Source organism: Triticum urartu, chromosome 2A (assembly GCF_056163025.1).
Source record: "Triticum urartu cultivar PI428250 chromosome 2A, HENAU_Tu73, whole genome shotgun sequence".
In the NCBI taxonomy this organism is placed as follows: Eukaryota; Viridiplantae; Streptophyta; class Magnoliopsida; order Poales; family Poaceae; genus Triticum; species Triticum urartu.
In genome coordinates this window covers 744516625-744588713 of record NC_141874.1, presented here as the reverse complement: position 1 = coordinate 744588713, position 72089 = coordinate 744516625, and the positions used below count along the sequence as shown (strand labels likewise).

General features: G+C 45.8%; 2 protein-coding genes and 3 pseudogenes across 2 annotated transcripts; 4 read left to right on the top strand and 1 right to left on the bottom strand.

Annotated features, from left to right (window-relative positions):
* The first annotated feature begins 33194 nt into the window (after positions 1-33194).
* On the top strand, positions 33195-40319 carry LOC147987582 (uncharacterized). The gene is made up of 3 exons (XM_087545390.1): positions 33195-33655; positions 37647-39282; positions 39733-40319. The coding sequence occupies exons 1-3, from the start codon at positions 33429-33431 to the stop codon at positions 40261-40263; spliced, it is 2394 nt and encodes a 797-aa protein (XP_087401516.1). The 5' UTR covers positions 33195-33428; the 3' UTR covers positions 40264-40319.
* Positions 40320-42062: 1743 nt separating this feature from the next.
* Positions 42063-46257, top strand: LOC147987581 (uncharacterized). Its single transcript, XM_087542438.1, has 6 exons — positions 42063-43101; positions 44476-44712; positions 45151-45373; positions 45458-45559; positions 45761-46097; positions 46249-46257. The coding sequence occupies exons 1-6, from the start codon at positions 42063-42065 to the stop codon at positions 46255-46257; spliced, it is 1947 nt and encodes a 648-aa protein (XP_087398564.1).
* Positions 42546-42684, top strand: LOC125549707 (small nucleolar RNA Z247; annotated as a pseudogene).
* Positions 46258-50734: 4477 nt separating the features above from the next.
* LOC147987580 (uncharacterized) lies at positions 50735-56596 on the bottom strand (annotated as a pseudogene).
* Positions 56597-60035: 3439 nt separating this feature from the next.
* Positions 60036-60686, top strand: LOC147987579 (uncharacterized; annotated as a pseudogene).
* Positions 60687-72089: the final 11403 nt, after the last annotated feature.

Genomic DNA, 72089 nt, shown 5'->3' with positions numbered 1-72089 from the left:
GCAGAGCCAGACACTATCCTTGTGTTCAAAATCTTCTATGAAGTATTCGGAGGAGGAACCCGCCTTGCAATGCCGAAGACAATCTGCGTGCCGGACTCGTCGTCATTGAAGCCTGGTTCAGGGGCTACTGAGGGAGTCCTGGATTAGGGGGTGTCCGGATAGCCGGACTATAACCTTTGGCCGGACTCTTGGACTATGAAGATACAAGATTGAAGACTTCGTCCCATGTCCGGATGGGACTTTCCTTGGCATGGAAGGCAAGCTTGGCAATATGGATATGTAGATCTCCTTCTATTGTAACTGACTCTGTGTAACCCTAGCCCTCTCCGGTGTCTATATAAACCGGAGGGTTTAGTCCATAGGACAACAACAATCATACCATAGGCTAGCTTCTAGGGTTTGGCCTCTATGATCTCGTGGTAGATCTACTCTTGTACTACCCATATCATCAATATTAATCAAGCAGGAGTAGGGTTTTACCTCCATCGAGAGGGCCCGAACCTGGGTAAAAACATTGTGTCCCTTGTCTCCTGTTACCATCCGCCTAGACGCACAGTTCGGGACCCCCTACCCGAGATCCGCCGGTTTTGACACTGACACCCGACCCGCAAAAATTCCCACGAGTATGCGGGCTCGACCCATTTTTCCGGCCAGAACAGAGCCGCATACTCGCCCGACCCGCAAATTTTTTGCCACAGCCCGCAAACCGTACGCCCCGAGCACTATAACTATGGTTCCACGACCCTTTTGCGGGTCCAAACCCTATCCCCCTGCCGCGAACCACCCGATTCCCCTTTCCCCTCTTCACATTCCTCGCCACCCGCGACCACCCGCCCCGCCTCCAACCGCCATGTGGGGCCGAATGTGGAGCTCCGGATGCGGCTCCGGCAGCAGATCCGGCCGTGAGAGGGACCCGGAGCACGAGCGACGCGTCCGGTCGGATAGCGCGAGGAAGCACGGCGCCCGGAGGTGGACCAATGATACGTCTCCAACGTATCTATAATTTTTGATTGCTCCATGCTATATTATCTACTGTTTTGGACTATATTGGGCTTTATTTTCACTTTTATATTATTTTGGGACTAACCTATTAACAAGAGGCCCAGCCCAGAATTGCTGTTTTTTGCCTATTTCAGTGTTTCGGAGAAATAGAATATCAAACGGAGTCCAAACGGAATGAAACCTTCAGGAACGTGATTTTCTCACCGAACGTGATCCAGGAGACTTGGACCCTACTCCAAGGAACAAAAGAGGCGGTCACGAGGGTGGGGGGTGCGCCCCCTGCCTCGTGGGCCCCCTGTTGCTCTACCGACGTACTCCTTCCTCCTATATATACCTACGTACCCCCCCCCAAACGATCAGATACGGAGCCAAAAACCTAATTCCACCACCGCAACTTTCTGTATCCACGAGATCCCATCTTGGGGCCTGTTCTGGAGCTCTGCCGGAGAGGTTCGTCATCACGGAGGGCTTCTACATCATCATAGCCTCTCCGATGAAGTGTGAGTAGTTTACCTCAGACCTTCGGGTCCATAGTTATTAGCTAGATGGCTTCTTCTCTCTTTTTGGATCTCAATACAATATTCTCCCCTTTCTCGTGGAGATCTATTCGATGTAATCTTCTTTTTGCAGTGTGTTTGTTGAGACCGATGAATTGTGGGTTTATGATCAAGTCTATCTATGAATAATATTTGAATCTTCTCTGAATTCTTTTATGTATGATTGGTTATCTTTGCAAGTCTCTTCGAATTATCAGTTTGGTTTGGCCTACTAGATTGGTTTTTCTTGCCATGTGAGAAGTGCTTAGCTTTGGGTTCAATCTTGCGGTGTCCTTTCCCAGTGATAGAAGGGGCAGCAAGGCACGTATTGTATTGTTGCCATCGAGGATAACAAGATGGGGTTTTTATCATATTGCATGAAACTATCCCTCTACATCATGTCATCTTGCTTAAGGCGTTACTCTGTTTTTAACTTAATACTCTAGATGCTTGTTGGATAGCGGTCGATGAGTGGAGTAGTAGTAGTAGATGCAGGCAGGAGTGGGTCTACTTGTCTCGGACGAGATGCCTATATACATGATCATACCTAGATATTCTCATAACTATGCTCAATTCTATCAATTGCTCAACAGTAATTTGTTCACCCACCGTAGAATACTTATGCTCTTGAGAGAAGCCACTAGTGAAACCTATGGCCCTCGGGTCTATTCTCATCATATCAATCTCCATCACTTTATTATTGCTTTGCTTTTTTACTTTGCCTTTTACTTTTCACTTTGCATCTCTATACCAAAAATACCAAAAATATTATCTATCATCTCTATCAGATCTCACTCCCGTAAGTGACCGTGAAGGGATTGACTACCCCTAATCGCGTTGGTTGCGTTGAGCTATTGTTTTGTGTAGGTACCAGGGACTTGTGTGTAGCCTCCTACTGGATTGATACCTTGGTTCTCAAAAACTGAGGGAAATACTTACGCTACTTTGCTGCATCATCCTCTCCTCTTCCGGGAAGTCCAACGCAGTGCTCAAGAAGTAGCAACCAACCATGGGATGTCGCTGTCGGCGAGCTTCAACCGCCGCGAGACGGAGGAGTACGACCGCTGGCGCACGTCCTTCTCCTCCGTGAGGTCTTCCTACGACGGATCCTCCTCGTCCTCCGGCGGGGGCTTTCTCCCCGTGAAGAGGGAGTGGTCGGACGATGAGGACGAGCCGGAGGAGCCAGTGCCGTTCTCCTTCGTCCAGGTGAAGGAGGAGCCCGAGGAGCCTGCTGCGCTCAGCCGTCGCGGAGTCGTCGGGCCCGAGGACTACGTCGCGGACTTCGACGTCGTTGCTGCCGCCATCGCCGAGCGGAGTGTGCGCGAGGAGGAGGAGCGCCGGCGCCACACCGAGGAGCTCGAAGCCCTCGAGTGGCGGCAGGCGGTCGCCGACAACGTCGCTTCCAACGAGAAGGCTGTCGAGTGGCGCCGCATCCGCCCGGAGCAGGCGGCGAAGTACGTCGACCTGTGTAGCTCCGGCGAGGAGGATTGAGCGTCCGGCTCCTCCACGACGTCGTCCATTTGCCGCGACCTCGCCGCCATCAGATCCGACCGCTCTAGTACTAGTTTAACGTAGTGTGTAGTATAACTATGCTTGTAGTTTGTTGATCATGTGATGAACTATGTAGTATGTGATGAACTATGTTTGTGCAATTTCTCCCCCAAATTTGTTTTTTCAAATTATGCAGGTTTATATACGGGTTCTGTTCGGTCGCACATGTTTTCGACCTGCAAACGCGATCTTCGTGAAACCGCAAACGCGTTTTGCGGGTTGAATTTTTGCGGGGTCTGCTAGAGTTGCTCTTATAGACTGAGTGTATGTTAGGATCAACCAGGGTAGTCGATCTGTCATTTAACAAGAGTGCATTTTACAATGAGCTTTATTGCCGACGTTGATCATAATCAGTATGTACATAGAAATTTAAGCATTTTCTATTGTTCAATATGTGCTTATTTGTAGCATACCATATTGCAGACTTAGTACTAGCTGTAACTTTCTAGAGAAGCTTTTCTCAAGATGTAAAATACAAAAAAGCACATCGTGCTAATTTATTGGTATTTTCTTAGAGCAACCAATTTATTGGTATTTTGTGATTTTCTTGCCTGGATAGGCACAGTGCTGGATAACAACCCACGCTGCTAGGCGAATAGTAGTAACGCTGGATAACAGCTCACACAGCTAGTATTTAGCAGTAGCGCCAGCTTAACCCCACGCTACTGATAACTGACTTAGCTGTAGCGTGGGTGCAGACAGGCGCTACTGTTAAAAGTTAGCTATAGTGCCTTAGCAGTATCGCGGGCCAAATTACCCGCGCTACTACTAGGGTTTTCCCTAGTAGTGAAACCCCCTTAGCTTGCCCGCACGCGATTCCTGCCAAGAACGGCCAGCACCGCTCAAAAGCGTTAGTGTCGCATTCATGCCCGACCAGAGCTGACATGACCTCTCACTATCGCCGGCCGAAAGAGCGCCGCCCGCATCGCTTCCCGGTGCAGGCGACTCTTCCGCATTCAAACGACACAACAGCCGTCTATCCGCCCGTCTGCCGCCCGCATCACACGGTTGTCGAGGCGGCCACTCCGACAACACCCGTCCGTCCCTCTAACGTCGACCATTGCTATATAAACTGATGCCCCGGCCATAACCGCAGTCATCCACCTCCGATCCCTTTCTCCTCTCTGCACCATTCCCATCATGGCTTACTCGTGCTCTAAAGCTCTATGGGACAGGCCGACGCCGAAGTAAATTAAGGAGATGGCTGCCATTGCTGCCGGCTGGAAGCTAATGACCCAAAAGTGTAGGGGATCTATCATAGTCCTTTCGATAAGTAAGAGTGTCGAACCCAACGAGGAGCAGAAGGAAATGATAAGCAGTTTTCAGTAAGGTATTCTCTGCAAGCACTGAAATTATCGGTAACAGATAGTTTTGTGATAAGGTAATTTGTAACGGGTAACAAGTAATGAAAGTAAACAAGGTGCAGCAAGATGGCCCAATCCTTTTTGTAGCAAAGGACAAGCCTGGAAAAACTCTTATGTAAAGGAAAACGCTCCCGAGGACACATGGGAATTATCGCCAAGCTAGTTTTCATCACGCTCATATGATTCGCGTTCGTTACTTTGATAATTTGGTATGTGGGTGGACCGGTGCTTGGGTGATGTCCTTACTTGGACAAGCATCCCACTTATGATTAACTCCTATTGCAAGCATCCGCAACTACAAAAGAAGTATTAAGGTAAACCTAACCACAGCATGAGACATATGGATCCAAATCAGCCCCTTACGAAGCAATGCATAAACTAGGGTTTAAGCTTCTGTCACTCTAGCAACCCATCATCTACTTATTACTTCCCAATGCCTTCCTCTAGGCCCAAATAATGGTGAAGTTTCATGTAGTCGACTTTCACATAACACCACTAGAGGAAAGACAACATACATCTCATCAAAATATCGAACGAATACCAAATTCAAATGACTACTTATAGCAAGACTTCTCCCATGTCCTCAGGAAAAAAAGTAACTACTCACAAATCATATTCATGTTCATAATAAAAGGGGTATTAATATGCATAATGGATCTGAACATATGATCTTCCACCAAATAAACCAACTAGCATCAACTACAAGGAGTAATCGACACTACTAGCAACCCACAGGTACCAATCTGAGGCTTTGGGACAAAGTTTGGATACAAGAGATGAACTAGGGTTTTAGAGGAGATGGTGCTGGTGAAGATGTTGATGGAGATTGATCCCCTCCCGATGAGAGGATCGTTGATGATGACGATGGCGATGATTTCCCCCTCCCGAAGGGAAGTTTCCCCGGCAGAGCAGCTCCGCCGGAGCCCTAGATTGGTTCCGCCAAGGTTCCGCCTCGTGGCGGCGGAATTCTTCCCGAAAGCTTGCTTATGATTATTTCCAGGGTAAAAGACTTCATATAGTAGAAGATGGGCACCGGAGGCCTGCCAGGGGCCCACGAGGCAGGGGGCGCGCCCCCACCCTCGTGGATGGTGGGTGGGCCCCCTTTGGTAGTTTCTTCGCTTAGTATTTTTTATTAATTCCAAAAATGACTTCCGTGAAGTTTCAGGACTTTTGGAGCTGTGCAGAATAGGTCTCTAATATTTGCTCCTTTTCCAGCCCAGAATTACAGCTGCCGGCATTCTCCCTCTTCATGTAAACCTTGTAAAATAAGAGAGAATAGGCATAAGTATTGTGACATAACTTGTAATTACAGCCCATAATGCAATAAATATTGATATAAAAGCATGATGCAAAATGGACGTATCAACTCCCCCAAGCTTAGACCTCGCTTGTCCTCAAGCGGAAGCTGATAACGATAAATATGTCCACATGTTTAGAGATAGAGGTGTCGATAAAATAAAATACGGACATGAGGGCATCATGATCATTCTTGTAACAACATATATGGATATTGTCATATGATTTGTTAAGCTCAAGTAATAATCTATTCACAATGTCAAGTATGAATCAGAAATTTCATTGAGAACTAACAAACTATGATCTCGGTCATTGAAGCAATTGCAATTTATCATAACGTCGGAAAGAGTCAATATAAGAGCTTTTCAGCAAGTCCACATATTCAACTATCATTTAGTCTTTAACAATTGCTAACACTCACGCAATACTTGTGGTTATGGAGTTTTAATCGGACACAGATAAAGATAGGGGCTTATAGTGTTGCCTCCCAACCTTTTACCTCAAGGGTAATGTCAACAATAATAATTCATGCTAACTTACATCCAATTGGATATATATATCAGGATCTTTCCAACACAATGTGCTTGCCAAAGGATAAAATGTAAAAAGGAAAGGTGAAGATCACCTTGACTCTTGCATAAGGTATAAGACAAGAATAAAAGAGAGGCCCTTTGCAGAGGGAAGCAGAGGTTGTCATGTGCTTTTATGGTTGGATGCATGAAATCTTAATGCAAAAGAACGTCACTTTATGTTGCCACTTGTGATATGGACCTTTATTATGCAGTCCGTCTCTTTTATTGCTTCCATATCACAAGATCATATAAAGTTTATTTTATTCACACTAATAGATCATACATATTTAGAGAGCAATTTTTATTGCATGCAACATGACAACTTACTTGCAGGATCTTACTCAATCCATAGGTAGATATGGTGGACACTCATGGCAAACCGGGTTTAAGGGTACTTGGAAGCACAAGTAGTATCTCTACTTGGTGCAAAGAATTGGCTAGCATGAGGGGGAAAGGCAAGCTCAACATGTTGGATGATCCATGACAATATACTTTATTTCAGATATAAGAAAACACAACCCATTATGTTGTCTTCCTTGTCCAACATCAACTCTTTAGCATGTCATATTTTAATGAGTGCTCACAATCATAAAAGATGTCCAAGATAGTATATTTATATGTGAAAACCTCTCTTCCTTTATTACTTCCTACTAATTGCAATGATGACCAAAACTACGTTTGTCAACTCTCAACAACTTTTAATCATCATACTCTTTATATGTGAAGTCATTACTCTCCATAAGATCAATATGATCTCTTTATTTCTTTTTATTCTTTCTTTTTCTTTTATTCCCTCAAGATCAAAGCAAAGTAATCAAGCCCATGACTCAACACTAATTTTTATTATATATAGCTCACAGACTCGATTACATAGAAGGATCATAAAGAAAAACTCAAAACTAGATCATACTAAAACTTTATTCTACTAGATTAAGATATTACCAAAAGGATCGAACTAAGAAAAACGGTAAAGACAGGAGTGTGATGGTGATACGATACCGGGGCACCTCCCCCAAGCTTGGTAGTTGCCAAGGGGAGTGCCCATATCCATGTGTTTATGTCTCCTTCCTTGGAGGTGGTGATGATGGAGTTGTTGATGATGTAAATTGTGATTTTAGCTTCTTCATATTGTAATTGAGAAGAGCAATTTCCTCCTTTAAATCATCGACCTCTGACTGCAGCTTCAAGATCTTGTCACATAAATCTCCTTTGCTTTTCTGCCGAAAACGAGAAGGAATAGATCGGTTGTTAGACATTTTAGCCCTCTTAGGGAGACTAGACTTCTTGAACTTCACGTGCATATCCCCAGGTTAGGGTAGGGGGACATCCTCCTCCTCCAAGCTTGAATCATTGGTCCTCATCACATGAGCATCCTCCTCCTCATCCGTAGTTCGACCACAAGGAGATAGATCCCCATAGGTCTTTGGGTTAACAATAAGGTGTGAGACATAGCTCTCTCCGTCGGAATCCTGAGATGACATCTTGCTCCAAATCTGCTACAGAAACAGCTCGAAACAAAAACAGAGGATATTTGCGTGATAGTTGGTCAAAACCTTCGGGAGATTATATAATGAATTTTTACCAACCAAAAGAAGTATCGTGCAAGAAAATGGAGTCCGGAGAGCACACGAGGTGCCCACGAGGCAGGGGGCACGCCCTCCACCCTCGTGGACGTCTCGTGTCCTTCCCGGACTTCTTATTTTCCTATTTTCTTAAATATTCCAAAACGGAGAAAAATTACTATTAGAACTGTTTTGGAGTCGGTTTACCTACCGTACCACATACCTATTCCTTTTCGGAGTCTGAAACGTTCTGGAAAGTGTCCCTTATGTATTCCTCCGGAGTTACGGTTTCTATAACGTTGGTTTCAACATTTATAGGATTACCTGAGATATAATGTTTGATTCTCTAACCGTTCACCACGTTCGGATTTGTGCCCTCGAAGTTGTTGATTTTTATGGCACCGGAACGATAGACCTACTCGATAACGTAAGGACCTTCCCACTTAGAGAGAAGTTTTCCTGCAAAAAAACTTAAACGAGAGTTGAATAGCAACACATAATCACCTACATTAAACTCACATTTTTGTATCCTTTTGTCATGCCATCTTTTAACTTTTTCTTTAAACAGTTTGGCATTCTCATAGGCCTGGGTTCTCCATTCATCAAGTGAGCTAATGTCAAATAGCCTCTTCTCACCGGCAAGTTTGAAATCATAATTGTGCTCTTTAATGGCCCAATATGCCTTATGTTCTAGTTCGAGAGGTAAGTGACATGCTTTTCCATAAACCATTTTATACGGAGACATACCCCATAGGATTCGTATATGCAGTTCTATAGGCCCATAATGCATCATCAAGTTTCTTGGACCAATTCTTTCTAGATCTATTAACAGTCTTTTGAAAAATTAATTTGAGCTCTCTATTACTCAATTCTACTTGACCACTAGACTGCGGGTGATACGGGGATGCAATTCTATGATTAACATCATGCTTAACAAGCATTTTACGAAAAGCACCATGAATAAAATGTGAACCACCATCAGTCATTAAATATCTAGGGACTCCAAACCTCGGAAAATAACTTTTTAAGCATCTTAATAGAGGTGTTATGATCAGCACTACTAGTTGTAATAGCTTCTACCCACTTAGTAACGTAATCAACAGTAACTAAAATATGTGTATACCCATTAGAGGAAGGAAACGGTCCTATATAGTCAAAGCCCCAAACATCAAATGGTTCAATAACAAGTGAATAGTTCATAGGCATTTCTTGACGTCTACTAATATTACCAATTCTTTGGCATTCATCGCAAGACAAGGCAAACTTACGGGCATCTTTGAAGAGAGTAGGCCAATAAAAACCGGATTGCAATACCTTATGGGCAGTTCTATCTCTTGCGTGGTGTCCTCCATATGCCTTGGAGTGACACTTGCGTAGGATCTTTTCCTGTTCATGCTCAGGTACACAACATCTAATAACACCATCTACTCCTTCTTTATAAAGGTGTGGGTCATCCCAGAAGTAATGTCTTAAATCATAGAAAAACTTTTTCTTTTGCTGGTATGTGAAACTAGTGTTGGGTTTCGTAGTAATTTCAAAAAAAATTCCTACGCACACGCAAGATCATGTGATGCATAGCAACGAGGGGGAGAGTGTTGTCTATGTACCCAACGCAGACCGACTGCGGAAGCGATGACACGACATAGAGGAAGTAGTCGTACGTCTTCACGATCCAACCGATCAAGCACCGAAACTACGGCACCTCCGAGTTCGAGCACACGTTCAGCTCGATGACGATCCCCGGACTCCGATCCAGCAAAGTGTCGGGGAAGAGTTCCGTCAGCACGACGGCGTGGTGACGATCTTGATGAACTACAGCAGCAGGGCTTCGCCTAAACACCGCTACAGTATTATCGAGGTATATGGTGGCAGGGGGCACCGCACACGGCTAAGGAATAGATCATGTGGATCAACTTGTGTGTCTAGAGGTGTCCCCTGCCTCCGTATATAAAGGAGTAGAGGGGGGGAGGCTGGCCGGCCAAGGAGGGAGGCGCAGGAGGAGTCCTACTCCTTCCGGGAGTAGGACTCCCCTCCAATCCTATTCCAACTAGGATTCCCCAAAGGGGGAAAGAGGGAGAGGGGGGCCGGCCACCTTCTCCTAGTCCTAATAGGACTAGGGGAGGGGGAAGTGGCGCAGCCACCTTGGGCTGCCCCTTTCTCCTTTCCACTAAGGCCCATGAAGGCCCATATGGCTCCCGGGGGGTTTCGGCAACCTCCCGGTAACCCGGTAAAATCCCGATTTCACCTGGAACACTTCCGATGTCCAAACATAGGCTTCCAATATATCAATCTTTACGTCTCGACCATTTCGAGACTCCTCATTATGTCCGTGATCACATCCGGGACTCCGAAAAACCTTCGGTACATCAAAATGCGTAAACTCATAACATAACTGTCATCGTAACCTTAAGCGTGCGGACCCTACAGGTTCGAGAACAATGTAGACATGACCGAGACATGTCTCCGGTCAATAACCAATAGCGGGACCTGGATGCCCATATTGGCTCCTACATATTCTACGAAGATCTTTATCGGTCAGACCGCATAACAACATACGTTGTTCCCTTTGTCATCGGTATGTTACTTGTCCGAGATTCGATCGTCGGTATCTCAATACCTAGTTCAATCTCGTTACCGGCAAACGGGAGTTGCATAATCTCATAGTCATAGGAACATGTATAAGTTATGAAGAAAAGCAATCCCTTTGGAGACACATGTAATGCTCCTTTATAATCACCCAGTTATGTTGTGACGTTTGGTAGCACCCAAAGTGTTCCTCCGGCAAACGGGAGTTGCATAATCTCATAGTCATAGGAACATGTATAAGTTATGAAGAAAAGCAATAGCAACATACTAAACGATCGGGTGCTAAGCTAATGGAATGGGTCATGTCAATCAGATCATTCAACTAATGATGTGACCTCGTTAATCAAATAACAACTCATTGTTCATGGTTAGGAAACATAACCATCTTTGATTAACGAGCTAGTCAAGTAGAGGCATACTAGTGACACTTTGTTTTTCTATGTATTCACACATGTATTATGTTTCCGGTTAATACAATTCTAGCATGAATAATAAACATTTATCATGATTATAAGGAAATAAATAATAACTTTATTATTGCCTCTAGGGCATATTTCCTTCAGTCTCCCACTTGCACTAGAGTCAATAATCTAGATTACACTGTAATGATTCTAACACCCATGGAGCCTTGGTGCTGATCATGTTTTGCTCGTGGAAGAGGCTTAGTCAACGGGTCTGCAACATTCAGATCCGTATGTATCTTGCAAATCTCTATGTCTCCCACCTGGACTAGATCCCGGATGGAATTGAAGCGTCTCTTGATGTGTTTGGTCCTTTTGTGAAATCTGGATTCCTTTGCCAAGGCAATTGCACCAGTATTGTCACAAAAGATTTTTATTGGACCCGATGCACTAGGTATGACACCTAGATCGGATATGAACTCCTTCATCCAGACTCCTTTGTTCGCTGCTTCCGAAGCAGCTATGTACTCCGCTTCACATGTAGATCCCGCCACGACGCTTTGTTTAGAACTGCACCAACTGACAGCTCCACCGTTTAATGTAAACACGTATACGGTTTGCGATTTAGAATCGTCTGGATCAGTGTCAAAGCTTGCATCAACGTAACCTTTTACGGTGAGCTCCTTGTCACCTCCATATACGAGAAACAAATCCTTAGTCCTTTTCAGGTATTTCAGGATGTTCTTGACCGCTGTCCAGTGATCCACCCCTGGATTACTTCGGTACCTCCCTGCTAAACTTATAGCAAGGCACACATCAGGTCTGGTACACAGCATTGCATACATGATAGAGCCTATGGCTGATGCATAGGGAACATCTTTCATATTCTCTCTATCTTCTGCAGTGGTCGGGCATTGAGTCTTACTCAACTTCACACCTTGTAACACAGGCAAGAATCCTTTCTTTGCTTGATCCATTTTGAATTTCTTCAAAATCTTGTCAAGGTATGTGCTTTGTGAAAGTCCAATTAAGCGTCTTGATCTATCTCTATAGATCTTAATGCCTAATATGTAAGCAGCTTCACCGAGGTCTTTCATTGAAAAACTTTTATTCAAGTATCCCTTTATGCTATCCAGAAATTTTATATCATTTCCAATCAGCAATATGTCATCCACATATGATATTAGAAATGCTACAGAGCTCCCACTCACTTTCTTGTAAATACAGGCTTCTCCGAAAGTCTGTATAAAACCAAATGCTTTGATCACACTATCAAAGCGTTTATTCCAACTCCGAGAGGCTTGCACCAGTCCATAAATGGATCGCTGGAGCTTGCACACTTTGTTAGCTCCCTTTGGATCGACAAAACCTTCCGGTTGCATCATATACAACTCTTCTTCCAGAAATCCATTCAGGAATGCAGTTTTGACATCCATCTGCCAAATTTCATAATCATAAAATGCGGCAATTGCCAACATGATTCGGACGGACTTAAGCATCGCTACGGGTGAGAAGGTCTCATCGTAGTCAATCCCTTGAACTTGTCGAAAACCTTTTGCGACAAGTCGAGCTTTCTAGACAGTAACATTACCATCAGCGTCAGTCTTCTTCTTAAAGATCCATTTATTCTCAATTGCTTGCCGATCATCAGGCAAGTCAACCAAAGTCCATACTTTGTTCTCATACATGGATCCCATCTCAGATTTCATGGCTTCAAGCCACTTTGCGGAATCTGGGCTCACCATCGCTTCTTCATAGTTCGTAGGTTCATCATGATCTAGTAGCATGACTTCCAAAACTGGATTACTGTACCACTCTGGTGCGGATCTTACTCTGGTTGATCTATGAGGTTTAGTAGTATCTTGTTCTGAAGTTTCATGATCATTATCATTAGCTTCCTTACTTATTGGTGTAGGTGTCACAGAAACAGTTTTCTGTGATGTACTACTTTCCAACAAGGGAGCAGGTATAGTTACCTCGTCAAGTTCTACTTTTCTCCCACTCACTTCTTTTGAGAGAAACTCCTTCTCAAGAAAGTTTCCGAATTTAGCAACAAAAGTCTTGCCTTCGGATCTGTGATAGAAGGTGTATCCAATAGTTTCCTTTGGATATCCTATGAAGACACATTTCTCCGATTTGGGTTCGAGCTTATCAGGTTGAAGTTTTTTCACATAAGCATCGCAGCCCCAAACTTTCAGAAACGACAACTTTGGTTTCTTGCCAAACCATAGTTCATAAGGCGTCGTCTCAACGGATTTTGATGGTGCCCTGTTTAACGTGAATGCGGCCGTCTCTAGAGCGTATCCCCAAAATGATAGCGGTAAATCAGTAAGAGACATCATAGATCGCACCATATCTAGTAAAGTACGATTACGACGTTCGGACACACCATTACGTTGTGGCGTGAGTTGCGAAACTATTCAACAGTTTTTCAAATGTACACCAAACTCATAACTCAAATATTCTCCTCCACGATCAGATCGTAGAAACTTTATTTTCTTGTTACGATGATTTTCAACTTCACTCTGAAATTCTTTGAACTTTTCAAACGTTTCAGACTTATGTTTCATTAAGTAGATATATCCATATCTGCTTAAATCATCTGTGAAGGTGAGAAAATAACGATATCCGCCACGAGCCTCAATATTCATCGGACCACATACATCGGTATGTATGATTTCCAACAAATCTGTTGCTCTCTCCATAGTACCAGAGAACGGTGTTTTAGTCATCTTGCCCATGAGGCACGGTTCGCAAGTACCAAGTGATTCATAATCAAGTGGTTCCAAAAGTCCATCAGTATGGAGTTTCTTCATGCGCTTTACACCGATATGACCTAAACGACAGTGCCACAAATAAGTTGCACTTTTATTATCAACTCTGCATCTTTTGGCTTCAACATTATGAATATGTGTATTACTACTATCGAGATTCAAAAAAAATAGACCACTCTTCAAGGGTGCATGACCATAAAAGATATTACTCATATAAATAGAACAACCATTATTCTCTGATTTAAATGAATAACCGTCTCGCATTAAACAAGATCCAGATATAATGTTCATGCTCAAAGCTGGCACCAAATAACAATTATTTAGGTCTAATATTAATCCCGAAGGTAGATGTAGAGGTAGCGTGCCGACCGCGATCACATCGACTTTGGAACCGTTTCCCACGCGCATCGTCACCTCGTCCTTAGCCAATCTTCGCTTAATCCGTAGCCCCTGTTTCGAGTTGCAAATATTAGCAACAGAACCAGTATCAAATACCCAGGTGCTACTGCGAGCATTAGTAAGGTACACATCAATAACATGTATATCACATATACCTTTGTTCACCTTGCCATCCTTCTTATCCGCCAAATACTTGGGGCAGTTCCGCTTCCAGTGACCAGTCTACTTGCAGTAGAAGCACTCAGTTTCAGGCTTAGGTCCAGACTTGGGTTTCTTCTCTTGAGCAGCAACTTGCTTGCCGTTCTTCTTGAAGTTCCCCTTCCCTTTGCCCTTTTTCTTGAAACTAGTGGTTTTGTTAACCATCAACACTTGATGCTCCTTTTTGATTTCTACCTCCGCAACTTTCAGCATTGCGAAGAGCTCGGGAATAGTCTTGTTCATCCCTTGCATATTATAGTTCATCACGAAGCTCTTGTAGCTTGGTGGCAGTGATTGGAGAATTCTGTCAATGACGCAATCATCTAGAAGATTAACTCCCAATTGAATCAAGTGATTATTATACCCAGACATTTTGAGTATATGCTCACTGACAGAACTGTTCTCCTCCATCTTGCAGCTATAGAACTTATTGGAGACTTCATATCTCTCAATCCGGGCATTTACTTGAAATATCAACTTCAACTCCTGGAACATCTCATATGCCCCATGACGTTCAAAACGTCGTTGAAGACCCGATTCTAAGCCGTAAAGCATGGCACATTGAACTATCGAGTAGTCATCAGCTTTGCTCTGCCAGACGTTCTTAACATCGTTAGTTGCAACAGCAGCAGGCCTGGCACCCAGGGTGCTTCCAGGATGTAACTCTTCTGTGCAGCAATGAGGATAATCCTCAAGTTATGGATCCAGTCCGTGTAATTGCTACCATCATCTTTCAACTTTGCTTTCTCAAGGAACGCATTAAAATTCAACGGAACAACAGCACGGGCCATCTATCTACAATCAAACATAAACAAGCAAGATACTATCAGGTACTAAGTTCATGATAAATTTAAGTTCAATTAATCATATTACTAAAGAACTCCCACTTAGATAGACATCCCTCTAATCCTCTAAGTGATCACGTGATCCAAATTAACTAAACCATGTCCGATCATCACGTGAGATGGAGTAGTTTCATTGGTGAACATCACTATGTTGATCATATCTACTATATGATTCACGCTCGACCTTTCGGTCTCCGTGTTCCGAGGCCATATCTGTTATATGCTAGGCTCGTCAAGTTAAACCTGAGTATTCTGCGTGTGCAACTGTTTTGCACCCGTTGTATTTGAACGTAGAGCCTATCACACCCGATCATCACGTGGTGTCTCAGCACGAAGAACTTTCGCAACGGTGCATACTCAGGGAGAACACTTCTTGATAATTCAGTGAGAGATCATCTTATAATGCTACCGTCAATCAAAGCAAGATAAGATGCATAAAAAGATAAACATCACATGCAATCAATATAAGTGATATGATATGGCCATCATCATCTTGTGCTTGTGATCTCCATCTCCGAAGCACCGTCATGATCACCAACGTCACCGGCGCGACACCTTGATCTCCATCGTAGCATCGTTGTCGTCTCGCCAATCTTATGCTTCCACGACTATCACTACCGTTTAGTAATAAAGTAAAGCATTACATCGCGATTGCATTGCATACAATAAAGCGACAACCATATGGCTCCTGCCAGTTGCCGATAACTTGGTTACAAAACATGATCATCTCATACAATAAAATTCAGCATCATGCCTTGACCATATCACATCACAACATGCCCTGCAAAAACAAGTTAGACGTCCTCTACTTTGTTGTTGCAAGTTTTACGTGGCTGCTATGGGCTTAAGTAAGAACCAATCTCACCTACGCATCAAAACCACAACGATAGTTTGCCAAATAGACTCCGTTTTAACCTTCGCAAGGACCGGGCGTAGCCATACTTGGTTCAACTAAAGTTGGAGAGACAGTCGCCCGCAAGCCACCTGTGTGCAAAGCACGTCGGGAGAACCGGTCTCGCGTAAGCGTACGCGTAATGTTGGTCTGGGTCGTCTCGTCCAACAATACCGCCGAACCAAAGTATGACATGCTGGTAGGCAGTATGACTTGTATCGTCCACAACTCACTTGTGTTCTACTCGTGCATATAACATCAACATAAATAACCAGGCTCTGATACCACTGTTGGGTTTCGTAGTAATTTCAAAAAAAATTCCTACGCACACGCAAGATCATGTGATGCATAGCAACGAGGGGGAGAGTGTTGTCTACGTACCCAACGCAGACCGACTGCGGAAGCGATGACACGACGTAGAGGAAGTAGTCGTACGTCTTCACGATCCAACCGATCAAGCACCGAAACTACGGCACCTCCGAGTTCGAGCACACGTTCAGCTCGATGACGATCCCCGGACTCCGATCCAGCAAAGTGTCAGGGAAGAGTTCCGTCAGCACGATGGCGTGGTGACGATCTTGATGAACTACAGCAGCAGGGCTTCGCCTAAACACCGCTACAGTATTATCGAGGTATATGGTGGCAGGGGGCACCGCACACGGCTAAGTAATAGATCATGTGGATCAACTTGTGTGTCTAGAGGTGTCCCCTGCCTCCGTATATAAAGGAGTAGAGGGGGGAGGCTGGCCGGCCAAGGAGGGAGGCGCAGGAGGAGTCCTACTCCTTCCGGGAGTAGGACTCCCCTCCAATCCTATTCCAACTAGGATTCCCCAAAGGGGGAAAGAGGGAGAGGGGGGCCGGCCACCTTCTCCTAGTCCTAATAGGACTAGGGGAGGGGGAAGTGGCGCAGCCACCTTGGGCTGCCCCTTTCTCCTTTCCACTAAGGCCCATGAAGGCCCATATGGCTCCCGGGGGGTTCCGGCAACCTCCCGGTAACCCGGTAAAATCCCGATTTCACCCGCAACACTTTCGATGTCCAAACATAGGCTTCCAATATATCAATCTTTATGTCTCGACCATTTCGAGACTCCTCGTTATGTCCGTGATCACATCCGGGACTCCGAACAACCTTCGGTACATCAAAATGCATAAACTCATAACATAACTGTCATCGTAACCTTAAGCGTGCGGACCCTACGGGTTCGAGAACAATGTAGACATGACCGAGACATGTCTCCGGTCAATAACCAATAACGGGACCTGGATGCCCATATTGGCTCCTACATATTCTACGAAGATCTTTATCGGTCAGACTGCATAACAACATACGTTGTTCCCTTTGTCATCGGTATGTTACTTGCCCGAGATTCGATCGTCGGTATCCAATACCTAGTTCAATCTCGTTACCGGCAAGTCTCTTTACTCGTTCCGTAATACATCATCTTACAACTAACATATTAGTTGTAATGCTTGCAAGGCTTATGTGATGTGTATTACCGAGAGGGCCCAGAGATACCTCTCCGACAATCGGAGTGACAAATCCTAATCTCGAAATACGCCAACCCAACATCTACCTTTGGAGACACCTGTAATGCTCCTTTATAATCACCCAGTTACGTTGTGACGTTTGGTAGCACCCAAAGTGTTCCTCCGGCAAACGGGAGTTGCATAATCTCATAGTCATAGGAACATGTATAAGTTATGAAGAAAAGCAATAGCAACATACTAAACGATCGGGTGCTAAGCTAATGGAATGGGTCATGTCAATCAGATCATTCAACTAATGATGTGACCTCGTTGATCAAATAACAACTCATTGTTCATGGTTAGGAAACATAACCATCTTTGATTAACGAGCTAGTCAAGTAGAGGCATACTAGTGACACTTTGTTTGTCGATGTATTCACACATGTATTATGTTTCCGGTTAATACAATTCTAGCATGAATAATAAACATTTATCATGATTATAAGGAAATAAATAATAACTTTATTATTGCCTCTAGGGCATATTTCCTTCAACTAGGTGGTATAAATTTAGCAACAATGTAATTAGCATCATCAGCATACCATGGAGCAGTGCGAGAAGCATTTATGACAGCTAATTGTTCATCAAGAAAGCTATCATCAATAGGTAGTGGGTCATCAAGAACATTCTCTAACCTAGACAAGTTGTCTGCAACGGGGTTCTCAGCTCCCTTTCTGTCAATAATATGCAAATCAAATTCTTGTAACAAGAGAACCCATCTAATAAGTCTAGGTTTATCATCTTTCTTTTCCATAAGATATTTAATAGTAGCATGATCTATGTGAACAGTTACTTTAGAATCAATGATATAAGGTCTAAACTTATCACAAGCAAATACAACTACTAAAAATTCTTTTTCAGTGGTAGCATAATTTCTCTGGGCACTGTCTAGAGTTTTACTAGCATATTGGATAATATTTAATTTCTTATCAACTCTTTGTCCTAGAACAGCAGCTATAGCATAATCACTAGCATCACACATGATTTTAAAGGGTAAATTTCAATCAGGTGGTTGAACAATAGGTGCAGAAATCAAAGCTTTCTTAAGTATTTCAAATGCTTCCACATAGTCATCATCAAAGACGAAAGGAATATCTTTTTGTAAGAGATTAGTCAGAGGTCGAGAAATTTTTGAGAAGTCCTTTATGAATCTCCTATAAAAACCGGCATGGCCAAGGAAACTTCTTATACCTTTAATGTCCTTGGGACACGACATCTTTTCAATAGCATCAACTTTAGCTTTATCAACTTCAATACCTCTTTCAGAAATTTTATGCCCCAAGACAATACCTTCATTAACCATAAAGTGGCACTTCTCCCAATTCAAGACAAGATTAGTTTCTTCACATCTCTGCAAAACTCGATCAAGGTTGCTCAAGCAATCATCAAAAGAAGTTCCATATGCGGAGAAATCATCCATGAAAACCTCAACAATCTTTTCACAAAAATCAGAGAATATAGCCATCATGCATCTTTGAAAGGTAGCAGGTGCATTGCATAAACCAAAAGGCATACGTCTATAAGCAAAGGTACCGGAAGACAAGTAAAAGTGGTCTTTTCTTGATCCTCTTTTGACACAGGTATTTGAGAGAAACCAGAATAACCATCTAGAAAGCAAAAATGTGTATGTTTGGATAATCTTTCTAGCATTTGATCAATAAAAGGTAAAGGGTAATGATCCTTTTTAGTAGCTTTATCTAATTTGCGGAAATCAATTACCATCCTATAACCTCTAACAATTCTTCGCAGGGTCAATTCATCTTTATCATTAGGAACAACAGCAATACCTCCCTTCTTAGGGACACAATGGATAGGACTTACCCACTGACTATCAGCAACGGGATAAATTATACCTGCCTCCAGAAGCTGTAGTATTTCATTTCTTACCACTTCTTTCATCTTAGGATTTAACCGTCGTTGGTGATCAACAACTGGTTTAGCGTCTTTCTCCAATTTAATTTTGTGTTGGCATAGAGTGGGACTAATGCCCTTAAGATCATCAAGAGTATATTCAATAGCAGCACGGTGCTTCTTCATAGTTTTCAATAGTTTCTTTTCTTCATGCTCTGAAAGGTTAGCACTAATAATAACAAGATATATCTTCTTTTCATCAAGATAAGCATATTTGAGAGTATCAGGTAATGGTTTAATCTCAAACACGGGATCACCCTTGGGTGGAGGAGGATCCCCTAGGATTTCAACAGGCAAGTTGTGTTTCAAAATAGGTCCCTGTTTAAAGAATACTTCATCTATTTCCATTCTTTCATTCATAAACATATCATTTTCATGGTCTAGCCAATATTGTTCTAAAGGATCACTAGGAGGCACGGCAGTAGAAGAAAGACCAATAATTTCATCTTTACTAGGCAATTCCTCATCACGGGGTTGTCTACAAAATTTAGCAAAATTAAACTCATGAGACATATCACCCAAACCAATAGTAACAACATCCTTTTCGCAGTCTATCCTAGCATTAACAGTATTCAAGAAGGGTCTACCAAATATAATGGGACAAAAATCATCTTGTGGGGAACCAAGAACAAGAAAATCAGCAGGATATTTAACTTTCCCACACAAGACTTCAACATCTCTAACAATCCCGACTGGTGAAATAGTATCTCTATTGGCAAGCTTAATCATAACATCAATTTCTTCTATCTTAGCAGGTGCAATATCATGCATAATTTCTTTGTAAAGGAATGAGGTATTGCACTTGCACTAGCACCCATATCACACAAGCCATGATAACAATGATCTCCTATTTTAACAGAACTAACATGCATGCCTACCACAGGTCTATGTTTATTTTTAGTATCTGGTCTAGCAATTCTAGCAGCTTCATTGCAGAAGTAAATAACATGCCCATCAATATTACCAGCCAAGAGATCTTTAACCATAGCAATACTAGGTTCAACTTTAATTTGCTTAGGGGGTTTGGGTATCTTAATATTACTTTTGTTGACCACAGTTGAAGCTTTATCATGATCCTTTATTCTAACAGGGAAAGGTGGTTTCTCAATATAAGCAGTAGGAACAACAGGATCATCATAAGTGATAGTCTTTTCTTCAACTTTAATAGGTGCAACTACTTTTACTTCAATGGGAGGATTATATTTAAACCACTTCTCCTTAGGGAGATCAACATGAGTAGCAAAGGATTCACAGAAAGAAGCTACTATCTCAGAGTCAAGTCCATATTTAGTGCTAAATTCACGGAAAACATCGGTATCCATAAAAGATTTAACACAATCAAACTTAGGTGTTATACCTGACTCCTTAACTTCATCTAGATCCCAATATTCAGAGTTGCGTTTGTTGGGGAACGTAGTAATTTCAAAAAAAATCCTACGCACACGCAAGATCATGGTGATGCATAGCAACGAGAGGGGAGACTGTTGTCCACGTACCCTCGTAGACCGAAAGCGGAAGCGTTAGCACAACGCAGTTGATGTAGTCGTACGTCTTCACGATCCGACCGATCAAGTATCGAACGCACGGCACCTCCGAGTTTAGCACACGTTCAGCCCGATGACGTCCCTCGAACTCCGATTCAGTCGAGTGTTGAGGGAGAGTTTCATCAGCACGACGGCATGGTGACGATGTTGATGTTCTACCGACGCAGGGCTTCGCCTAAGCACCGCTATAGTATTATCGAGGTGGACTATGGTGGAGGGGGGCACCGCACACAGCTAAGAGATCAATGATCAATTGTTGTGTCTATGGGGTGCCCCCTGCCCCCGTATATAAAGGAGCAAGGGAGGAGGAGGCCGGCCCTAGGAGGGGCGCGCCAAGGGAGTAGGATTCCTACTCCTAGTTGGAGTAGGTTTCCTCCTTTCCAAGTCCAACTAGGAGAAGGGGGAAAGGGGGGAAGAGGGGAAGGAAGGGAGAGGGGGGCCGCGCCCCAAACCCCTTGTCCAATTCGGACTGGGCTTGGGAGGGGCGCGCGCCACCTCCTGGCTGCTGCCTCTCCTTCCCACTAAGGCCCATTAAGGCCCAATACTTCTTTCCCGTATTCCCGTAACTCCCCGGTACTCTGAAAAATACCCGAATCACTTGGAACCTTTCCGATGTCCGAATATAGTCGTCCAATATATCGATCTTTACGTCTCGACCATTTCGAGACTCCTCGTCATGTCCCCGATCTCGTCCGGGACTCCGAACTACCTTTGGTACATCAAAACTCATAAACTCATAATATAACCGTCATCGAAACTTTAAGCGTGCGGACCCTACGGGTTCGAGAACTATGTAGACATGACCGAGACACGTCTCCGGTCAATAACCAATAGCGGAACCTGGATGCTCATATTGGCTCCCACATATTCTACGAAGATCTTTATCAGTCAGACCGCATAACAACATACGTTGTTCCCTTTGTCATCGGTATGTTACTTGCCCGAGATTCGATCGTCGGTATCTCAATACCTAGTTCAATCTCGTTACCAGCAAGTCTCTTTACTCTTTCCATAATACATCATCCCGCAACTAACTCATTAGTTGAAATTCTTGCAAGGCTTAAGTGATGTGCATTACCGAGAGGGCCCAGAGATACCTCTCCGACAATTGGAGTGACAAATCCTAATCTCGAAATACGCCAACCCAACAAGTACCTTCGGAGACACCTGTAGAACACCTTTATAATCACCCAGTTATGTTGTGACGTTTGGTAGCACACAAAGTGTTCCTCCGGTAAACGGGAGTTGCATAATCTCATAGTCATAGGAACATGTATAAGTCATGAAGAAAGCAATAGCAACATACTAAACGATCGAGTGCTAAGCTAACGGAATGGGAAAAGTCAATCATATCATTCTCCTAATGATGTGATCCCTGTTAATCAAATGACAACTCATGTCTATGGTTAGGAAACATAACCATCTTTAATTAACGAGCTAGTCAAGTAGAGGCATACTAGTGACACTCTGTTTGTCTATGTATTCACACATGTATTATGTTTCCGGTTAATACAATTCTAGCATGAATAATAAACATTTATCATGATATAAGGAAATAAATAATAACTTTATTATTGCCTCTAGGGCATATTTCCTTCAGCGTTTAATTCTCTCCAATAAATCCCATTTGAATTCAATAGTGTTCATCATAAAAGAGCCAGTACAAGGAGTATCGAGCATGGAGCGATTATTGATAGAAAGCCGAGCATAAAAGTTTTGAATAATCATTTCTCTCGAGAGCTCCTGATTGGGCATGAATATAACATTGACTTAAACCTCCTCCAAGCTTGAGCGATGCTTTCTCCTTCGCGAGGCCAAAAATTATATATATAATTACGATTACAATGAACAGATGCATAGGATAAAACTTCTGATGAAATTCCAATTTCAATCGGTTGTAGTTCCACGATCCCATATCATCACATAGCCTAAACCATGTCAATACCTCTCCATTCAAAGATAAAGGGAAGACTTTCTTCTTGAAAACATCCTCGGGCATACCTGCAAGCTTAAATAATCCACAAACTTCATCCACATAGATTAGGTGCAAATCGGGATGTAATGTTCCATCTCCTGTAAAAGGATTAGCTAGCAGTTTCTCCATCATACCCGAAGGAATTTCAAAGTAAACATTTTCAGTAGGTTTAGTAGGTTGAGGAGAAATTCTTTGCTCTACTGGTCGGTGTGAAGATACCCCGAACAAGCCCCTCAGAGGATTACTTTCCATAGTAACAAGTGACAGTAAATTTCAGCACACTATATAAATTTTTCCTTACCAAATTCCACCTATCAAAGGCGCTTCACTCCCCGGCAACGGCGCCAGAAAAGAGTCTTGATGACCCACAAGTGTAGGGGATCTATCATAGTCCTTTCGATAAGTAAGAGTGCCGAACCCAACGAGGAGCAGAAGGAAATGATAAGCAGTTTTCAGTAAGGTATTCTCTGCAAGCACTGAAATTATCGGTAACAGATAGTTTTGTGATAAGGTAATTTGTCACGGGTAACAAGTAATGAAAGTAAATAAGGTGCAGCAAGATGGCCCAATCCTTTTTGTAGCAAAGGACAAGCCTGGAAAAACTCTTATGTAAAGGAAAACGCTCCCGAGGTCACATGAGAATTATCGTCAAGCTAGTTTTCATCACGCTCATATGATTCGCGTTCGTTACTTTGATAATTTGGTATGTGGGTGGACCGGTGATTGGGTGTTGTCCTTACTTGGACAATCATCCCACTTATGATTAACTCCTATTGCAAGCATCCGAAACTACAAAAGAATTATTAAGGTAAACCTAACCACAGCATGAGACATATGAATCCAAATCAGCCCCTTACGAAGCAACGCATAAACTAGGGTTTAAACTTCTGTCACTCTAGCAACCCATCATCTACTTATTACTTCCCAATGCCTTCCTCTAGGCCCAAATAATGGTGAAGTGTCATGTAGTCGACGTTCACATAAAACCACTAGAGGAAAGACAACATACATCTCATCAAAATATCGAACGAATACCAAATTCACATGACTACTTATAGCAAGACTTCTCCCATGTCCTCAGGAACAAAAATAACTACTCACAAATCATATTCATGTTCATAATCAGAGGGGTATTAATAAGCATAATGGATCTGAACATATGATCTTTCACCAAATAAACCAACTAGCATCAACTACAAGGAGTAATCAACACTACTAGCAACCCACAGGTACCAATCTGAGGCTTTGGGACAAAGATTAGATACAAGAAATGAACTAGGGTTTTAGAGGAGATGGTGCTGGTGAAGATGTTGATGGAGATTGACCCCCTCCCGATGAGAGGATCGTTGATGATGACGATGGCGATGATTTCTCCCTCCCGGAGGGAAGTTTCTCCGGCAGAACAGCTCCGCCGGAGCCCTAGATTGGTTCCGCCAAGGTTCCGTCTCGTGGCGGCGGAGTTTCTTCCCGAAAGCTTGCTTATGATTATTTCCAGGGTAAAAGACTTCATATAGAAGAAGATGGACACTAGAGGCCTGCCAGGGGGCCCACGAGGCAGGGGGCGCGCCCCCCACCCTCGTGGATGGTGGGTGGCCCCCCTTTGGTAGTTTCTTCGCTTAGTATTTTTTATTAATTCCAAAAATGACTTCCATGAAGTTTCAGGACTTTTGGAGCTGTGCAGAATATGTCTCTAATATTTGCTCCTTTTCCAGCCCAGAATTACAGCTGCCGGCATTCTCCCTCTTCATGTAAACCTTGTAAAATAAGAGAGAATAGGCATAAGTATTGTGACATAACTTGTAATTACAACCCATAATGCAATAAATATCGATATAAAAGCATGATGCAAAATGGACGTATCAGCAGCCAGAGGACGACGACGTCTCAATGGAGGACGCGGCCGATGACGACCCTCCTCGTCCGCGCCACCCTCGCGGGTGTATTGCACCATGACCATCAGCGAGGCCCGTGCCCGTTACGTGGACATGGAGCGGGAGGCACAAGCCGACACTGCCTACAACCACTAGCTCCTCCAAGACTACCAACATGCGGAGGAGGCAACTCGCCGCCGGCAGGGCAATCGTGTCGGATGCAGACCTGGCAGAGCAGAAGGTGTTGCTCGAGTCCTACCGCTCCGCCCGTGAGATCCGCCTCGTCCGCTGTCGATACCGCCAGCATCAGGCAAAATTGCAGACCACCTACAAGGAGTTCGACGAGGCGGCGGGCGACGTGTGCGGCACGACCGACGACGAGAAGGACATCGGCATCACCGTCGAGGTCGCGCCCCGCCTCGAGGACCACAAAGTGGACACTCCGTGGGCGCCGTCGGCAGCGAGTAAGAGTAGTGATTGGTAGGTCTCCGCTGCTCGGGTCTGAAGAAAGCTACCGCTCCTCCCCTCCCGTTGAAGCCAAGTTTGGTGGGCTGAGCAACGTCGGCCGATTAGTTGCTTGACGCTGACGTGGAGACAGACAACTTCACTACCCGGGCTCCAGAGGCGGAGCTGGAGAGCGTCAAGGTGGAACTGGAGAAGGCAAAGCTTCAGTTCTCAGGGCTCATGGCCGGGCACGGGAAACGGGCGCCAGCGATCTTTTAGTTTAGCTATTATATTTCTAGAGTCGGACAAGCACTGCTTTTAGTTGAAGTATGCCCAAATTGTAATGAGTTCCGTTATGTTTATATGAAATTTAGCCGTGTTTGAATGAATTTTGTCCGGTTGTTCGGATAGTAGTTGAAATGTATGCGGGCAGCGTTTGATGGCCACCTCTCGCATCAGTGTCTGCTGACGAATGCAGAGAAAATTTGCGGTCGCCGTTGAAGGTGCCCTTATGCTATTACCACAACATAACGTTAAAAATATATTAGAAAATTTCAAAAAATTCTGAAATTTTGGATACGAAATCTGGGTGCCTGTTTTACAGACGTGTCCAATTTCATTGGGAAGGATGCCCGTGCTAATAAAAATACAAAATAATCGTATGCGCAGAAGAAACATGATGTAACGTATGTCGGACCGTAATTTCTACGCCGTGAATACCGCAGGCACCCATTCCACATGAAAATAAACACGGGTATACAATGGGAACTCAAGTTTCATATCCCAAAATTTTAGATTTTTTAGAAATTTACTTATATATTTTTAATGCTATTTTCGTATAGGAGTGTGTGGCACCCGGCTGCTTCAATGCATTTCCCTATATGCATGTTACTATAACTAGTCTACGTTATCTTGGAAGAGGATTTGTGGCTCTCGGGTGCCACACAACCCTATATGAATATAGCATTAAAAACATACTAGGAATTTCAAAAAATCCTAAAATTTAGGCTTATGTCAACTTGGAGAGGACGACAAAGATATTGGAGGAGGAGAGGGCATGGAATGACATGCAGGCAAGGGCCATGTATGAGCTCCTTGTGGTAAGTTTCATTACTAATTAGTATGACTCTGTTGTGAAAACCAAATGTGCAGTCTGTGTGCGAGAAGTCCGGTCAGACCACTCCGCCGATGCCAGTGATTGCTCCTGGGAGCACGGTGAGTTTAATTTGAATGGACATTACTTGCTAGTCTTAACATTTGAGTGTCATAATGCTAACGGGACATTGGAAATGATCTTTGGTGCAGGTTAACTCCAGAAACGCATCGCACGATCCTTCTCCAGCTACCGGCGCGAGCCAGCTGTCTGTTGTACACACATATGCTCCAATACATTTCCCACGTTATCTCCCAGTACAACCAGCCAGTGGCGGAGCCAGAACTTTTGTAAAGCCTGGACAAATTTGAGCCTAAGTGTCTAATCTAGAAACCAAAATCCGGTGTTCGGATACACAACATATAAAACAACATCAAACTTTCAGACCACAAATCCACATTAATCATGTAGTGAAAATATAACCATAGAAACCATACAAATGTAATTTGAGAGTGAAATAACAATGTGCACTCCATCCGTACCAAAATAAATGTCGCTGATTTTGTATTAAATTAGTACAAAATTCTGAACCAAATCAACGATACTTATTTTGAGATGGAGGGGGTATTTATTTAGTTTCATAGGCCGAAATGAAGTTGAGACTTGACAACATTAAGTTATAGAACAAGGCCGGCAATCATACTCGTCATATTTCCAGCAGAAATATAACTATTGAATTACCATATGGATTTGTAATTCACATAAATTAAGTATTGTGATTTGTGAATATATTCAATATAGAGAGCGTAGAACCATCTCACGAGGCAAAATGAGATGGTGGTTGTGGCTCTACTTATTTTTTGTCGATTGCACAACATTCACATTTCAGTGCCAAAAACCTCCTCATCTCTCAAATTTAATAATTTAAAGTTGAAATTAACATCAACTATCTAAAACAAAGCCCTAAGCGAAGGACTAAGCTCATAATGTGGTAATCATCCCACCGACCAATTCCCCTTGCCGTGACCTCAAAATAAGTCTAATAATGTGCAGGTCTTTTTCTCAGAAAAAAAAGTCTATTAATCTCACCTAATTACGAAGACCGGGACAAGCAGCCGCTGATGCAAACCGCTCCTCGAAATCTCGGGGTTGGATGATCTCCGGCTCCGGCCCCGCCGCCGGCCGCGCGCCCAGGCCAGCCTCTCCACTGGCTAACGGTCTGTCTCTGTCCCTTTAATCGATTTCGAACAGAAGCTAAACAAACAGGGGTCGCAGGGAGGTGGAACAATCGACCGATCATTGCCTTCTCGTCTCGAGTAAAAAAAAGAATCAAACCGAACAAGTAGGCTTGTCTCACGTGGGTACTTGTAGCCCAGTAGCCTGTCAGTGCTTAATTCAATAATTTACTGTTGAATATAGAGGAAATGGAAGCCCATTGGCCCAGCTGCCCACTGCCCGGGTAAACCTCCATGCACGGAGTATTTTCCCTGTTTCGATAGGGCCATCGTAGCGTGTAGCGCACCTAGCGAGCCCGGGCAACTGCCCAGGCTAGCCGGGCGGTGGCTCCGTTGCTGTGTGGAGCGTGCTGTCGGTCAGTAGGAACAGGCTGACAAAACAAAGTACCACCACTATTGCCTGCACTGCCCAAGAAATTTCATCGCAGTGGAGTGTTAAAAAGATTGCTTCATTGGCTCGGTTTGGATACTCTAATTTAGATAAAAGTTAGAGTTTGTTTTTAGTTCATGACTAATCCTGAATTAACTCTAGCAAAAAGGTGGTTGAATGACAGGGTTAAATTGATAATAAATATATTAAGAGAACTAGCTTCAATTAGCATTTCTTGGGTGAGATAGTTTTTTGGATGAGTTAGATGCAACTAGCTTAAAATAGCCCTCATGTTTGAATACTTTAGGGCTATCTGAGCTCAAACTAGCTCAAACTAACTCTAATTTATGAATCCAAACAGGACCATTGAATGCAAAGATTCACTTCCCTGCGAAGTAAGGGATCCATATTTCATACACTTTTCAGTTTAGACCCATGATATTTTATATTTCTTTGAGACAAGTTTGGACCCATGATTTCTTATCCGTTCTATGACTTGATTTCTTCCGCATTGTACCACCGGAGAAATGCACGCAGAGAGGGAGTCTTTCTACTTTTCTTTTCAAGACTACAAGTGTTTCGGTTGAAAAAAGAAAAGAACTGCGGCCAGTTAGGATTGAATGGTACAGTGCTAATCTGAGAACTGAATGGAAACAAGCATGGATGGATTTGCACATACTTGAGTACGTGACTGCGGGCAGACTCGCTAGCGCGCACATGAAGAAATATATATGTCGTCGATCTCCATCATCGTATATCCTCTGTGTTCTTGCTCTTTGCGGCGAGGCGAGGAAGATGGAAGACGACGAGTAAAAGGTAGTCGTCGTGGGTGGCCGACCTGACTTGACAAGAATAAAAGCTAGTCGTGTTCTTGTTTTTTGCTGAGAGCCCGCCAGCCCCGTGAGATGGGCAAGACTGAAAGCTAGTCGTGATGGGTGGCCGGTGACTGGACCTGACCTGACTTGACAAGACCTGACCAGATACTGCACCGGATTCCCTACACTCTTGCCACGATCTCGACTGTGCGGGCATGGTGCGTCTCATTTGCGTACATCATGTGGATTTTGACTACTCCCGCGCAGGTACATGTGACGACTTCTTTTTTCCCGCTGGACCAGCTGTTCCTTCCCCGTCCATGCAAATCTAGGTGCAATGATCTCGTTTGCTAATCTCCCTCCCGAATAAACCCAGAGATGTTTCAGATATTAGCTAACTTGTTGACAGACAGAAAAAAAATGAATATTACTAGTAAACTATAGCTTGCAAATTGATACTAAAATATGCATACAAATGTTGTAGTCAGTACAAAATAGCTGATAGAATATTTTTACAAGCTAGAGGCGAAACAAATTAGTAAACTATAGCTTGCAAATTAATAATAAAATATGCGTACAACGTTGTAGTCATAACAAAGTAGCTAATAGTAGAATGTTTTTACAAGGTACAAAATAGCTAATAGTATTATCAACTCTTTTTTTGAGACATATAGTATTATCAATTGGACACACAGGGAGGTCCATCCGAGACTAGATTCTGCACCTCGCGCCTAGCTGGCCGGCCCTTCATACACGGGCCGATGAATCAAATACCGCGAACTGCTACCGCAAATACAGGAAGGGCGCACATCACCAGAACGTTCGCGAGGGGCGCACATCACCTCAGTGCACCGAGGTGCGCGGCCACCGTATGGCATTTTCGCTGTCGGCCTCTTTTTACATATTGTGGCTGCTGCCTTTGTTTACCATAGGTCCATAGCTGCCTTTGTTTACCATAGGTCCATAGCTGCCTTCAAAAAAAATACCAAGGTCCATAGCTACTCCTAGTTTAAATTGCGTGAATGATGGGTGAACGCTTTCCACTGTAACAAGCTACAGTACTGACCTCTTTCTCAAACAGTGGCTACCACTTCACTGTATGTAGCTATGCATATACAAACAATACTACCCTTGATGCATTAGCCACGTTACAAAACCAAATAATGTCAAAACACTTAGACGCGGTGCCTAAAATATCATCTTATTCCTTATTTCTTGCCACGGATATAGAAATCAACTAATAAAAAACATGGGCCGCGTATGTTTTCAGTGACGAGACTATCTAGCACGACATGTAATGATCAGTTTATCACATGCAATGGTATTAATTAACAAATAAACAATAAATTCTTTTGTTTCCCCCTTCATCTTGATGCACAACTTCAAATGCCTAATGCACGAGGGAGTACAACCAACTGTGAACCAACTTAGGGCATATCCAATCTTAAATCTTAACCCATAAATTTTCTTCGGCATCCGTCCATAGACAGCGGGAGGCGGCCATCCAACATCGCCCATATACATTCGGCCTTCCTAATTTTTTTTAATGTCAACACGTTCCAATAGTCGCATACATAAAGTACAGAAGTTCAAATAGCCATGCAGCAGTAGTTTAAATATTACTTTTCAACATTATTGTCCCCTTTAATCACCCACGGATACTCAAACAGGTCTTCCTTCAACTTCTCGTGACTTGCTCGATGCGAATTCGTTGATGCATTTGAATAAACTTTTCAAATGTGGTCGGATTCTGATCTGGAAGTTTGATATGATAACCCATGTTCTCAAATTTTAGACCTGCGGCGGCATCCCCACCCTCATTCTCGATGATCATTTTGTGCACGATCACACAATATGTCATCACCCCCACAAGGTCTCCGGATCCCACTATTTAGCAGGTCCACAAGCAACTGCAAAACGGTCCTGCAGAACTCCAAATGCCCTCTCGACATCATTTCTAGCTACTTCTTGTCTTTGGGAAAAATGAGACCTTTTCTAGCCAACTGGGTTAGAGATGGTGTTGACAAAGATAGTCCACGGAGAAAAGATAGTCAATCAGATAGTACCTCATGTTGTACTCATGTCCATTGACAGTATAGTGGCAAGGAGGAGTTTTTTCTTCAGTCAGCCTCGCAAACAATGATGATCGCTGCAACACATTGATATCATTGTGAGACCTGTGCATGCCAAAGAAAGCGTGCATATACAAAGATCGTGTGATGCAGTAGCTTCAATAATGATGGTGGACTTCTTAACATGGTCCTAATGTTGCCCTTGTAGAGCTTTTGGCCAGTTCTTCCATTTTCAATGCATGTAGTCAAAAGATACGAGCAAACCCGGCCTTTCTCTTGCTTCTGAGATTGCCAAGAGTCTCTCGATGTCTGCCATAGTTAGTTCCCTCAGGTACTGAAGTCCAAACATCTCAACCACGATAGTTGAAAACCGGACCATGACATCTCCGCATGTGCTCTCAGACATCCGTAGGTACTCGTCCCACGAATCAGCGGCCGTGCCATATGCAAGCATCCAGCGTGTGGATGAGCACTTCTGGTAACCAGAGAACCCAATCGTTTCGACGGCGTCCTTCTTTAAGATGAACTAGTCATCATAGGACCGGTCGTCATGGTACTACCGATCGAAGATAGTCTTGCGCATCTGAAAACACCGGCGGAAATGGTCAACTGAAAAGTGCATCGGGGGCAAGGTAGTCATCCATCAGTGTCAATGGCCGCACGCTCTATGGTTGAGCACTCGATGACCCTTGATCGATTCCTTGAAATTCAGAATATGTTCATACGCATGCTATGCATCTTTAAGGACCACCTGCATCATCGTTGTCTCATCCGTGTAGTCCTCCTCATCGGACGAGCCGTCAGACGACTCAACATAGTGGTTGTTATATGTACTCCAAATCGGAATCTATTGCTTCAAACAAGAAGCGACAACTATTTTACCTCTGGTAGTTAATCGAACAGTTGTCGGGCAAGATGAGTATAGCAGTAGCGAATGGTACCCGACGGGGCGGTTAGAGGAGAGAGATTGAAGGGCGGCAGAGGAGAAGCAGGGTGGAGCCCGGCTGGACGCTGGAGGTGACCGAGACATAGATTTTCAGCATGGGTGTAGCGTGGCGGCCGGGTTGGTGGAGCGGCGGCGAAGACAAGAGAGAAAGAAGGAAAGAAAGAAAATGTGGACGATGGTGGCGCGGGTCCGAAAAGGGTTTTGGGTGGGCTGAGGGTGTTGGATGCCTACATGGCTGCTAGCCGGACTCCCACAAAGCCTCCCATTTTTTTCTCCCGTTTGTCAGAAAATGTATGTCCGAACCGTCGGCGGACCGATAGAGGCCAGCGTTGGATGGCACAACACATCTGGACCATGCGGTCCGGATGTATGCGGGCGTTTGAGAGTCGGCATTGGAGATGCCCTTAATCAGTAATATTTTTAGAGCTATTTGCTTCTCGTGGCTAGTTGGCAGGAAAGTGGAATTCACTCTACTCCAACTTCCTTCTTAGGTGTTTTTAAGAGTTTATTTAGGGTTTGCGTCCTGCTTAATGGAACGAGGTGTTGGTGGTTCTCTAAAGGTGAAATAAGGTTCTGCCGACCTTGCCCCCATTTCGATGATAGGTCTTCGGTTGTGCCTTTTGGACCCGATGTTTGTTCGTGTGTCTGTTGGATTCTTGATCTATACTTTTCTTCATCCGCGATGACTTTCCGACTGTCTACTACAATAAGTTTGGCCTTGCTCGATAAAGGAAAGGTGATGACGGTGGCGCGTCTTCTGCTCGCTCCAGTGCTTGTAGTCGTCGCTACGTAGTCTACGGACATAGATGTAATTTTGATTATTTATGTGTTCTTTATACTATGATGACATGATAAATAGATAGAAAGTTTTCTTGAATAAAAAATGGAATTCAATCTTTCCTAATAGAAGCAGTACATGTGGACATGCCAATGTCTAATCGATCAGGAGGCGGTAGCTCGGTGATATCCGGAACTCGCTGCAAATTAAGGGCCTATTCGGGTTGGAGGATTTTCATAGGAAATACATAGGTACAAGGATCTTGAAGAAAAATTTCCTATAAATGCATTTGGTTTGTAAGAAATGTGTACAAGAATTTTATAGGAATACTATTCATTGCCTGTGTTTTTGAAGGAAATTACACATCCACTCAAAGCTCATTTTATGCGTAGGATTAAAGCGAGTTAATTTCTTAGAATGACAAGTGACATTCTATAAAATTCCTAGACTAATTCTAATTCCTACGTTATGAAATCTTTCAAACCGAATGAGCCCTAAATCGTTGCTGAGCTGCACGAGGTGGCATATGCTCCAAGTCCAACGGAAATATCGTGCTAGCTTCTCATCGGGTCTAAAATATCTAAAGTGGAGTCTTTTAGTGGGAGACTTCTGTGCCTGGTCGCGTGCATGTGAGCACGCGGTTTCTTATGACATTCATATCCTTTCCCCTCGCAGCTCCCTCTTAAACTACCATGGCCGCCAAACGAGCACTAGAGGAGAAACACTAGAATGTTTCACTAGCAAACTGAAGAGAAACCACAAATCTGCCGCTCCACCACCATTACCATTCCAGGAGAGAAATTTCCACCGGAGTAAGGCGTAGGGGCAGAGCATCTGGAAACCGGAACGGGAAGCGGCAGCAGCAGGGCATGGGAAATGAGCTTGACGCTTTCTCGGCGGAGCTTCGACGGCGGCCAGAAGTAAGGATCATCAACAAGTATGCCGTCGTTGAGGCGTACGTCAGAATTACCCTGAGATCCGTCGGGGCCTTGCTGCTTTTGTGGGCCACCGTGGTCCTGCTGGGTGGCTTCGTCTCGTCGATGACGAAGGACGATTTTTGGTCTGTGACCATCATCACATTTCTGAAGGCTGCCGGGTTAGTGCTTAGTATTCAGCTCTTCCTGAATGCAATCTTTTTCCGGTTTTGCTATTTTTTAGGTCCCTGAAATTATTCAAAGCGTCATTCACTTTTTCTAGTTCATCATGAGCTCGCCGAAGAAGTAGCCTCACTACCTATCTTAGGCGGTCCTCCAATATTTTCTGTTAAATTCAGATCCCGCAAAAGAGGTTATCCGCTAATATAACTGCCGATTTAGCGGACGAGTGCATTTTTTCCGGTCTGATCAGATCCTGTAAAATCGGTGTCTAGGGCACATCTAGATATGCTCTAGTCATTGCACATCTAAGTGAGTGAATCAAGCATAAAGAGAAAAAAAAAAAAGAGAAAGAAATATTCACACGAATCTCAACGTAAGATCAATGATATATGACTTAGATGTGCAATACTTATGGCACATCTAGATGTGCTTTAGCAAAACTGTTCTTTTTATGGGAACCTGCAAAGTCCGGGCCAATTCTGCCATATCTAGATTGGATAGAATCCGGTCGTGCGCCTCCATATCAGCCAACGCGGCTCCATGAAGGCGTGGCGCGAAGCTCTGTTGGTTGTTGACACCATTGGACATGTCGGTATCTTGATTTTCGTGGCACAGACAACGGCAGAGAAAGACATGATGGCTGAGATCAGAGGATCAGTAAGGCGGAGGGGGCCTTGGAGCGATGGAGTCAGCTAGGTGTTCGATAAATTTCAAAAGCAGAAGAAACAAATGTTACATTTATAAGACCTATCCCAAATAAATATTTACACTACTACCCTAACATGAGAATAACGCTCTTATAAAAACAACTCCCATTCAAAACCATGGCATTTATACTACACTATTAGGAAAAGGGCTATAGATGATATGAACATTAATGCCGCACCGTGTATGTGGTGCGCCACTGCTATATAGCAGTGGCACACCAGATACAGGAGCACCATTACTAATATATTACTAATGGCGCACCTGGTGTGTGGTGCGCTATTAGTAGTTTTAAAAAAAATTAAAAAAAAATTGTTAGTAATGGCGCACCATGGGATAGTGCGCCATTACTAGTTGACATAGTAATAGCACACCACACCCACCGTGTGCCATTAGTAGTTTGAAAAAAATTGTTAGTAATGGCGCACAAGTGGCAGTGCGCCATTACTAACAATTTTTTTTTATTTTTTTCTCAAAACTACTAATGGCGCACCACACATCAGATGCGCCGTTAGTAACCCTGGTGCTAAATGCAACCCCCCTGGACCGCCTTTTCAGTTTTTAAAAAATAAAAGAAAATGCTCGAAATTTCAAAAAAATAAAAGAAAATAAGTTTTTCATGTGATATGTGGTCTAGTTGTTGGAAAAATTTACAAATATGAATTTCGACTTTATTTGCAAAATCTCTCAGGAATTTAGTAAAATGGGCATAACTTTTGCATACGAACTCGGATTAAAAAGTTTTTTATATAAAAAATCATCTACTCAAAAAATTACATCCGAATTGACTTAAGATTAAGCATATTGACCCGAGATTAAGCCATACTGACTCGAGATTAAGAAAAAAACAAAAAAATTGAAAAAAAATCTGAAAAAAATTGTTAGTAATGGCGCACTTTTATGTGGTGCACCATTATTAAGCCAGATAGTAATGGCGCACCGTAGGATATACTAATAATGCAACAGGTGCACCACTAGTAGGCCTTTTCCAAGTAATGCTAATTTCTCTATCCAGTCAATTTTTTCAATTCTATAGCATAACGCAGCCAGCAAACAGCAGTTTACCGTCTGCTGCCAGTCGCACTTAGAATGAACACATGCCCAATTCTTTGCCAAGTGTTTTTCGAGAAAAAAATATAAACTATTAATATACCGAGTGTCCATTCTTAACCGAATGGAGTGTTTTTCCGCTACACTTGGTAAAGGTACATGTTTTTCAATTCTGATAAAAGGTACTCGGTGAACTTCTTGACATTCGGTAAATAAAAAAAAGTCTAGTGTAATGGCATATTTTATTATCTAAAAAGATTGACACAAAATAGAGAAAAAAAGTTTTAAGGGCATACGCCGACCCTCAAACCGTCCGCAACTATTCGGACTGTGCGGTGCGACGTGTTTTGCCATCTAGCTCAATCCTCTATCAGTCTGCTTGACGGTCTGGACGTATTTTTTTCCCGCAAACTGAAGAGAAACTAAGGGGGCTTTACGGTCGTTCGGACCACTGCCACACCTGCTCCTGATTCCTGAATAGCGTGGCCCACCAAAATCTTCCACTCACCTCTCCGGCACTTTCCGTTCAATGTACGCGCTGCTTCCCGCGCCGCATCAATTCCGGCCGAGAGCATGCCACGGCCGGCATTGATGTCGCGTGATGTGACCGGTCGGGAGTGCGGCGCCGACCGACGCGACCTCTCGGGAGCCGCTGCTTCAATGCGGATGCAACTTTCGAAGGAACCAACTCCGACCGCCATGCCACACTGAAGCGGTTGCCCGTCCGTTTGCATGGCCTAACCGAGGCTATATAAGCCATTCTCCAGCGCCTCCACATCATATTCAGTGCGTCGCTCCACACGTCCTCGTCCTCACCTCCATTCCTTCTCCACAACTCTAGCGATGGGAAAGTCGTGGGCCTCGGCGGCGGCTTCGGAGCCCGCGCTAAAACTCCGGGGGTGTCGCTATCATTGGTGGTCGGCTCCTTGGCGATGGCGGAGATCATCATCTCCTCTGGCGACGAGGAGTACCAACCGTTGTAGCAGCAGTCGGCGGCGCAGCAGCAACCAGTGACGCAAGGCACAATCTACGTATGACCGATGAGGAGTACGAGTAGCAGATGGAGGTCATGCTTCGTTTGTCCGTACTCCACATCAACGGCCCGGCGGCGCCACCGAAGACGCTCCTCCATGTCAAGCTAGAGCCTGCGTCCCCTCCCCACTCCCCCCGGCGCAATGGTGACATCCAAATCGGATGCCACGTCTAGGAGGAGCCCCTCTCGTCACCTCCCATACGCGTTAAGGAGGACTGGCTCTCGCCGCAGCCCCATCGCGTGAAGAAGGAGCGATGCCCTCCGCTGCCACGCCGTGTCAAGGAGGAGTGACGCTCGCCGCCTGCCCCACGCGATCGATGCGAAGGTGCGCGGTTGCCTTCGCCACTACCTCGACAGCGGCAGCAGCTCGTCCTTCCAGAGCACCCGAACGGCGGTGGAGTACGCCGACAGGGAGCGGCGACAGTGGGACCGGTGCAACACGACGCGTCGGTCAGAGTTCGTGGACTCCGACATCCCGCCGCCACACATCGCAGCCAACCCGGAGGAGCAGTAGCCTGGACGCGGAGCAAGCATCGTCTCCGCCGAGGCGGCGATGAGATGGCCAAGTATGGCGAGTAGTGGTCTCTCAGTGAGACAATCGCCATCACCAGCTGCTCCAAGGCCCACCGCCCTCTCCCCCCGCCCACGTCGTCGGTGGTTGCAGCCACACCATGCAAGGCACGGGAGGAAGCGGAGAGAATCACCCGTGAGCGGCAGGCGGCTACCAGGAAGCCATGCTGCGACGCCGCGCCCTTTCACCGCCCCAAGCCCAACTCCGACAACTACAACAACGGCTCCGGCGACGATGATAGAGGAGCCAGCCAGGCAGGCCGACATGGCCTACAAGGTCACCGTCAAGTATACGGTACTATAAGGTTGTATTTGTTTAAGGTTTTTAGTCCACCAGACGTAATATTATCTGGTTTTATGTAAAAATCATGCAAGTGTGAATGAATATCATCCGATTTGTTTGAGTCTGAATCAAATTTGTTCATTTTCGTTGAATTTCATTTGAAATGTATCCAAACATATGCGGCTAGCTTTGGATGGTCGGCTCCTTCATCCGTGTCCGCGGACTTGTCGGATGCGGGAGGAAATTTGAGGGTCAGTGTTGGAGATGCGAAATGTAGTCCCATTCCTTTTGTTTACCATTTTTTATTTTCTTGTTGACATCATGTCATGTTCTAACTGGAACAACACAGGGTATTCGAAGCAATCGGATTTGCTGGCATGGATTTATATTATGATTGGGCCTTTTGTATTGAAGCGGACATTAAATCTTGGTTACAAAAGTGTCGGTGTGTACTTAACCAGTTGCCGAGACAATGGTCGAAGAAACAAACACAAAAAGTCGTGTCAGTTCTAATATCTATCACTCTGCGGGCGCGAGCTGTCCTAGTGGCGACCCTCGCTCTTAGTGGACCATCGGTTTGCATGCTTGTGTCGATTAGTGCAAGAGAGCAAGACCATGGCATCGCGGACGGGGAGGCAAAGGCAACTAAAGCAAATATGAAGCGGGCGCTGAACTTATTTTACAAAGCAGCATATGCCCACGGCTTCATATGCGTATTGTGGATGCTGACTCGAGCGGCGGCTAATAAGTTCATCGAGATTATTGTCAGCCGCCAACATGGTTTCAGCCCCAAGGTAATTCGTGCATATTTGCGCAAAACTAAAGACATGTGTCTAAAGAACAAAACGTCTGCAACAAGCTGGAATTTGATCACATATGATGCCGGCTTGCTGGATTCCAGCTTACCAGAAGAATATGCGGCTGGAGGGAGGGTACTAACAATGCTGATTGATAAGGATGTACCATTACAGGTAAGACGGCTGCTGATCAGGTCACCCAGACAAAGAATAGAGAAGCTGATCGGCACCCTTGCTTGGAGAAGCCCGGACGACCAAGAGATGAGATGGCTTGCAGCAAGGATTGTGGAGCATCTCGCTGCCGACCTCAACCTTGCTCACTTTCCGGGAGCATTGGAATGCATATCCTCCCTCCTCGATCAAGATACCCTCCTATTGGCATTTGTACATCTGCAAGGAACAATGGACCAGGTTTTGCCAGCCTTGAGAATTCTAGAGAACCTAGCTCACAACAGGCATAACTGCGCACTGATATACAACGCCAATGATCTTCTTTCAAAAATAGTTGCGCCTGTCAGCTCTGACAAATTAGTAGAAGATATCAGAAGCAGTGTCGCATGGATCAAGGTAGTAGATGGATCACTGAAAGTGGTGAGCCGGCTGATGGGTTCTTCAGGAAGCACCGGCCAAGACATGTGCAAGCTAATTGCAGATGATAATGATGCGGTCAAAAACTTGGAGGCCGTTCTAGACATGGATATGAAGAGCAACAATGGTATGATAGAGCTACAGATGAGAGCTATAGAGGTTCTTACACAATTAGTCTTGCGTCATCCAGCATGTACTTCTGCAGAAGAACTTATCAAGAGGGCACTGCACATCTTCCTTACTGCAGATTGGATGCAAGATTATCTGAAAGATGAGAAAAGGAAGATCGAGCACCAGACTACAAGTCATGTGCAAAAGAAGATGAAAGAAGCCAAGGAAACTGCAAGCCGGCTCAAAGAACAGGCTGGTGCAACATTGGCCATGCTATCTAGTGATTCAGAGGCTATCAAGTGTTTCACAGGATGTAATGATGATGTCAATAATCTTACTGAGTTGCTTGACACCGATATCAAGACCATCAACTGCATAATAAGTGCAACAGATACTGTGGAAATAGAGATCAGCATTGAATGTCGTGTTAGCGCAGCACTCATCTTGAAGAATTTGAACAACTATGTCAAGGAACCAACTTTACGGAAGGTATGCCTGAATACACCTATTACAAGCCACAAATTTTTGGCAACAAAATTTTGAGAAAAATAAATGTACATGCAAGGATGGGTGCTTGAGTTTAGGCTTTATCCATTATGCATCTTCAGTAATTCTCAAAACATTGTGGACATGCATTTTAATGTAAAATGAACTAATACAAAATTTTATGCAAAAATATGATCATGTTTGTCATGTACAAGAAAGATAGATATAGTTGCTGTTACTGTTACATTGTTAAAATAAAGTGGAACACTGTCATTTTTGCATGAGTTTTTCTAGGTGCTCAAGTTACAACATGATACATATGAAGAAAAAAATTAGAATGTTTTAAATAGGTAATTAGGTAAGCCTAAACTCAAGTATCCACCCTTGCATATACAAAATCGACCTCACTTAACTTTGTTGAGATGAAAATTATTTGTATGTATATCATTGCAGGTACTCAGACAATTGCTTCTTGTACAACAAGACGAGCCTTCCACTTTAGCGAGCCATAATAAGCAGTATGGTCACAGGAGGCTGCAAGCAGTGCTGTTATCACTCGTCGTAGCAATTCGGGCAAACAACAATCTTAATCTTGCAGGAATCTTAATTTCGCAGACGCCGCCGGATACCCTGGAAGACTTTGTAGTGAGTCTCAAGAAGATGGTGGAGGACAACATGTACGCCACCGCTGCGGGCCTGGCGATACTGAAGCCTACCTGCGTGATGGTTATAGAATTCATGAAGCATGATGGAAACATCAGAGTGATTGACAATCACAATATTGTTGGCACATTACTGAAGGCTTCAAAGGACATGGCTGGCCTTGAGAGTAGAATGCTTTTCGCTGGCGACGATCATGACTGCCATGGGATTCCTCTGAAGCCTCTCTCCCCTGTTCTCGCCAAAAGTGCAGAAGATCTTCTGACACAGAGGAAACAGGCTCTGGGCATCAACATTGTGCCTGTTGGTGTACCGCTACCATGATTTCCGTGTTGTGGAGTATTTTTGCATGTTAAAAATACTGAAACAGGTATTCTATTCTTGGTGTGCTGTATGCTCGCTATTTGTGCTTTTGTTTCCTTTGCGAAGTGAGACTCTGTAATAATGGATTGTGTGCACCTTCAGGTGCAGAGACCAGGAATGTAATCCTTCATTTACCTAGAAGAACTGAAACCGTTTGTGCATTAAGATTCCGATCCATCTTCTGCATCATCGCAAGATCCAAATCTGTATGCATCAATATTTCCTGCTGAATGGAGAATTGTCATGCAAATCTCACTCACGTGCCACTTCTGCTAAGACCTGCTTAATTTGTTACTATCTGTTGACCGTAAATCTCAGCATACTAACTTAATTTGTTACTAACTGATATTGTTCTTTTAGCAAGAGGTCCATTTTTCTCGGTCAAAACACAAGAGACCTTCTTTACAAACCCCAAGAGGTCAATTTTGTGATGCCCAGTTTATTTCGTCCTCCATGTAATTAACAGTACAACTGCATCTGTATGGAGCCACTGTCTTCCTGTAGCATGTTTAGGTAACAGTTGGAACAACTGAGATTTCATTCCCCATGCTACATTTCAACTCCACGACCACCTAAAAGATATGTCAAGCAAGCAGCAGCCAATAGTCATAGCACACCAGTTGAGTTCAGAAGAGTAAATTTGAGCCACAGTCGGTCCCTCACCTATCCTGGTCAACTATGTGTGGCGGCTTCCTGAGAGTACTCGGCACAATCTTTGGTAGCAAGTTGGAACAATAGAGAGCCGAGTGGGGCCCCACTCAAATTTCACAAATCCTTTCTGAAACTTCGAGTAAACCTTCCAATTTCTTCGAATTCCTGACAAAAATGTCTCCACTAGCTCCTCACTCCTAAGTCGTATCCAGTGACCAACCCTGCGCGAACCAAGACACCAGCACACAAACAGACAAATAAACGTACAAAATGATCTCAAGTCACTCCATGTCTCGAACTAGCTAGCACATCCTAGGCAAGCCCCTGCTGCTCCTTGGCCGTGGTCGTCCTGGACTCCAACTAGCTAGCACATCCTAATTCCTAGGCACTACTCTGCCCCCTCGTCTCCTCTCACGCCCTCTCCAGCTCTGCCATGTGGCTCTGCATCCTCCGCAGCCCCAGCATCATCACCTCCTCCTCGTACAACACGATCCACATCGGCATCGTTGTCGACGACGAATAAGGAGTTTGGAACTTAGCCGGCCGCTGCAAGGACATGCCCTTGCACGCCTCCAGGGCCAGTTTCTTGAAGTCGCTGAAGAGCTTAACTGACGAAACTGAAGCAGGATCGCAAGCTGAAGGACTTAACTGACGAAACTGAAGCTGAAACAGGCAGCACCGGAGCAGAGGAGGCTGCCTCGTCTGATGCACAGGTACAAGTTGACGGGCCCCGCAAGTCAGGACGCTGGCAAGGAATGGGTCAAATCTAATCAGTGGGCCACAGCTATAAGTGAGTGCAAAGTGTATGATAAGTGTTAAACATATGCGTATACTTGAAGCCCAAGGCTATATGGAGTTAGTTTCGTAGGATATAGATAGGTTGTTTGAGTTGATCTTATGTTGATCTTATCTCTATAACCGAACCTCCTTTTCTTGTATCTTACGTTTGTAATCTCAACCACCATGTACGCATATCCCAGGGATCAGCTCCTAGCTATTTAACACGAAACCGTCGCCCTCGGCAGGGTAAGACGTTCTCGCAGTTTCCACATGGTATACAGAGCAATCCTTTTCCATCTCATCTAGCCCACATCCACCATCACGCCGCCATGTCCTCCTCCTCCTCAAGCTTCTCCCAGACCAGCCTTAGCGGTCAGATCACCGAGAAGCTTACCCGCACAAACTATGTGCTCTGGCGGACGCAGATCACGCCACAGCTCCGAGGTGCGGGGTTGCTCGGCTATGTCGATGGAACCATGAAGGAGCCCGCGCAGACTGTCACCACCAAGGCAGCAGACGGGAAGGAAGAGACGTCGCCAAATCCCCTGCATCCTATTTGGGTCAAGGAGGATCAGCAGGTATTGGGCTATCTGCTGAATAATTTGTCGAAGGAAGTACTTGTGCAGGTCACCTCCATTGTCCACGCACATGATCTCTGGACAGCGCTGGCCAGCATGTTCTCCTCAACCTCTCTGTCCCGCATCAACAACATACGCATAGCTCTTGCTAATGCACAGAAGGGGCAGCAGTCTGTTGCGACATACTTCGCACAGATGCGATCGCTGGCGGACGAGCTCGCGGCGGCAGGGAAGCCGCTGGACGACGATCAGCTGATCTCGCACATCCTCGCTGGCCTCGACATGGAGTATCAACCGCTGGTCTCAGCGCTCGATGCTCGCACCATCCCTGTCACGCTTGATGAGCTCTTTGCTCAGATGAGCAATTTTGACCAGAGGGTGGCGCTCTACCAGGGCACGGGCACCGGCTTCAAGTCCTCTGCAAACGGCGCATCACGTGGTCGCGGGGGTGGTGGATCCTCTCGCTACCGCGGGCCGCCACGCAGAGGAAGGAACGCCTCCAACACCAACTCGCGCAGCGGCCACAACACCAGCGGCGGCAACAACGGCGGGCGGCCCTCCTACAACAACACCAAGGGTCGCCGCACCGGCAACAACACCAAATCACGCCCGGATGCTGTCAAGTGCCAGATCTGCGGCAAACTAGGGCACTCAGCGAAGGACTGCTGGTACAGGTTTGAGGAAGATGAAGACTCCTCCCAAGATGGAAAGGTAGCCGGCGGCGCTGAGGGCTCGTACAGCATTGACACAAACTGGTACATGGACAGTGGTGCTACAAACCACATCACAGGTGAGCTTGAGAAAGTCACCATGAGGGAGAAGTATCGCGGATCCGACCAGATTCACGCTGCAAACGGAGAAGGTATGAGGATCTGTCATGTTGGTCATTCAATTGTTAAAACCCCTCATCGAAAAATTCATCTTCGAAAAATCTTGCATGTCCCTAAAGCCTCCATGAACCTACTTTCTGTCCATCGTATAGCCCTTGATAATCATGTCTTTATTGAATTTCACCCGTTCTTCTTTCTTATCAAGGATCAAGCCACGAGGAAAATCCTATATCGAGGTAGATGTGATCGAGGGCTCTATCCGTTGATTCCGGAGCTTAGGAGGTAGAATAAACAAGCTTGTGGTGCTATCAAGCTTTCATCATCACGATGGCATGATCGTTTAGGGCATGCATCTTTTTCTTTAGTCGAGAAATTACTTAGGAAAAATAAGCTCTCATATGAAGAGCGTGACAATGAAACAATTTGTGATTCATGTCAAAAGGCTAAAAGCCATCAATTACCTTATCCAATTTCTACAAGTATTTCTACCAAACCATTGCAACTTGTCTTTTCTGATGTATGGGGTCCGGCCCCTTCCTCTGTTGGTAGACATACTTATTATGTCAGTTTCATTGATGACTTTAGCAAATATTCGTGGATCTATCTTCTTAAGAAAAGATCCGACGTTTTCCAAGTCTTTCAAAACTTCCAAGCTCTAGTTGAACGCAAGTTTGATAGTAAAATAATTGCAGTTCAATCAGATTGGGGAGGGGAGTACGAAAAACTCAACTCCTTCTTCCAAACACTTGGCGTATCTCACCAAGTCTCTTGCCCACATGCCCACCAACAAAATGGGTCGGCTGAACGCAAGCACCGTCACATTGTTGAAGTAGGGCTTGCCCTTCTTGCACGTGCATCTATGCCTCTTAAATTCTGGGATGAGGCCTTTCTTACTGCTGTGCACCTCATAAACATGTTGCCTAGTCGAGTTCTTAACTTTGAAACCCCTCTTGAAAAACTCTTTCACACTAAACCAGAGTACAACTCCCTTCGCATTTTTGGATGTGCGTGTTGGCCAAATCTACGGCCTTACAATACCCGTAAGCTCATGTTCAGGTCCAAACAGTGTGTGTTTATTGGGTATAGTCCCCAACACAAAGGTGTAAAATGCCTCGATGTATCCACCGGTCGCGTCTACATATCTCGTGACGTCGTCTTCGATGAAACTCTTTTTCCCTTTCGTGATCTCCACCCAAACGCCGGAGCACTTCTTCGTCAAGAAATCCTACTTCTGCCTTCACATCTTATCAATGGTGATCACGGGGAAAATAATTGCAATGCACCACTGTTGGCTAACCCTCATTCTCCTGTGCATGAGTCCTCTGGTGATGCAGGTGAAAATTCTGAAGAAAATGATGAAGAAATTGTGCAAAACGGTGCAGCACATGAGGCACATTTTATGTGTCCGCTCCCAGGGAGCAAATCCCCCTCGGGATCGGTGATGCAGCACCCTGGCAGCGAATCTGCTGCGGGATTCGAGCCGCTGGCGCACCGCAGCATGTCGGCACCTGCAGCTGGTGACAGCGACGACCCCAGCCTCCCAGGCGCGGACACGCGGTCGCCTCTGATCCGTCTCACGGGGCCAGGCGCGCCGGACGAATCTCCATCCGCCACGTGTCCTCCTCTGGCTCGGTGGCCAACCGACGCGAGCCGGTGCTACACTCGCCGACAGACGCGCCGCCCGATCGACCCTGACCTGGCTACGGGGTCCGGGACCCCTGGCTCATCATTGCGGCGTGAAGCCGTGTCGGGGCGACCTGACCCTGGATCTTCTGCGCCTGCTTCGTCACCCGCGCGTCAACCCACAGCCACAGAGGATCCCAGCGCGTCGCTATCTCCTGTCGCTCGATCCCCTTCGGGATCTGGTGCTGCAGGGGGAGAATCTGGATCCTCTATGCAAGATGTTGCTGCTGTATCTCCTACCCCACGTCGGACACGACTTCAACAAGGGGTAATCAAACCTATTAATTATAAAACTATCACAAAGTTTGGTTTGGCATGCTCTGCAGGTGAGCCTGCTACACTTCAAGAAGCATTAGGAAATGCAACGTGGAAAAAGGCCATGGATGAAGAATTCATGGCTCTTCAGAAAAACAAAACATGGCACCTAGTTCCCCCAAAGCAAGGTAAAAATTTAATTGATTGCAAATGGGTCTTCAGGATAAAACAGAACTCTGATGGAACTATAGATCGTTACAAGGCTAGACTAGTTGCAAAAGGATTCAAGCAACGGTATGGTCTAGACTATGAGGATACCTTTAGTCCAGTAGTAAAAGCTGCCACGATTCGTCTTGTTTTGTCTATTGCTATGTCCAGGGGATGGATTCTTCGTCAGCTAGATGTCAAGAATGCGTTTCTCCATGGCGTTTTGGAAGAGGATGTTTACATGAAGCAACCTCCTGGGTTCGAGGACAAAAGGTTACCCTTTCATGTTTGCAAACTTGATAAAGCAATATATGGGTTAAAACAAGCTCCGAGAGCTTGGTACTCACGTCTCAGTCATAAACTACAAGCACTTGGGTTTGCTCCTTCCAAGGCTGACACCTCATTATTTATTTACAACAAGTTGAATACATCCATGTTCTTGCTCATCTATGTTGATGATATTATTGTGGCCAGTTCATCTAATGAGGCAGTGGCAGGATTGCTGAAGGATCTAAGTGCTGAGTTTGCTCTCAAAGATCTAGGAGATCTACACTATTTCTTGGGTATTGAGGTAAAGAAATCTGGTGATGATCTTCATCTTACTCAGGAAAAATATGCAACCGATCTTGTGAAGCGAGCTGGATTGCAAGGATGTAAACCATCGCCAACTCCACTGTCCAGTTCTGAAAAATTGTCTCTCACTGAAGGAAATCCCTTGAATCAAGAGGATAGCACTAACTACAGAAGCTTGGTAGGTGCACTCCAGTACTTGACTCTCACGAGACCTGATATTTCATTTGCTGTCAACAAGGTATGCCAGTTTCTTCATGCACCCACTACAGCTCATTGGACTGCTGCTAAAAGAATTGTCAGATATGTCAAGAACACTTTGAGCACTGGTCTCACTTTCAGCAAGTCATCCTCTAAACTTGTTAGTGCCTTTACTGATTCTGATTGGGCAGGGTGTTTAGATGACAGACGCTCAACAGGTGGTTTTGCAGTGTTCTATGGACCAAATCTCATCTCATGGTGTGCAAAGAAACAAGCTACTGTTTCTAGATCAAGTACAGAGGCAGAGTATAAAGCACTTGCAAATGCAACTGCAGAAATCATTTGGGTTCAGTCCTTACTAAAGGAACTTGGTATAAAGTGCATTCAAACTCCATGTCTGTGGTGTGACAATCTTGGTGCTACATACTTGTCAGCTAACCCTGTTTTTCATGCTAGAACAAAGCATATTGAAATTGATTTTCACTTTGTGAGAGAAAGAGTTGCTAACAAGCAACTGGATATCCGGTTCATTCATTCCAAAGATCAGGTTGCAGATGGGTTTACAAAAGCCTTGCCCACAAAAGCTTTTGAAGAGTTCAAGCGTAATCTCAACATGTCCATGTTGTGATTAAGGGAGGGTGTTAAACATATGCGTATACTTGAAGCCCAAGGCTATATGGAGTTAGTTTCGTAGGATATAGATAGGTTGTTTGAGTTGATCTTATGTTGATCTTATCTCTATAACCGAACCTCCTTTTCTTGTATCTTACGTTTGTAATCTCAACCACCATGTACGCATATCCCAGGGATCAGCTCCTGGCTATTTAACACGAAACCGTCGCCCTCGGCAGGGTAAGACCTTCTCGCAGTTTCCACAATAAGCACCTTCCCCTTCTTCCAGTCCAGGTAGACGAAACAGAAATGAAGGATCCAAAGGCGATGACCGGGCTTGAGAGCGGCATGCTTTTCGCTGGCCTCGATCATGATTGCCTTACTGCACAAACCGATCAACACCGAACGATTAAACAATCGAACAACACCGAACTATTAAACAATTGAACAAAAACTTTCTTACGTGCACCCCGTAATTAGCCCCACAACACCGCACAAGCCGATCAACACCGAACGATTAGGCGCATAAATCTCAATCCAACAGTTAGCCTTAACTGGTACTTCTATGTTTTTTGGTGTGCACTTACTAATTTAGATTGACTGACCATACTTCAGCGTGAAGGAAAAACTCCACGCGCACACAACCGCACCCTGATCACGCAGGCGTCCTAAGAAAAAAAAACGTATCCCACAAAAAGGAAACTAGAAACATATCCTAAGGAGATCCTCACATTGTGCGTGCTTTCAGAAAAAAAAGATCCCCACGCTGTGTGGACGGACGGTGACCTTGCCGCCCGGAAGCACGTGCCTTATCGGAAAGTACGAGGCCCATAGGCTCTGCGCGTTAAATAGTCGACGGAATCGCGTTTTAGGCTGGCCCATTTCGCACGGAGAACAATGACAAGAGCAGGAGAGCAACTAATTGAGAAGCCAGAGTCTAAGGATGGATTGAGAAAACCATGTCCTTGGCTTTTTTCTTTTTTGAGTCTAACCATGTCCTCGGCTGGTAAGGAAGTGTTGGTTAAGTTTTTTTTTTAGCAAAAAGTGTTGGTTAAGTTGGTTGCACAAGCTATACCTGCTTAGGATGTGTTAGTTTGGGCTCTTTTCATGGGCTCCTACAACTTCTAGCCAAAAAAAGCTGGAGCCCAAACAGACGGGTTGTTTCAGGGCTAGCTTCAAGCATGGCTTTTGTAGAGCGCTCCAAAACTATCAAGTAGAAGCCGCAACTGAAAATTCGAGCTTTTGCTTCTCGCAGCCAGCTCCAAACTGGTGGATGACCGGTTTACCCTCCGACCAAAGCACCGTGAGGGGGACCCCGCAGAGAGGATCCTGGGCAAAAGACATTAGATTCATATAATAGCTTTCTGCTAAAGATTGAGACGAAGAGAAATTAGAGTTTTGGTCAATTTTGGGAATTAGATGGTTGATACACATCCATTTCAAAAAATAATAATAGAAATAGTACATGTCCATGGTTGAGTGTTATTGTCAATTAATCGATCCAAGGGGAAAGTGTGAGCACTTATTGATGCATTAGTATGTCATACCATATCAAGAATCTAGAGAGTTTAGCATGAACTGTTGATGGAAAAGAATATGACTTTGGTATTTGCATGCTAGGTTTTGCTCTTATCTGAAGTCCCGTGAGTACTTTCTTTTGATAAATTTGAACATGTAAATTTGCATTGCGATTTCTTAGCACATTCCTCACAAAAGGTGACGTTAAGCAGTTTGAAGATGCTTGTGAGAGGCAGCACATCCTATACAATATCTTGTTGTTATTTTTCCCTTTTGCCTTAATTAGGGTTGGAACTCTCTTGTAAATTCCTAATTTTTAATCTTTGAAAAATAGGATGGCCCTCTTATCTTCTGTATTGACATATATACTTATATTCTTCATATAAGACAAGAGGGTCATCCTATTTTTCTCGGCGAAGTTACATTCAACAAAGATGTTTATTTGTGATATTGTTTCATGTAGTGTCCTACTATACCACCCAAGATAGATATCATGAATTTGTATTGTTTACATAAAGTATTTTTGTATTTTCTTAATTTGTAGCATAGAGATGTTAATCTAAGTGTATAGTCAAGGAAGTAAAGGGGGATATGCATGTACAACGCTCACAAGTCAGATGCATACTCCTTTAGAACTTCATTTATATTTTTAAAAAAGTTCTTCTTTATGACCGTGTTCCCATCGGATGTTTGCTACCTTCGCCGCCACCCTTGCACCGGACCTTGCCCTCTACTGTCGGACTGCACACTGCACCTACGAAGCAAAAAGTGCCGGGCAGCCATCAATGCTCCTTTTTTGAGGGATATTGTCAACAATGACACGCAATAACCTTCAACCATCAATGCTTATCACTTTTGGACGACATGGCTATTTAAGCCCGTCGACTCGCTCCTCGCACGGCAAGGTGGGACTAAACCTCCTACCGCACGGGCATTTTAACCTATAGTTATATTTACACATGTTATCTGTAGATTTTTTAAATGCCCGTGGCAGGGCTTTTTACTAGTTTACATGGGAAACCGCAAACTAATCTTAGTTGGCCACTTGCCTTGTGACCCGGCAGCTCCCGTGTTGATCAGCTTGGGCAACCCGCGCTGAAAAACAATTCCAACTTTGCATCAATGATTTGGTGCTGAGTTTTGTCAGGAAACCATCCAGTTGACTCTCCCCAGCACACGCTCTGCACAACTCCCAAACTGCGCAGCGCATAGTGTTACACATTCAGTGTTACACGTGTTGGAGTTGAAACTGCACCGGTCAGTCTAGTTTTACAAGGTAAAAGTTTGCCGACCCGCAAAAGAGGGTAAAAGTTCCCCGGCCGGTTAGTAAAGCGGCAAAGTTTTTTTTAACTTCCATCTTTGTAGATAGAGGAATCAGTGGATTGCTAAGGTGCAGTTTGAACCGTGGTTGGTCTTGGTCGTGGTGGCAGGAAGAAGCAGGGACGGAACTTACATGGCCTTCTATTTTCCAGACGATCCTGCGAACAGATCAACAGAGTGTGATGCTAACCACAGAAAGTGACACAAAACAAACAAAGGCCGAAGGAGGTACCGCCATAGAAAAACATGAGCCCAAGAGGAGGCCCAAATCAACATTCACCCGCTCGTTCGTGTTCGTCCAGAGAGCTCGAGACCCTCGCTGCAGCCCCGACAGCTTCAGCATCGTCTGAGTAGTCCGTAGTGTTGAATTCATCTCGAAAATATCCTACACACCAAACAGATTACCAGGTAGCTCACCGTCGCGACTGGTCCTGTCGATCTACCTACCTGGCTCTAGGACACTGCGACTCGAATTTGCGTGTTGAGAAACAACCGTGCCATCTTTGGTCTGAAGCCAAGCGGTTTCTGTCTCGACTCCGGAACACGTGGGGCTGAGCTAGACCACTATGCATGTTACGAACCACGATCACATATCACACAAGTAATTAACTTAAGCACTAGAGTTTGATGGTGTTCAGTTACATGTGGCGGCTGTTTGATTCGAGCTGAGGGGCGACGGGGAGGACTGGGGGCGCGGGCTAGTTTGCGGCACGGGTGCTCGTTTCTGACCGGAGGCTGGGCTTCGAGCGGCGCAGTAGCCGCGCGTGGTGGTGGCTGATAGCCCCTGTTGTTATGTCGATGCCTTTGGCAAAGCTAGTTCACACAGCAAATCAAGACGACTAAGATGTAGAAACGATCTGGGCGTCTCTCACAATTTTCAGTAGAATTCAGGAAACTGAAAGGTGGAGGACGGGCATTACATTATGCATCAATAGCAATTAGCACATCTTCATTTCTCAAAGCATAGGGAAAACCGTACATTTCTCGCCACACACTGCGATGCACACATACACATTATACAATGCCCTTGGGGGTCTTGCCATGATGCATAAGATGTACCCGAATTTAGAATCCAAGAATTACACTCTGGACCTCTGCACCTGATGGTGCACGCAGCCTATTATGGCGAATCCTCACAAATTCGAAAATGAAACAACAGAAAAAACAGAAAGCACCAATACCCGTTCCGATATTTTTGCCATACTAAGATACTTTGCAATGCAACAATCATGGTACTGGTGCACTGGCAGGCACAATGTTGATTCCCAGAGCCTGTTTCCTCTGTGCGAAAAGATCTGCGTTTTTAGTGAGGACAGAAGAGAGAGGCTTCAGAGGAACCCCATGGCAGTCACTATCAACGCCATCGAAAAGCATGATGCTCTCAAGCCCGGCCATCGTCTCTGAAGCCTCCAATAATGTGCCAACGATACCATGGCTGTCGATCACGTCGACGTTTTCATCATGCTGGATTAATTCTATAACCAGCTCGCAGCTGAGCTTCTGTATTGCAAGGCACGCAGGGGTGGCGTACATGTTGTCCTCCACCATCTTCTTGAGCCTCACCACAAAGTCTTCCAGGGCAGCTGGCGGTGTCTGTGACATTAAGATTGCTACAAAATCAAGATTGCTGTTTGCACGAATTGTTGCGACGAGTGATAACAGCTCTCCTTTGCAGCCTCCTCTCCCCACATTACTGGATGTCGTGGTTCTGTAAAGTCGAAGGCTTGTCTTCCACACAGTCACTTGGGTTTTCTATGTCGTTTCTGCTTGCTTTAATGCAAGAGATATCACGCTCCCACACTACCGGAATCGCCCCCTATGCCGACGGCCAGGGCCGTCGGCATAGCCCCGAGTCCCGTCGGGACAGACCTATGCCGACGGGCCCCGTCGGCATAGGGCTGTCGGCAACATATACGTCGGCATAGCTAGGGAGGCCGTCGGCATAGAAAAGCCATCGGCATAGATGCTTTCCCGACGGGGGCCGTACATCTATGCCGACGGTTGTTTTCGCCGGGGACTGCTCCATGAGCTTATCCGGCGTAAGGTTGTCCGGACTGTTGTTTTCGCCGGGGACGGGTTGTTCGGTTTGTTTATCCAAGTTGCCCTGTTCGGACGGTTGCTCGAAGGCATGTTCGTCGTCCGCCGGCTCGTCCTGCTCTATGGCTGGGTCTGTATGGCTGCTGTCTCTGTTGAGGCGGGGCTTGGAGCGGCGCTTACGTCGCCGCTTTGATTGCTTTTCGAGTGAACGATCCCTCGTTGCATCCCTGTGTTCCTCGTGGTCGCTTCCTTTGGGTGTGTCCACTATGTATACATCATGAGATGAGGTGGCTGTCCAGTGCCTTATAGGCGTTGGTTCATGTTCTTCTCCTACATCGTCGTCCATACCGTCGATGTCTTCGGAGTCGAAGTCGAGCACGTCGTTTAAATTATCGACAGTGGCTACGAAGTGGGTGGTGGGTGGGCATCGAATTTCTTCGTCGTCCCCATCCCAATCCTGCCGGTCATAGTCCGGCCAGGACTCTCCTGACAAAGAGAGAGACCTGAGTGAATTCAGAATGTCGCCGAAGGGCGAGTGCTGAAAGATGTCTGCGGCGGTGAACTCCATGATCGGCGCCCAATCGGATTCGATCGGTAGGGGCGCGGAGGGCTCAGAGTCCGGAGAGGAGTCCGACACCTTGGAGTCACGGGCTTCGCAGAGGACAGGGCTAGTGTTCGGCTTGATCGCCGTAGAGATTGCAGCCCCCGAGGCAATGTCTAACCACCCATCCTCGATTGGTGTGATCGGCTCCGAGCTAAGGGTCGGAGCGGACACAGGTGCGGCCTCCAGAGCACTATTCGGTGGCAGAGCTAGATCATGCCCACCGTGACAGTGCGGCGCGCTCGGCTGCGGCTCGGATCCGTCGAAGATCAAGTCCCCGCGGTCGTCAACTGTGTAGTTTAAACTTCCAAATCTGACCTGACGGCCAGGGGCGTAGCTTTCAATCTGCTCCAGATGACCAAGCGAATTGGCCCGCAGTGCAAAGCCGCCGAATACGAAGATCTGTCCGGGGAGAAAAGTCTCGCCCCGGATCGCATCGCTGTTGATGATCGGAGAAGCCATCAGGCCTAAAAGTGACGACACAAAGGAACTCTCAATTAAAGCACCAATGTCAGTGTCAAAACCGGCGGATCTCGGGTAGGGGGTCCCGAACTGTGCGTCTAGGCGGATGGTAACAGGAGACAAGGGACACGATGTTTTTACCCAGGTTCGGGCCCTCTCGATGGAGGTAAAACCCTACTCCTGCTTGATTAATATTGATGATATGGATAGTACAAGAGTAGATCTACCATGAGATCAAGGAGGCTAAACCCTAGAAGCTAGCCTATGGTATGATTGTTGTTCATCCTACGGACTAAAACCCTCCAGTTTATATAGACATCGAAGAGGGCTAGGGTTACACAGAGTCGGTTTCAATGGTAGGAGATCTACATATCCGTATCGCCAAGCTTTCCTTCCACGCCAAGGAAAGTCCCTTCCGGACACGGGACGAAGGCTTCAATCTTGTATCTTCATAGTCCAGGAGTCCGGCCGAAGGTATAGTCCGGCTATCCGGACACCCCCTAATCCAGGACACCCTCAGCATGACATGCTTTGGGTGAATAGATTGGGGATGAACTAACTGGCTAGGGGCCAGCGTGTCTACGACTGTGGCCGGCGGCCTCCGGGGGCTAGCATGCCACCAAATCTTGCGTAGGCGGCCTCTCACAAGTCTGGAAGTGTTGTGGCGGGTGCAAACGCCCGGCACGCGTCTCCGGGGTGTGCCCCCCTCACGGACGGCGCTGCCGTCGGCACCTGGAGGGGGGGGGGAACGGACGCGTCGGGTCTACACGGAGGGGATCTTGCCGTGGGTCTGGCCCGGATGTTGCTCCAAAGTGTTCCTATGGGCTGACCTAACACAACCGGGTGGATACGTCCACTGGTCAAAGCCCGTCCGTGCAAAGTCAAATGGGTAGATCCCGTGGTCAAACGCTACAGGGTTAGGCGGGACGGGGGCCCTAGGGGGTAGCAATGCCACCGGAGCGTCGCACCGGGACCTCATACATGCGGGATGGTGTGGTGGCATGTCCGAAGAGGCGGCATGCGTCTCCGGGGTGTGGCCCCCCTTCACGGACGGCGATAACACGGTAGTAGACGTTTTGCGGTAACGATGCGGCGTGAATATTATTAAATACTCGGAGCGCGATAAAATCATGAGTTTTTTACACGGCGTGGGCACATGTGTTGTAGGACTGATGGTAAGTTTTCATAATTTTTCGTGATGGATAAGTATCTGAACAATTCCCTCTTACGCGGATTGCTCTTCGCGTGTCTACGACTGTGGCCGGCGGCCTCCGCGGGCTAGCATGCCGCCAAATCTTGCGTAGGCGGCCTCTCACAAGTCTGGAAGTGTTGTGGCAGGTGCAAACGCCCGACACGCGTCTCCGGGGTGTGCCCCCCCTCACGGACGGCGCCGCCACCGGCACCTGGAGGGGGGGGGGGGAACGGACGCGTCGGGTCTACACGGAGGGGATCTTGCCATGGGTCTGGCCCGGATGTTGCTCCAAAGTGTTCCTATGGGCTGACCTAACACAACCGGGTGGATACGTCCACTAGTTAAAGCCCGTCCGTGCAAAGTCAAAGGGGTAGATCCCGTGGTCAAACGCTACAGGGTTAGGCGAGACGGGGGCCCTAGGGGGTAGCAATGCCACCGGAGCGTTGCACCGGGACCTCATACAAGCCGCGTGCCGGGTGCCTACGCCTGCCACCATGCTTCTACAACCGTAGGAGGGCCACCGCAACACCTGGCGGCATTGCTACCCCCCAGGTACCCCGTCCCGTCTAACCCTGACACAGACGACCGCCGGGTCTATCCCTTTGACTTTCGGTGGACGTAGTTTGACCGGTGGACCTTTTCACCTTGCTGTCAGCCTAGCCATAGCTACACCCCCAACACAGTCCCGGCACAACCCACCCCAAGATTCCCTCTGCGTCGGCCTGACGTGGCCGTTTCCCCCCTCCGGGGCACGGCGGCATCGACGCCCGTGAGGGAGGAGGGGGGCACACCCCGAAGCCGCGTGCCTGCGCGTGCCACCACGTTTCCACAACCGTAGGAGGGCCCACCGCAACACCTGGCGGCATTGCTACCCCCCACAGGTACCCCGTCCCGTCTCCGTGACACGACGGAAGAAGGCCCGTGTGGGGGGCAATCGATATATGTTTTCTGTACATTTAAGTTAATGAAATTAGTATTGGAAAAAAATAAAAAATAAAAAGATAAAATAAAAAATATAAAAATATTATTAGAAATCTATGCCTACCGCAAAGCCGTCGGCATAGCTACGGCCACGGAACGATAGAGCCCTGGGTCAATGACGTGGCGTAGGGCGGTGATCGATGACGTGGCAAAAACCATGGGCCAGGCCTATGCCGACGGCCTAGCCGTCGGCATAGAAATGCCACCCCACGGGACCGGCGAACGACACAGATCGATGACGTGGCGGCGCAGCGGATCGATGACGTCAGCATAGCTATGCCGACGGCTAGGCCGTCGGCGTAGCTATGCCGACGGCCATCGTTAGCCCGTCGGTGTAGCCTGACGCCGTCAAACTGTCGTCGCCACCTCGGTAGACGGGCCCACGCGATATGCCGACGGCCTACTCTATGCCGACGGCCACCGTAGGTATATTCGAAGCAACGCCGACGGCTGATCTATGCCGACGGCCCCCGTCGGCATAGAGGGACATACGCCGACGGCTTTAGTTGGGCCGTCGGGGTATGCCCATCTATGCCGACGGGGGCCGTCGGCATAGAGTTGGCCGTCGGCAACACAAGTTTTTCTGGTAGTGCCAACACCTAGGTGTGGTTGCACTACTCGCTTCTGCTTGTATAGGAAGCAATTCTGCGAGTACCTGAAATGATACACACACATACTAGTTTAGCTCAATTTTGATAAATAGCTCAAAAAGGTAATTGCCGAAAATACAGTATGTTGTATACACGTTCACGCATACGTGCAGTGGGTGCTATTAGGAAATTGATTACTTCATTGAATTAGAGAAAAGGAAAGACGTTATGTCAGTGTATATGCTTTCAGGCATACCATCCGTAAAGTTGGTTCCTTGATGTAGTTGCGCAAGTGCTTTAAAATGACTGCTGCGCTGATACGACAGCCAATGTTGATCTCTATTTGGACAATATCTGTTGCACTTGTTTTGCACTTGATTTTGGAATCGAGCAATTCAGTAAGACAACGGACTTCGTCATCTTTGCATGCGGTGAAGCTCTTGATAGCCTCTGAACCACTGGACAGCATGGCCAGTGCTTCACCTGCCTTTTCTTTAAGCTGGCCTGCAGTACGTTTCCTTGGCTTCTTTCATCTTCTTTTCCACATGTGCTTCTGCATCCCGTTTGGCATTCTTCTCCTTTGCCAGTGCTACACTATTCATATATGTCTCCACTGACGGTCTTGGTAAAGTATTATCGAGCTTCCTTTTGTCATCTTTCAGATAATCTTCTATCCAATCTGTAGTAAGGAAGATGTGCAGCGCCCTCTCAACAATTTTGTCCCTTCTCTTTGTAGCAGAAATACTTGCTTGATGATGCAAGGCTACTTGTGTAAGAACCTCTATAGCTCGCATCTGTAGCTCTATGATACCGATGTTGCTCTTCATATCAATGTCCAGAATGGCCTCCAAGTTTTTGACTGCATTAATATTGTTCGCTATCAGTCTGCGCATCTTTATGCCGGTGCTTCCTGAAGAACCCATGAGACTTCTCACCACTTTGAGTGATCCGTCTACTACCTTGGTCCATGCAGCATTGCTCTTGATATCTTCTACTAATTTGTTGGAACTGACAGGCACAAGTATTTTCGAAAGGAGATCCTTGGTGTTGTATATCAGTGTGCAGTTATTTCTGTCGTGAGCCCGGTTCTCTAGAATTCTCAAGCCTGTCAAAACCAAATCTTCACAATCCCCTTTCTGCTTGATGTCTTGCTGTAGGGCTTCACCATTCCTCAAGTCATCAATTTTCTTGAGAGTACCTTCTATTGAGGTTTGGATTAAGGACATGGCTATGCCTCCCGCAAAATTCAGGTTACCATCTTTATCTTCCTAAATTCTTAAAAGCAAAGCTTTGCTGTTTAGACGTCCCGAGTACACACCCTTCGGCGCCGTTCGATCAAAATCGCGGCCTCCAGGTGCTGGGCGGTCGGGCCGACACAAACGAAGCCATTCTGCCCGTGCGGTTGTGCGTCCGTTCCCCACTCCTCTAGAACTCACCTTCTCCTTCCTCCACGCCCGACGAGATCTGCTGCGCTCGCCTCCATTGCCCTGGCCCTCGCGCTCGCCGGCCTCCACCAAGCCAAATCCTGCGCCGGAGCTTCTCCTTCCTCAACCTTCTTCTCCACCGATGTGCCCCCACACCCCGACCGGCAACACAGCACCCTGCATGAGCGGACGCGTTCCTCTGCCCCAGACCGGCGGCGAAGCAACCACGCGCTCTGCTTCTCCCTCCCCGGCGCCATCCTACACCCCGCCGCGTCGATCCCTCGCCGGCTTGATGCATGCCGTGGCTGGGACCTTTGCTTCCTGTTTGACCCAGTCCCTTCTCATCCAACAACAGTAACAAAAGGAGGAAGCGGCTGCTCCGTCCGCCCCTGCAGATTCCAACCAGTGACGGCCCCTTCTGCTCACGCGCCCCTTGGAGATCCCCTACAGTTCAATTCCCTGGCTGCACAGTATAGGGAGGATTCTCTTGAAGCATTGCCTCAAATTCTTTGTCCACAACCATGCCCGCAGGGGTCATGTGGACGGCGACGAGAAGCACGGACCAGTGGATGCGGTGCAGTACCTCACTGTAGATTTCCCTCCCGCTCTTCGTCCACAGGGTGAGCCCTCTGAACCGATTTTTGGATTTGCCAAAGTGCGTGTGTTGAGTTACACAGAGATGAGTTTGCAGTATGAGTTTCAGTATGAATAGTCCATGAGTAATTGCCAGATCCTTTCCCATAGAACATGCCTTTTTTTGTCGTACAAAACTTGTCTAACTATTTATCTGTAGTTGCCTGAAATGTTAGTCAATTTTGCCATCTCATTGAGGTGCTATATATCTGAAATAGCAAGTAACATACTGAAATGTTGTCTGCTTGGATGGTTAAACATTTCTGTTGATCATGGTATCCATATCAGCCTAATTATTTTGTTAGTTGGTTGCATGATATGTCTGTCCGTCTAGTTAAACATTACTATTGAATATGGTGTCCATATCAGCTAGACTGAAACTTGTACAGGAATACATTGGTTCAATAATAAAAAAGGCCTACTTGGATTGTTTATACATTTACAAGTCCGTTGGTTCCAAACTTCTAATACTACAAGATATGTGTAGAAGTATAAGCACATTAGTGTGTGTTGAATAACGCCGCCAGAATCAAATTGATTTTTACAAAGGATTAGCACATATTATTATTGTTATGCTATTTTTAGTACACATTAAAGTAAACTCTCCTAGGGGAAAATAACACTGCATCTGAATGAAAGATTCTTTGTCTTCCGGTGGTCGTTGATGCCACACACAAGATGTAGTTAACAACAGGATATTGTTTTGATGTGTGCACTGACGGTTCCATCGGTTTGAACAATTCACTAGCTCTCCTTCCTTAGTTGGAGCTGAACCAGTTCCCCTGTTGACACTTTTGTTAGCAATTAGTACATCACTAAGCAAAGGAAAAGTAAGAAGTTGTGAATTGTACTTCAGACCGAGAAAGTCATGACAAAAAAACATGTTTTCTTCTAGTTAATCTATAACCTTTTTGGACACTGAGTTCTAGCCAAACACCCTTTTTGGACACTGAGTTATAGCCAAACACTATGCTTCCTTCTAGTCAATGATTTCTACACTAAATTGCCTAATAATGTCTGAAAGTTGCCTACAATATTTATTTTGGCATATGATTTACGACAACCAGCAAGCGGAAGGGAGGAGAGAGGTGTCGGAGTACCGGTGACCAGCAAGCGAAGAAAGAGGAAGAGCCAAGGGGGCAGCGCTATTTGTACATTGCGGCCACCTAGTGGGGTGGAGCTAGATCAAGGAAAGCGTTGTCTCGAGTGGTCGAAGAACTGGGCTGCAAATCGCTGCTAAGTATCCCAAAATCGACACCCCTAAGCATGTGTTTTTCTACTCACATATATAATTATGTGTGATAGAGGCGGAATAGGGAGGTTGAAGAGGGGTGTGTGTGTGTGTGGGGGGGGGGGGGTCCCATCTTCATGGGAAAATCGATATTTTTTAGCGCGCGGGTGAGACTTGGGATGTGGGAGCTGGAATCGTCAATGACTCGAGTCGAGATTGTCCAAAATTTGCCTAACACATGTGAGTCAGTTGCCCAAAAGATCCGCTCCCAAGATGTGGGGGCTGGAATCGCCGGTGACTCGAGCCGAGAGTGTCCAAAACTTGCCCAACGCATGAGAGCTAGTTGCTAGAGATGCCGGCATGAGTTGCCCAAAAGATCCGCTCCCGAGATGCGGGGGCCGGAATCGTCGATGACTTGAGCCGAGAGTGTCCAAAACTTGCCCAATGCATGATAGTTAGTTGGTAGAGATGCTGGCATGGGTTGCCCAAAAGATCCGCTCCCGAGATGCGGGGGATGGAATCGTCCATGACTCGAGGCGAGAGTGTCCAAAACTTGCCCAACGCACGATAGTTAGTTGCTAGAGATGTCGGTGTGAGTTGCCCAAAAAATCCGCTCCCGAGATGCGGGGGCCGGAATCGTCGATGACTCGACCCGAGGGTGGCCGAAACTTGCCCAACGCGTGATAGTTAGTTGCTAAAGATGCCGTCGTGAGTTGCCCAAAAGATCCGCTCTCGAGATGCGGGGGTCGGAATCATCGATGACTCGAGCCGAGAGTGTCCAAAACTTGCCATATGCATCATAGTTAGTTGCTACAGATGTCGACGTGAGTTGCCCCAAATATCCGCTCCCGAGATGTGGGAGCTTGGATCGTCGATGACTCGAGCCGAAAGAGTCCAAAACTTGCCCAACGCATGATAGTTAGTTGCTAGAGATGCTGGCGTGAGTTGCCCAAAAGAACCGCTCCCGAGATGCGGGGGCTGGAATCGTCGATGACTCGACCCGAGGGTGTCCGAAACTTGCCCAATCTATGATAGTTAGTTGCTAGAGATGCTAGCATGAGTTGCCCAAAAGAACCGCCCCTGAGACACTGGGTTTTATTTCGCCCAAAACTTGCCCAACACATGTTATGTAGTTGCTAAAAAGGCTGGCGCGAGTTGCCAGAGATATATATTTATTTTTAGCAAAAAAGTGATTTTGTTTGCACAAATTTTTTATTTCCATAGAATAAGTTGTCTACATATAAAAAATTACTTTCCTAAATCACCTAAGTTTACTCTAAAAAAATCAACTGAGTTTTGTAAATATGGTTTCGTAGATATTCTTGCCTAAACAAATTGTTTGTTTTCTTTGCAGGGCCTCACTAAATTCTAAAAGGATGTCAAAGCAACATTTTTGAGGATGTGGGTAGATGAGGAGTGGCCAGAGCATCTGCAGAATGCTCTTCACAAACTATGGCTTTTGTATGAGGATTGCTAGCGTGCTAATAGGATGGCGTGTCTGGAACATTCATCACTTGTCCACAATCTCACATCACAGAAGAACAAGCTACAGGAGACTTATAAGAAGCTTGTTGAGGATGTGAACAACCTACTTGATACCCAGGACAATATTCCCAAGGAAAATGAAGTCCAACAAGGTGAACATGAGGAGATCACTCCTCCTTTGGACAACAATATTTCAGCTTTGAAGGAACAGCTGGGTGCAATGGATGCTGAGAACAAAGAACTGAAGCAAAAGGTTGACCAGTTGAGGAGCATTCAGGCTGCCCAAGGTAATGTGATTTGGAATCTGAAGTTTGCTCATTTGAAGGAGAAGGAAAAGTTGAGCACTGAGAGGAGGAATTTGGAGTTTCACATTGCTGATCTTGTCAAAGCTAGTGACAAGAACAAGAGAAAGCTGAAGGACATCAAGGATATTTGTGATGAAGAGTGATTTGTAATCTGACCATGTGGGTCATTATCTTAAGTTTCAAGCATTGAACTATGGCTTGTAATGTGTGAACTAGTGGCAGTTTTGTCAGGACCGGATTTTCGGGATATAATTTTCCCAGAAAATGGCCCTTGTGCTCATCAGCCCCAGGATTACTCTTAGCTGATGAGGCACCAACTTGATACAGAAATTCCAAGCAAGGTACATAATATGTAGTATAAGACCATTCTGGCCTATGAGTACAACAATTGGTTTTCTAGTGGCTGAAGGCGGAAGCGGTTTGCGGGTCACCAGCGTCTATGAGACTCCATTTCCCACATGAACAGCTGACCAGGATAACTCCTATCTTCGCGAGGCTGCTATCTCCATTGCGTAGGTTCCGGGGCTGTCATCACAACGCTCTTCTCCACGCAAGAAATCTGGCCAAGACAATAGCCAGGGATAAGCCAGTGAGTACTTTGAATGTACTCGCAAACATTAAGAACACAAGTATAATACAGCCACTGATAATCATGCTTTAAAATATTCTATGATCACTTCGTCAGTTATGAAATAAGGTTCATGATGCACGCAAGTAGATCATTTAAATGAATCATGAGTAAAACAATCAGGGTGTAGAAATATAGAGCACCGATCGGGTGTCTGAAGTGACGCCTCGAAAGGATAAAAATATGAAGCATGCCTCAGTCGGGCGTCTGAGCGACACCACAGAAAGGGCTTATATATAAAAGGAATAACATGCATGCCACAGTCGGGCGTCTGTGCGACACCACATAAAGGGCTTATAAGTAAATGAAATAACAGACATGCCACATTCGAGCGTCTGTGCGACACCACATAAAGGGCTTATAAGTAAATGAAATAACGGACATGCCACAGTCGGGCGTCCGTGCGACACCACATAAAGGGCTTATAAGTAATTGGAATAACAAGCATGCCACAGTCGGGCGTTTGTGCGACACCACATAAAGGGCTCATAAGTAATTGAAATAACAAGCATGCCACAGTCGGGCGTCTGTGCGACACCACATAAAGGGCTTATATATATACACATAATCACGGTGAATATCCAGGAGGTAGTACCATCCCAGGGATATTCATTATTTCAAATAATGCAAATGGTTAGTCCACAATGATAATAATCATAACCATTATATATCACAAGTCATAATCAATATTCTGGTTTAGTAGTTTCTCCTCCGAAGATCGACACTAAGACCGACGCTTGACCCTTCCCAGACTGTAGTCCTTAACCATGGACACGGCTATTCGAATAGGTTTAATATCTCTGCAGAGGGTGTACTCTTTACCCACGAGTGACGGATTTCTTTAGTTCATCGGAACTAATTCCGTCTACGGTCTTTTAGTCGAAAACACGCCTGACTTGCACACACCAGCTTTTACTTGTGTCTGGAATCACCCATGACACCTGTTAAGCAAAACTCTAAGTGGGGAGGCTATAACCTCGCATAGCATGGGATCAAATTTCTATCGCGCGCTCTAAGGGGTGCCCCCCTCTCGGTCCCAACCGAAAACACCCATGCCCCCGGACCAGGTGGCATGCCTACCGGGTGCAGCCGGTATCTTCCACCATGGCCTCTCTGTATGGTGTGTGCTAAGATAGGGGTTGACAACTTACTGAACCATACCCTACCGATGGCAGGGACAAGTGGCAACACGAAACAAGTATGGGGGTTACTGGAACAAGACTCGATTTACGGCCGACTCGGGAGGCTTAAGTATTTCCTGCATGATTAGCTCAAGAATAATATTTCACATCCATCAGACACAACCACCACTCATCATACCTCCCCCTGCCCCACCGGTCATAACCGTCTCGACGCGGGACAAGCTTGGGTCTACCCAAGACAGAGACTTTCCAGGACCCTTCCCGGTAGGCATGAGAGGCATATGAGGGTGATTGCTATCACAAGCATATCCATTTCCAACAGCAAAAATTTTCATTATGCACTCAATGCGTATGATCATATCGTTGTAAAAATAATTAATGCTCCATGTCGAGGTGGTATTGTGACCGTATCAAACAGTCCCCAAAATATTATGCCAGGGTCCAGAATGCTTGCCTTTAAGTTGTGGAGAGGTAGGGTGTATTCCAACACCTTGAAAGTTTTCTTCTCTCTCCAACAAATCCTATTTTTGGAAATATTTAAATTATCACATAATTTAAAAACAGTACAAAAAAGTTGCTTGGAAAATTTTGAAATAAATATGAAAATAAACTAGACAATATTTGAGGAACAACAGAAAAAGAATCAAGTCATTTGGATTTATATTTTAAAAGTTATAGCCAGTCAAAGTTTAGTCAAAATCTGTTTTTAAAATAAAACAGAAAAAAGAAAAACGCTTCGATCAGGTTTGACCGGTCTCCTTTCCCTCTTCTTCCTCTGCCCGAGAAGGGGCGGGACTCCGGCGATCGTCGCCGGCGATTGGCGTCTCCTCGCGGGGCCCCGAGGGCGGGGATGGATCCGCCACTCCAGGGCGGTCCTGTAACGCCCTCGATGCGGCTATATCTCCCACGTGTCGAAGCACGACTTAGAGGCATAACCGCATTGAAAGCAATGTCGCAAGTGAGGTAATCTTCACACAACCCATGTAATACATAAGGGAAAGAGGTACATAGTTGGCTTACAATCGCCACTTCACACGATACATGAGTAAAGCATTACATCAACCAGATACAATCAGGGTCCGACTACGGAACCAAAATAAAAGAAGAACCCCAAATGCGACAAAGATCCCCGATCGACCCGACTGGGCTCCACTACTGATTAACTGGAAACGGAACAACATAAAGGACAAGATCTTCATCGAGCTACTCCTTGAGCTTGGTTGCGTCATCTGTACGGTTCAACGGCACCTGCAAGCTGGTTTTGGAAGTATCTGCGAGTCACGGGGACTCAGCAATCTCACCCCCTCGCGATCAAGACTATTTAAGCTTATGGGTAAGGTAAAGGTATGAGGTGGAGCTGCAGCAAGCGACTAGCATATATGGTGGCTAACATACGCAAATGAGAGCGAGAAGAGAAGGCAATGCACGATCGAGAAACTATGATCAAGAAGTGATCCTAGAACAACCTACGATCAAGCATAACTCCAACACCGTGTTCACTTCCCGGACTCCGCCGGAAAGAGACCATCACGGTTACACACGCAGTTGATTCATTTTAATTAAGTTAAGGTTCAAGTTATCTACAACCAAACATTAACAAATTCCCATCTGCCCATAACCGCGGGCACGGCTTTCGAAAGTTCAAATCCCTGCAGGGGTGTCCCAACTTAGCCCATGACAAGCTCTCACGGTCAACGAAGGAATAGACCTCCTCCCGAGACATTCCGATCAGACTCGGTATCCCGGTTCTACAAGACATCCTCGACAATGGTAAAACAAGTCCAGCAAAGCCGCCCGATGCGCCGACATCCTGATGGGAGCTGCACATATCTCGTTCTCAGGGCAACACCGGATGAGACATCCTACGAGTAAAACCAGCCCTCAAGTTTCCCCGAGGTGGCCCCGCAGTCTACTCAGTTCGGACCAACACTTAGACAAGCACTGGCCCGGGGGGGTTAAAATAAAGATGACCCTTGGGCTGGCCTAACCCAAGGGAAAAAGAGGCTAGGTGGCGAATGGTAAAACCAAGGTTGGGCCTTGCTGGAGGAGTTTTATTCAAAGCGAACTGTCAAGGGGTTCCCATTATAACCCAACCGCGTAAGGAACGCAAAAATCCGGAAACATAACACCGATATGACGGAAACTAGGGCGGCAAGAGTGGAACAAAACACCAGGCATAAGGCCGAGCCTTCCACCCTTTACCAAGTATATAGATGCATTAATTAAATAAGATATATTGTGATATCCCAACAAGTAAACATGTTCCAACAAGGAACAACATCTCCATGTTCCAACATGGAACAAACTTCGATCTTCACCTGCAACTAACAACGCTATAAGAGGGGCTGAGCAAAGCGGTAACATAGCCAATCAACGGTTTGCTAGGACAAGGTGGGTTAGAGGCTTGGTTCAACAATATAGGAGGCATGATAAGCAAGTGGTAGGTATCGCAGCATAGGCATGGCAAAAGAGCGAGCATCTAGCAAGCAAAGATAGAAGTGATTTCGAGGGTATGATCATCTTGCCTGAAATCCCGCAAGGAAGAAGAACGAGTCCATGAAGAAGACAAACGGACGTAGACGAATGGGTCCTCACAAACGCGATGTTACCGGAACCAACCCGAAGAAGCAATCACCGGAAAGAAGCACACAACATAGTAAACAACCAACACCTGAACATGGTATGATATGCGAGATGCGGTATGCGATGCATATGCATGATTTGATAAGGAATGATTGAACCTGGCCTCAACTTGGAAATCCAAGCGTGCCACTGGAAAGGTGAGATGAAATCGCTTGAAAATGATATAAAGATCACCGGAATCGGAGTTACGGTTTGGGAATGGCAAGCAATTCAAATATGACACCGGTCTGCGATTTACAGCAAGTAGCCATCTAAATGCAACAAGATGAACATGCTACAGCACTCAAACATGACCAAAAAAATACATGGCAGGGATCCATTCAAGATGCTTAACAAAAGTCTAGCACTGAGCTATGGCCAAATCATCCATTAACAGGTTCAAACAAGCATGGCAAAAATGCATATGATAAACAGATTTCAGACTTAGTGAAATTAACACTTGTCTGGAATCTCCGATCAGATAGCACGCTTCGGAGCATGAACACTATATGCTACAGGACCTGAACATGGCAAAGTAAAGCATGGCATGGAGCTACTCAAAGAGCTTCACAAAAGTCCCTTAGTGACCTTGAGCAAAAAGGGATCAGAAAATACAATTGCAAGCATGTGAACATGGCAAAAACATAATCAGTTCTCAGACTTAGTGAAAACTGGAGCATGCTGAAACAGATATCAAGTAGGCATGTTTACGAGCTCGATGCACTCACTACAGAGCAAGTCATGACAATCTAAGCATACACCCATCAAGAATACACATTATACAAGCTAGACATGGCAAGAACAAAAACATAGCATGCACAGATCAACTACAACATCCTCGGCAAAATCGCTAACAAGTAGACAATCTGCCTAGATTCACGAAATAGCAAAAGTAGAGCTCGATTGACTCAAGCTAGGGTGCTCCATAAATGCAAACAAAGACATGGATGGATAGAGCGCCACAAGATTAACAAAACATCCTTACTGATCATCCTCAAAAGAGGCACGGATCACTAAGAAACAACATGAACATATGGTCATATGAGATAAATAGGTCAAGGACTTAGTGGAAATGCTAAGTCCCTGAAATCAGCATTACCAGGTGCCTCACTTTGCAAGCTTGTGCTAGTCACCACACACATCACAAAAATACATGGGTTACACCTCTGGAAAGATGGCAAAACATATAACAAAACACATGAAGAGCTCATGGGCGTATCATGCACACAATAATCATGGCAAAAATGACAAATATCTAAATGGAGCAGCAGATCTGACAATTATCTCAAGTAGCACTCTTCTAACAGCATTTCAGGCATCAATATGAGCTCAAATGAAAATGATGCAATGGAATGAAATGATGTACTCTCTGAGACGAACATTTTGATATGCTATATGCATGAATCGGAGCTATGGATGCAAAGTTACAGCATGATGAACATGGGCATAGGAATTAGGGAAATTTCAGGGACTTAGTGAAAAAATCAACCTCTCTCAGATCTCAGATCTAGGGTTCCGTGGCACGAACTTTGAGGATCGCCGGAAGAGTCGCCGGAGACAGGGGAGGCGGTGGCCGGCACCGGAGGGTGGTCGGAAAGCTCGGGGCCGGGCGGATCCGGCCATGCCTCAGCAGATCCGGCCGATCTCCGTTGAGGGGCGGCGCGGGGAGGAACCGAGGCGAGGCGCGGCGGATGCCGGTGGCAGCCGCGACGGTGGCCGGTGCCGGCGTCGGTGGCGGGCGGCGCCGGCGCGGTGGCAGAGCGGGGCGGCGGGCGCCGGTGCATGGGAGGACGAAGGTGGCACGGGCGACGCGGCCTCGGGCCTCGGGCGGCGGCGTGCTGGCGATCCGGGCCGGGCGGGCCCCGCCTGGGCTCCACGGGCCGGCGCGGTGACGAGGAGAGAGAGGAGGCGACGCGGCATGAGGTGGCGCGCGCTGAGTGGCTGAGGCGGAGGAGGCGATGACGTGGCACAACGCGATTGGCCGGGGTGAGGTGGCCGGCGGACATGTCCGGCGGCGGAGTGGACGTGTCCGGTGCGCGGAGGAGGAAGAGGCTAGGGTTTCGTCCACGAAAATGAACGGGGTGCACATATTTATAGGTAGAGGGAGCTAGGAGAGTCCAAATGAGGTGCGGTTTTCGGCCACGCGATCGTGATCGAACGCTCTAGATGATGGAGAAGGTTGTGGTGGGTTTTGGGCCAAATTGGAGGGGTGTTGGGCTGCAACACACACGAGGCCTTTTCGGTCCCTCGGTTAACCGTTGGAGTATCAAACGAAGTCCAAATGGTACGAAACTTGACAGGCGGTCTACCGGTAGTAAACCAAGGCCGCATGGCAAGTCTCGGTCCAATCCGGAAATGTTCAACACCCGCACACGAAAGAAAGGTAGAAATGACCACCGGAGGAGAATGGAGCGCCGGAATGCAAAACGGACAACGGGGAAAATGCTCGGATGCATGAGACGAACACGTATGCAAATGAAATGCACATGATGACATGATATGCAATGCATGACATGCAAGCAATGACAAGGCAACAGCAGCGAATAACTGGACGACACCTAGCACATCGGTCTCGGGGCGTTACAACACTCCACCACTACGAGAGGATCTCGTCCCGAGATCTGGAATGGCACCGGAGGGAAAACGGAAGAGAAAGAGAAGAGGTAAAACTAAGTTGCTCCTTTGACAAACGAGTGAGACCACAGAACCTTGCAAAGGTTAAGCCATTACGAGAAAAGAATACAACGGAGATGAACGAAGTTGAAAACACTCCGTTAGAAAAGAGGGACAAAGAACAATAAAGGTCAATTACGACAACACTACGGTTGGAAATGGAAGGTAAAGAATATGAGCTTGGCAAAATGAAAGCACTTGGATGAGAGTCCGGTTAGAAGAGGAAAGATAGACACAACACTCCGGTTAAACAAGATAGAGAAGAAATAAGAATGATACAATTTGGGCAGCACTCTGACTGTAAATGGAAGGAATTGAACATGATCTGGACAAACAAAATGATGGGTTGAATAGAGCAACATCACCATGCGTCTGGAACAAAAGTAATAATGGAATCAAAAGAACGGAGGAGAAAACACCATCTTCTACCTCAAATGAGCTTGAAAAGCATCTTTAGGAGAAGAGTCGAACGGAGTTGTTGGAAAAACCAACAACGAAAATAACAACGTTGTAGTGGACTTATAGAAAACATCTCAAAGCTATGAGGTGAAATTCTTCCACTAACGAAAAATAATAGATTGGATTGATATCAACAAGGAGACGAGAAACTTATTTCACCGGGAGGATAAATGAAGACCTTGGGTCATTTATAAGCACCATAATAGCAACAATCCTTAGGAAAAGCTTTAGGTGAAACATAACCCAAAAAAATTCCAACGAATAGGTTGATGGATTTAAAATATCTCATTCTTGACAACATGTGAATCATGAAAACATGAACTCAATTATCAAGAACGACATAATACCACCTCTGTTGATACGGACGGAAGAATTGCACTCGGGATTGCAAGATGAAGAATTCTTGAGCTCATCTGAAAAGAATCTCGATGAACATGTCCGGCGGCGGAGTGGACGTGTCCGGCGCGCGGAGGAGGAAGAGGCTAGGGTTTCGTCCGCGAAAATGAACGGGGTGCACATATTTATAGGTAGAGGGAAATAGGAGAGTCCAAATGAGGTGCGGTTTTCGGCCGCGCGATCGTGATCGAACGCTCTAGATGATGGAGAAGGTTGTGGTGGGTTTTGGGCCAAATTGGAGGGGTGTTGGGCTGCAACACACACGAGGCCTTTTCGGTCCCTCGGTTAACCGTTGGAGTATCAAACGAAGTCCAAATGGTACGAAACTTGACAGGCGGTCTACTGGTAGTAAACCAAGGCCGCATGGCAAGTCTCGGTCCAATCCGGAAATGTTCAACACCCGCACACGAAAGAAAGGTAGAAATGACCACCGGAGGAGAATGGAGCGCCGGAATGCAAAACGGACAACGGGGAAAATGCTCGGATGCATGAGACGAACACGTATGCAAATGAAATGCACATGATGACATGATATGCAATGCATGACACGCAAGCAATGACAAGGCAACAACAGCGAATAACTGGACGACACCTAGCACATCGGTCTCGGGGCGTTACAACACTCCACCACTACGAGAGGATCTCGTCCCAAGATCTAAAATGGCACCAGAGGGAAAACGGAAGAGAAAGAGAAGAGGTAAAACTAAGTTGCTCCTTTGACAAACGAGTGAGACCACAGAACCTTGCAAAGGTTAAGCCATTACGAGAAAAGAATACAACGGAGATGAACGAAGTTGAAAACACTCCGTTAGAAAAGAGGGACAAAGAACAATAAAGGTCAATTACGACAACACTACGGTTGGAAATGGAAGGTAAAGAATATGAGCTTGGCAAAATGAAAGCACTTGGATGGAGTCCGTTTAGAAGAGGAAAGATAGACACAACACTCCAGTTAAACAAGATAGAGAAGAAATAAGAATGATACAATTTGGGAAGCACTCTGACTGTAAATGGAAGGAATTGAACATGATCTTGACAAACAAAATGATGGGTTGAATAGAGCAACATCACCATGCGTCTGGAACAAAAGTAATAATGGAATCAAAAGAACGGAGGAGAAAACTGTTGGAAATATGCCCTAGAGGCAATAATAAAAGCATTATTATTATATTTCCTTGTTCATGATAATTGTCTTTATTCATGCTATAATTGTGTTATCCGGAAATCGTAATACATGTGTGAATAATAGACACCAACATGTCCCTAGTAAGCCTCTAGTTGACTAGCTCGTTGATCAACAGATAGTCATGGTTTCCTGACTATGGACATTGGATGTCATTGATAACGAGATCACATCATTAGGAGAATGATGTGATGGACAAGACCCAATCCTAAACATAGCACAAGATCGTATAGTTCGTTTGCTAGAGTTTTCCAATGTCAAGTATCTTTTCCTTAGACCATGAGATCGTGTAACTTCCGGATACCGTAGGAGTGCTTTGGGTGTGCCAAACGTCACAACGTAACTGGGTGACTATAAAGGTATACTACGGGTATCTCCGAAAGTGTCTGTTGGGTTGACATGGATCAAGACTGGGATTTGTCACTCCGTATGACGGAGAGGTATCACTGGGCCCACTCAGTAATGCATCATCATAATGAGCTCAAAGTGACCAAGTGTTTGGTCACGGGATCATGCATTACGGTACGAGTAAAGTGACTTGCCGGTAACGAGATTGAACGAGGTATTGGGATACCGACGATCAGATCTCGGGCAAGTAACATACCGATTGACAAAGGGAATTGTATACGGGGTTGTTTGAATCCTCGACATCGTGGTTCATCCGATGAGATCATCGAGGAGCATGTGGGAGCCAACATGGGTATCCAGATCCCGCTGTTGGTTATTGACCGGAGAGCGATCTCGGTCATGTCTGCATGTCTCCCGAACCCGTAGGGTCTACACACTTAAGGTTCGGTGACGCTAGGGTTGTAGGGATATGTATATGCAGTAACCCGAATGTTGTTCGGAGTCGCGGATGAGATCCCGGACATCACAAGGAGTTCCGGAATGGTCCGGAGGTAAAGATTTATATATGGGAAGTCCTATTTCGGCCATCGGGACAAGTTTCGGGGTCATCGGTATTGTACCGGGACCACCGGAAGGGTCTCGGGGGTCCACCGGGTGGGGCCACCTATCCCGGGGGGCCACATGGGCTGTAGGGGGTGCGCCTTGGTCTACATGGGCCAAGGGCACCAGCCCCAAGAGGCCCATGCGCCTAGGGTTTCAAGGAGGAAGAGTCCTAGGAGGGGAAGGCACCTCCTAGGTGCCTTGGGGAGGAGGGATTCCTCCCCCTTGGCCGCACCCCCTAGGAGATTAGATCTCCTAGGGCCGGCGCCCCCCCTTGGCCCTCCTATATATAGTGGGGAGATGGAGGACTTCTTACCCTTGCCTTTGGTGCCTCCCTCTCCCTCTCCAACTCCTCCTCGTCCTCCATAGTGCTTGGCGAAGCCCTGTCGGAGTACTGCAGCTCCATCACCACCACGCCGTCGTGCTGCTGCTAGTGCCATCTTCCTCAACCTCTCCTCCCCCCTTGCTGGATCAAGAAGGAGGAGACGTGGATGTTCCGTACGTGTGTTGAATGCGGAGGTGCCGTCCGTTCGGTGCTAGGATCTTCGGTGATTCGAATCACGTCGAGTACGACTCCCTCATCCCTGTTCTTTGAACGCTTCCGCTCGCGATCTACAAGGTACGTAGATGCATCTAATCACTCGTTGCTAGATGAACTCCTAGATGGATCTTGGTGAAACCATAGGAAATTTTTTGTTTTCTGCAACGTTCCCCAACAGTGGTATCAGAGCTAGGTCTATGCGTAGTTCTCTTGCACGAGTAGAACACAATTTATTGTGGGCGTTGATGTTGTCAACTTTCTCGCCGCTACTAGTCTTATCTTGCTTCAACGGTATTGTGGGATGAAGCGGCCTGGACCAACCTTACACGTACGCTTACGTGAGACCGGTTCCACCGACTAACATGCACAAGTTGCATAAGGTGGCTGGCGGGTGTCTGTCTCTCCTACTTTAGTTGGAGCGGATTCGATGAAAAGGGTCCTTATGAAGGGTAAATAGAAGTTGACAAATCACGTTGTGGCTTTCACGTAGGTAAGAAAACGTTCTTGCTAGAACCCTACTTCAGCCACGTAAAACTTGCAACAACAATTAGAGGACGCCTAACTTGTTTTTGCAGCAAGTGCTTTGTGATATGATATGGCCAAAGTTGTGATGAATGATGAATGATCTATATGTGATGTATGAGATGTTCATGCTATTGTAATAGGAATCACGACTTGCATGTCGATGAGTATGACAACCGGCAGGAGCCATAGGAGTTGTCTTTATTTTTTGTATGACCTGCGTGTCATTAAGAAACGCCATGTAAATTACTTTACTTTATTGCTAAACGCGTTAGCCATAGTAGTAGAAGTAATAGTTGGCGAGCAACTTCATGGAGACACAATGATGGAGATCATGATGATGGAGATCATGGTGTCATGCCGGTGACAAGATGATCATGGAGCCCCAAGATGGAGATCAAAGGAGCTATGTGATATTGGCCATATCATGTCACTATTATTATTTGACCGCATGTGATGGTTATCATGTTTTGCATCTTGTTTGCTCAGAACGACGGTAGTAAATAAGATGATCCCTCATAATAATT

What these genes read in the sequence shown, in the direction of transcription:
- LOC147987582 (XM_087545390.1), top strand. Translation starts at nt 33,429, where the DNA reads ATGGGAAATGAGCTTGACGCTTTCTCGGCGGAGCTTCGACGGCGGCCA. An exon ending in ACATTTCTGAAGGCTGCCGG is followed by an intron (nt 33,656 to 37,646) that starts GTTAGTGCTTAG and finishes GGAACAACACAG; the next exon opens with GGTATTCGAAGCAATCGGAT. An exon ending in AGGAACCAACTTTACGGAAG is followed by an intron (nt 39,283 to 39,732) that starts GTATGCCTGAAT and finishes ATATCATTGCAG; the next exon opens with GTACTCAGACAATTGCTTCT.
- LOC147987581 (XM_087542438.1), top strand. Translation starts at nt 42,063, where the DNA reads ATGTCCTCCTCCTCCTCAAGCTTCTCCCAGACCAGCCTTAGCGGTCAG. An exon ending in TGCTACAAACCACATCACAG is followed by an intron (nt 43,102 to 44,475) that starts GTGAGCTTGAGA and finishes CTGGTGATGCAG; the next exon opens with GTGAAAATTCTGAAGAAAAT. An exon ending in CACGCGGTCGCCTCTGATCC is followed by an intron (nt 44,713 to 45,150) that starts GTCTCACGGGGC and finishes CATGCTCTGCAG; the next exon opens with GTGAGCCTGCTACACTTCAA.